Genomic DNA, 72,089 nt, shown 5'->3' with positions numbered 1-72,089 from the left:
ATTTGAAAAGGCTTGCAGATGGTCTTCACAAATGATACCTTGGAGATAATGACATCAACTTTACAGGCCAGGTAAAAATCCAGTGGCTGGCTGGGGTTTTGACAGCATGTGTTCCATTTAATGACAATAAAAATAACTTTATATATTGTATTGCAAATTGTATTTACTATTCTGCAGGAAAACTGCAATAAACAGAGGCAAAACAGATTCATGTACAGTTAGGCAGTGGTATGTTTCCAAACACTTTGATGTCCCTTCTTCTCCATTTCAGTTACATCATGTTGCTCTATGCCACCAGGTACTGGTACCTGCCTACCTAGGACTAAAAAATTAGTGATTTTTGTGATGACCAGATATCTTATGTAACTACCTCATTCCCAACCAGCAGAATCTTTCTACAGTGACCAAATTAGACTCATACTCCAATAAGACTACATGTGACACACCAAGTCATGTCAATTTGGACATTATATTTTAAAACTATACAACTTAAAAAGCACAGGTCCATGATGAAATAAGGAGCTGACTCTAGAAAATAAGTCAATGTACCATTGTCTTCATCAAGAAAGTCTTTCAAAAAAAGAGTGTCAGCCGACTCTAACAGTGTGCTTTGTAATGAAATGGCTTTACATCTTGGTGCAATTCCTTATCTTGTTGCAGACCAGTAGCAAATAATTCACAAACTTGGCAGCCATCTTAGGACTAAATTTGGGGTAGCACTGCTTAAAATATTTATTTACATCTATAATGTCTGAGTTGAATAGTAGCCCCCTAAAAGTTACACCCTCTCCTAATTCACAGAACCTGTGAATATGACCTGAGTTGGAAAAAGGATCTTTGCAGATGTAATTAAGTTAAATATCTTGAGAGGAGATCATGCTGGATTATCTAGGTGGGCCCTAAATTCAATGTCACGTGTCCTTACAAGAGACACAAGAGGAGAAAACAAAGAGAAATTGGAGAAGACCACGTGAAGACAGAGGCAGATATTGGAATTATGCAGCCACAAACCAAGGAACACCTGGAGTCACCAGAAGCTGGAAGAAGCATGGAAGGATTCTCCCCTAGAGCCCTTGGAGGAAGTGTGGCCTCCAGAACTGTGAGACTAAATTTCTGTTATTGTTTTTTTTTTTTTTTTTTGCAGTACGCGGGCCTCTCACTGTTGTGGCCTCTCCCGTTGCAGAGCACAGGCTCTGGACGCGCAGGCTCAGCGGCCATGGCTCACAGGCCCAGCAACTCCGCGGCATGTGGGATCTTCCCAGACTGGCGCACAAACCCGTGTCCCCTGCATCCGCAGGCGGACTCTCAACCACTGCGCCACCAAGGAAGCCCTTCTGTTGTTTTAAGCGACAGTTTGTGGTGATTTTTTTACAGTAGCCCTAGGAAGTTTATACAATGCTGTAGTTTTCTGTTAATTTCTAAAAACATCATCACATACACTCTTTAGGAATATATTTTGGGGAATATAACTATTTATATATATATATATACACACATAAATATATACAAACACATACATTCTAATGTATAAATGTATGTATTTGTCAAGGACAGTGATTCAATAAGAAATTAAATGGTTGCAATTTGTAGTTTACATAGTTCTTACAATTAGTCAAGCAAGGGACTCTCTCATTTAGCTCAAGTACATTTAAGTCTGCTGAACACTAAGAATGAAATGATCCATTTGTCACAAATATCTCTACCATTTTTTTGTTAGTGGAAGAGACTTTTTCTCTTCCACAGAAATATCATGCCATGAATTGTAATAATAAGAAATTGGACAAGGAATTTATGGTATGATTTCTGTACACACATAAAAATATACCTAAATATATAGAAATACAAATATATACACTGTTATCACTAGAATCATAAATTGAGAAGATATTAATATGTGAGCTCACGATTTAAGTGTAAGAAAATTCCCTCAGTATTCTATTTCCAAGTGCAAATTAATTTGGAAAATGACTGTGAGAATGCCCTATAATTAGCCCAAATTATTTTTTGTTCTCTTCTTTCAAAAGGGAAGGAATAGTTTGAATCTCATCACAGTGAACCACAGTGTACAGGCTCTGGATTTCTAATCCATCAAGAATAAAACCCTTTCAAGGATCTCTCACCAATATCACTTTTCCCTTTCTGAAAGCATTTATCCTACAGTTCACTATGTACAGTTGCACCTGCATGGTATATTCACATTCACTGCTGGAACTGCCAAAAAAGTGACTTGCAGTTACCATGTTTCTGTTAAAATTAGCTAGGCTCTTTCTGTCTGTGAAACATCTGCTTTGAGTGATACTGTAGCAGCTGTGATGATCTAATAGTAAGCTAAGCACTTCAGTATTCAATTGTACAAAAGGGGCTTTGAGGAGAATGATAAATGGCCTAAATTAGATGACGATTTTTAAGTACCTAATTTTAACCTTGCCCATAATGAATGCTTTTTTCTCAAGCTTCTTTGCACCTGTCGCTCTTGGAAAGCAAGTAAAACGTGCCTGCTTGTTGTTCGGTTCAAGTTGCATTCTCAACAGATTGTTAAGCAATGCCTGAAATGGTGGAACGAACACACATTGTGCCTTTTAAGTCCTTTCTCTTCATTTTGGTTTCCTCTAATTTCCTCTGGTCTTAAAAGGCAGAACTTCCTCCAGAGATGCACATGTACTGTAAAAATAATATTATATAAACCTACATATCATCCTTAAGAAATTCTTTCATATTTTTAACATATTACATTTTTAGACTAATCAATATTTCTTCACTAAAAGCTTTTCCATACAGAAAGAACATTATTTTGACTTAATTTTATATTTACATGTCTACAGTGTTAGGTAAATAGATGCACTAGATAATATATGATTATTAAGAAGGTACATATTCATCCCTTTAAAATTATAAAGGTAATTGGGTTCTAGTTGCCAAAAGCAATCCCTTCTATCTCACCCATTCCCACCTTTTTTCATACATACATTGAAAACAGAATCATGAAGTTATTCTTACCATCTTGAAAACAATGGAATATTAATATCCAGTTTACAAAATACTTCCACAACAACAAAGTATCTCTTTTGTTTCTGACCATAGGGTCATTGAGGTAAGCTTCCTCTGTGATAAATAAATGATATAAAATTCAGATAGTTTAATTGCATATACAGGTGACGTCTAAACAGATGTCCAAGTTTGCTTTAATTATATTTTTATTTGTTTCATTATATACTCTTTTCCACTATATAAAATTGATATAGGAAAGGGAGTCCTTTAAGCATACTTTGAACCATTGGTCAAAATGCTGTGCCTTCTATGTGTGAAAAGGCATAAAATGCACCAACCTTTTATTATTTTCTTTATTAAATTACTTTTCCAAAATTATCAAAGTAATATTTGCACACAAGAACTGGTAAAGTAACACAACAGTGTGTGAAGAAAGCTAATATATGCTCTCCCTAAGCCTTTTCCATTTAAATCCCTGTCTCCAATAAATAATCACTATTGTTTTGCCCTACTCTAAAAATATGCAAACATCTACACACATGTAAAGAATTTTATTGTTAATGTGTCTCTTTAGGAAAACGTATTACTCCTATAGACATTACTTTTCAAATTTTCTCTCTTAATACGTCATTGGCATATCTCGGGTGAATAAAGAATTTACCTAAGACATGCTCTCAATTTAGGCCACAGCTGGCATTTATAACAACCTATGGTGAAGGACACCCTCTGGCCTACTGACCCCTTGACCGCTTCCTTCTGAAGGTATTTTTGTGCTTCAACCTGTGTTATCAACCCAAGTCAAAACACCTAGGGATCCTTGGTAGTATATGCCACGTATAACTTTACTTTTTCCTATCTTCTTGCTTTTCATGGTTACCCATTCAAAAGCATATTCTCCTCCTTTACCTCACCTTCTGGCATTTAGATGACATCCTGTCTTAGAGAATGTCTCAGTCCTGGGTACATGTCTACCCATTGATGGACATTCACATCGTTTCCAGATTTTTGCAAAAATAATTACTACAAGAGACATTACATTAACCTTATATCATGAAAAATATGGGTATACAGACTCATTCTTTAAATTTTATAGGATAGTTTCCTAGGAGTGAGATTGTAAAATTTATGACTGTTTACAAGTATACCCTTTCGATTTAGTCCTACCAAATAAGTGCTATTGCTTTTTACAATTTTTGCCAGTCTTACAGAAAATTTTTATCTCATTTTTACTTTGATTTGTATTATTCTGACGTCTATTATTTACTATTTAGATTTGCTATTCTGTGATTTTTCTACTCATATCATTTCTCCATTTTCTTCGTTCTTGTATTTTGATAATTTGTCAGTTCAGAATTAAAGATATTAATCCTCCCTGCTTCAAAAATATATCTATGTGGCTCCTTTATCTGTTGACCCTATTTATGACATTAATTTTTTTTTCTATAGTTAAATAATTCTATCTATCTTTTTCTGGCTTCCAAGTTTACGGTCTTGTTTTAGAATTTTCTCCTGCCATATTTTTAGTCTCTTAGATCTGTTGAAATATTTTAATAACTTTAATGTATACATAACTTATTAGTAGATGCAGTATAATAGAGTCTGGTTTTATTTTCTCCTAGGAGACAGTTTCTTAATATTCTTAATGAGTTTGTTAAAATCTGCAATGTAGTTGTTAAGAGGGTCAATCCACCATGGGCCCTGAGCATCCTTGTGTATTCTTGCTGAGTATACCAAGAATGAAAGACCCTCACTACTCTGTATCCAGACAATTTCTCAGGGTTCCATTTGCAGCAAAACCCTAGAGGGATAAAGCCCTCTCTCAGAAACAAAGAACAACTTTACTTGTCCCTCATTATAAAAGTGGTAGATTCCCCAAACTCAGGTCTTCCTGTTCTGTAATAGAACCCATTGCAAGGACAGACACGCACCCAAACCATCTACTTCACCTGCATAAGATGTGAAAGGTAAAGGGAAATGATGCAAACATGCTCGTATTGTTGCTGTGACATCAAAAATGAATCCTTTTTCTCTCATCTGAGAGTCTAATGACTTTTGTCAGTATCCATTAAAAAGTAAAAGGTTAACCTAGTTTGTAACTAGAGTAAAATCCCATATCCAACAGCAAAGATTTAGATAAATGTATACACACATACACAACCATACATATACAAACATATAAGCTCAGTGAGTATATTTTCAAGACCTTACATTCTTGATTATTTCTATCACTTGATCTAATTTTGAGAGTATATATAAAATGTATGTTTATAACTGTGCTTAATTAAATTCTCCTTGGATTTTGCTTTATACATTTGATTCCTGGATTATTTCATTCACAATGGTCTATGACTCCAGCGTCACTTTTGTGAATCCATGTTTCAATATGAAATAACAATGCATATTTTCTTACTCAATAACTTTGATGTCAATTTTCTTTTTGTCATTAATCCATCACTTTATATTCCTTTTTGTTTCCATTTTTCTATTTATGATTTTCTCATTCTTTAATTTTGAAAGTATTGTTTTCACTCTGATTTAGGTGTGTCTCATAACAATTACCTCACTGTCTTTTTTTAAAATCAAAACTGATAATCTCTACTTATTGCCCCCATTATAGTGAACAAATTATTTATTAGTTTTATTTTTAATTAATACTATCCTAATCTACTTACTACTTTTACCAATGTCTATTGTTATTTTGGTTTTTCTTTCCTTATATGTTATGGTTTGATTAAATTTATTTTTTTACATAGATTATTTATTTTTCAAAGCAATACTCCAAAATGGACACCATTATCCACACTTTATGGAAGAAAAAACAAAGGCTCCAAATGATGGAATGACTTACTCAAGATCACAAAGCTAAGATGTGGTAGATATAGGATTTAAATCCAGGTTTGTAATCTCCAAAGAACATTCTCTTTCCATTATACACTTGTCCTTCTTGCCAATAAAAACTAATAAAAATATTTTAAAGAGCTTCCAATGCCATTTGAAATTTGCTGCCAAATATGAAATTTTACACTGAGAGGATATATTGTGCTTTTGATGATAGGGCACCTCATTCTAAAGCTTCCTTCACATTGGAGAGGGAAAGCCAGCAACAGCACTCCCAGGATCTCCTTCCTCAGCTGGCTCTGAGTTACAGCGGCCAGTGTGGAGTCTTTGGTGTGAAAGCTGTAAGGTGGAAGATGGGCAGAAGCCATTACTCTCTGGGGGCAGCTACAAGCAGACACATGTAGGTCCATAGCAGTTTCCAGGCTGAGGAAGGCAGCTGAGAGAGTGGCAACAGACCCTGGAGACTACCTGCTTCAGTAATAAAGGCTGAGATGCTGGCAGGATACTTCTAGAGTCCTTAAGAGTTCTGGAAGCTTCTCGGGATATCTGGAGAACCACTGGTTTTGAAACTACATTATTATTTTTTTTCCCTTTTGACCCCTTCACCCATTTATCTCACCCCACAATGCCAACCTCTGGCAACCACTAATCTATTTGCCATATCTATGAGCTTGGTTTTTTGGTTTTTACTGTTTCGTGGGAGTTTTTTTTAGATTCCACACATAAGAGAGATCATATAGTATTGGTGTTTCTCTGTCTGACTCATTTCACTTAGCATAGTGTCCTCAAGGTCTATCCATGTTTTCACAAATGGCAAGATTTCATTATTTTTTGTGGATGAAGAATATTCCATTGTATACATATACCACAATTTCTTTATCCATTCATCCACTGATGGATACTAAGGTTGTTTCCATGGTTTGGCTATTGTAAATCATGTTGCAATAAACATGGGGGTGCAGATATCTTTTCAAGTTAGTGTTTTCATTTTCTTTGGATAAATACCCAAAAGTAGAAATGGTGGATCATATGGTAGTTCTATTTTTAATTTTATGAGGAGCATCCATACTGTTCTCCATAGTGGCCACACCAATTTACATTCTCACTAATAGTGCACTAGGAGTCCCTTTTCTCCACATCCTTGCCAACACTTGTTATTTCTTGTCTTTATGATGATAGCCATTCTAACAGGTGTGAGGTGATATTGAAACTGAGCAGGACTCTGTGGGGCCTTCCCAAGCTCAGACATCCCTTGGCTCCCCTCACCCTTATTGGTAGAAAAACTTTAGCTTCCTAGGCCTTCCCTAACTTTCAAAGAGCAAATTTAATCAGAAAAGTGAGAAAATGCAGAAACAAAGGAAAGCAGTCAAGCAAGACAAAAAAATAATAGTTTAGCCATAAAACAAAGTCATGGACCTTTAGTTCCTCCTCAAGGGCTCTAGATAATATCCCAAACCACATCCTTGAGTTGTTTTGCAGATACTAAAACCCCCACCAGGTGGAAGAAGTTAACTGCATGTTGACCACCAGCACCTAGACCCCAAGCTGGTTGGAATCAGAAGGTTGATGATTGAGATTCCTCAAACATCACCCTGTTATCTCTCCATCAACCAATTAGAGAACTGTGCACTAGCTGACCACCCACCCTGTGACCCTCTCCCTCACACTATCTTTAAAAACCCTTCCTTGAAAGCCATTAAGAGTTTGGGTCATTTCAGCATGAGCTGCCATGCTTGTCACCCTGTGGTAAACGCTGTACTTTCCTTTAACACAACCCAGTGTCAATAGACTGGCTTTCTGCAAAACAGGTGACTGGACCCAAGTTTGGTTTGGTAATAATATCTCACTGTGATGTTGATTTGCATTTTCCTGATGATTAACCACGTTAAGCATCTTTTCATGTCCCTGTTGGCCATCTGCATATCTTCTTTGGAAAAATGTTTGTTCAGATCTTCTGTCCATTTTTAATCAGATGGCTTATTATTAAATTTACTTTTTATTGCTTTTTTTCCTTGTTAATTTGGAAATTTCTGCTATGATTTTTATTTCTGCAAATGGTTATGCAGTAGTCTGCTCAGGCTGCCATAACAAAATATCATAGACTGAGTGGCTTAAACAACAAAAAATTTATTGTCTCACAGTTCTGAATGTTGGAAATCCCAGATCAAGATGCTAGCCAATCTGGTTCCTGATGAGAGCTCTCTTCCTGGCATGTAGATGGCTACCTTCTTGCTGTGTCTTCACGCAGTGAAGAGAGAGAAAGCAAGATACCTGGTGTTTCTTCTTATACGGGCTTTGATTGCATCATGAGGACCCCACCTTCATGACCTCATCTAACCCTAATTACCTCCCAAGGCCCCATCTCCAAATACTCTCACACTGGGGATTAGGTCTTCAACATATGAATTTGGGGACACACACATATTCAGCCCACAGCAACTTACTTTTCCATTTCTTGTAATCATATCTAAATTTTTCTAATAACTATATGGAAATAAAATTAAAAACCATCTCAATTAAAATGCTTTATTTATCCACTTCTTTCCAAACCCACTAGTAACAAACTTTTAGAATATTTTCCACTATCTCCATCTTCTCTGCTCAAATATTCAATCTTATGACTTTTGCTGAGGTAATTCTTAATTCTAAGCTCTTAAGATTTACATTTACAATGCGCCTCTTCTGTCTCAAAATCTTTACCCTTAAAATAATTAAATCTTAGTTACACTGTCATTCGTTTAAATTTAACTACACATAAAATAGTCAATGCTTATTATTGACTATTAGATTTACATTTGTTTAGAATATCCTTCTGTTTTCCATAGATGAGGTGGTGTTTTCTATTAATTTGTGTTCATCTTCCCTTTGCACTGTTCTATAAGTGATTTTCAAATAAAGAAGTCAATATGGTTGGGTTTTTTTAACATCTTTATTGAAGTATAATTGCTTTACAATGTTGTGTTAGTTTCTACTGTATAACAGAGTGAATCAACTATATGTATACATATATCCCCATATCCCCTCCCTCTTGCATCTCCCTCCCACCCTCCCTATCCTACCCCTCTAGGTGGTCATAAAGCACTGAGCTGATCTCCCTGTGCTATGCAGCTGCTTCCCACTAGCTATCTATTTTACGTTTGGTAGTGTATATATGTCAATACCACTCTCTCACTTCGTCCCAGCTTACCCTTCCCCCTCCCCGTGTCATCAAGTGCAAAGAAGTCAATATGTTTAATGGTTAATCTGGAACCACATTCTGCAGCTTCCTGTGTGAGACACTTTGGAGTGTACCTCAGTTTCCTCATGTGTAAACTGAGGATAATAAAATAATCTATCTCAAAAGACTGATATATATTACATAAAACACATAAAATGATTCTTAGCATACTGAGCACAGTATAAGTGTTAGTTTAACTTAACTGGGTATAGAATTGTTGATGATAAACATTTTCTAGAAGTAATATGCATATATTATTCCACCACCATATAGTTTTCAGAGTCACAGAAGAGAAATCTGATGATAAACTGATGCTTTTTTGCATTGTATTGTTTAAAACATTCTATTTATACTTAGAATTTAAGAATAACCATGGATTTCTTTTTCATAAATCTTCCCTTGGCTTTGGAAAATCTTTAAAACTTCAGACCTATGTCTCCAATTGAGAAAAGCTGTCTTCTATTATTTGTTTAATTATATGAAACAAATAAAAATTTGTTTTTAAATTTCCAAATATATTTGGTATAAATTTTAAACATCTTTTTATAATTGATTTGTAGTTTCATTGTGTATTGATCAGAAGAAAACAATCTATATTACATTGATTGTTTGAAACATTAAAGTTTCCCTGTGGATTAGTATGGGATCAATGTCTATGAAAAGTTGATGTATATATAGGCTATATTCCTGTGGAGAGGGCAAGTTTCTATGTATTTATCAGATTAAACTTGTCAAAATTGGCTATTTTATGTTACTGAGTATTCTTTTTTAATTTTTTGCTTAATCAGTTTGTTAAGAAGTATATTAAATCTCCCAAGATTACATTGGATTTAGCTAGGTTTTCCATGAAATTTTTTTCCTGTTTTTCTGTATATTTAACAAATATATGATTTTTAGTCATCAATATTACATTTTGGGTTATTTATTATTTTTCCATCATATAGTATCTCCTTTTAGCCTAAATAATTTTCACTTGAAATTCTATCAAATATTGATGTTGCAGTACTAACTTTATTTTTTAGCAGTCTTCAATGCCAATGGAAATCAAAAGAAAGCTGGAGTAGCAATACTCATATCAAATAAAATAGACTTTAACATAAAGAATGTTACAAGAGACGAGGAAGGACACTATATAATGATAAAGGGGTCAATCCAAGAAGAAGATATAACAATTATAAATATATATGCATCCAACATAAGAGCACCTCAATACATAATGCAACCACTAACAGCTATAAAAGAGGAAATTGACAGTAACACAATAATAGTGGGGGACTTTAACACCTCACTTACACCAATGGACATATCATCCAAAATGAAAATAAATAACGAAACAGAAGCTTTAAATGACACAATAGACCAATAGATTTAATTGATATTTATAGGACATTCCATCGAAAAACAGCAGATGACACTTTCTTCTCAAGTGTGCATGGAACATTCTTCAGGATAGATCACATCTTGGGTCACAAATCAAGCCTCAGTAAATTTTAAAAAATTGAAGTCATATCAAGCATCTTTTCTGACCACAACACTATGAGATTAGAAATGAAATACAGGGGAAAAAAAACGTAAAAAACACAAACACATGGAGGCTAAACAATATGTTACTAAATAACTAAGAGATCACTGAAGAAATCAAAGAGGAAATCAGAAAATACCTAGAGACAAAAGACAATGAAAACACAACAATCCAAAACCTACCGGATGCAGCAAAAGCAGTTTTAAGAGGGAAGTTTATAGTTATACAAGCCTACCTCAAGAAACAAGAAAAATCTCAAATAAACAACCTAACCTTACACCTAAAGGAACTAAAGAAGAAGAACAAACAAAACCCAAAGTTAGAAGAAGGAAAGAAATCATAAAGATCAGAGCAGAAATAAATGAAATAGAAACAAAGAAAACAATAGCAAAGATCAATAAAACTAAAAGCTGGTTCTTTGAGAAGATAAACAAAATTGATAAACCATTAGCCAGACTCATCAAGAAAAAGATGGAGAGGACTCAAATCAATAAAATTAGAAATGAAAAAGGAGAAGTTACAAAAGACACCACAGAACTACACACCATCCTAAGAGACTACTACAAGCAACTCTATGCCAATAAAAAGGAAAACCTGGAAGAAATGGACAAATTCTTAGAAAGCTATAACCTTCCAAGACTGACGCAGGAAGAAACAGAAAATATGAACAAACCAATCACAAGTAATGAAATGGAAACTGTGATTTAAAATCTTCCGACAAACAAAAGTCCAGGACCAGATGGCTTCACAGGTGAATTCTATCAAACATTTGGAGAAGAGCTAACACCCATCCTTCTCAAACTCTTCCAAAAAATTGCAGAGGGAGGAACACTCCCAAACTCATTCTATGAGGCTGTCATCACCCTGATACCAAAACAGACAAAGATACTACAAAAAAAGAAAATTATAGACCAATATCACTGATGAATATAGATGCAAAACTCCTCAACAAAATACTAGCAAACAGAATCCAACAACACATTAAAAGCATCATACACCATGATCAAGTGGGATTTATCCCAGGGATGCAAGGATTCTTCAATATACGCAAATCAATCAATGTGATACACCATATTAACAGATTGAAGAATAGAAACCATATGATCATCTCAATAGATGCAGAAAAAGCTTTTGATAAAATTCAACACCCATTTATGATAAACACTCTCCAGAAAGTGGGCATAGAGGGAACCTACCTCAACATAATAAAGGCCATATATGACAAACCCTCAGAAAATATCATTCTCAATGGTGAAAAACTGAAAGCATTTCCTCTAAGATCACGAATGAAAAAAGGATGTCCACTCTCACCACTATTATTCAACATAGTTTTGGAAGTCCTAGCCATGGCAATCAGAGAAGAAAAAGAAATAAAAGGAATACAAATTGGAAAAGAAGTAAAACTGTCACTGTTTGCAGATGACATGATACTATACATAGAGAATCCTAAAAATGCCACCAGAAAACTACAAGAGCTAAGTCGTAGGATACAAAATTAATGCATAGAAATCTCTTGCATTCCGAAACACTAATGATGAAAAATCTGAAAGAGAAATTATGGTAACATTACCATTGAAACAAAAAGAGTAAAATACCTAGGAATAAACCTACCTAGGGAGACAAAAGACCTGTATGCAGAAAACTATAAGACACTGATGAAAGAAATTAAAGATGATACCGATAGATGGAGAGATATACCATGCTCTTGGATTGGAAGAATCAATATTGTGAAAATGACTATAATACCCAAAGCAATCTACAGATTCAATGCAATCCCTATCAAATTACCAATGGCAATTTTTATGGAACTAGAACAAATAATCTTAAAATTTGTATGGAGACACAAAAGACCCCGAATAGCCAAAGCAGTCTTGAGGGAAAAAAATGGAGCTGGAGGAATCAGACTCCCTGACTTCAGACTATACTACAAAGCTACAGTAATCAAGACAATATGGCACTGGCACAAAAACAGAAAAATAGATCAATGGAAGAGATAGAAAGCCCAGAGATAAACCCACGCACCTATGGTCAACTAATCTATGACAAAGGAGGCAAAGATATACAAGGGAGAAAAGACAGTCTCTTCAATAAGTGGTGCTGGGAAAACTGGACAGCTACATGTAAAAGAATGAAATTAGAACACTCCCTAACACCATACACAAAAATAAACTCAAACTGGATTTGAGACCTAAATGTAAGACCGGACACTATAAAAGTCTTAGAGGAAAACATAGGAAGAACACTGTTTGACATAAATCACAGTAAGATCTTTTTTGATCCACCTCCTAGAGAAATGGAAATAAAAACAAAAATAAACAAATGGGACCTAATGAAACTTAAAAGCTTCTGCACAGCAAAGGAAACCATAAACAAGACAAAAAGACAACCCTCAGAATGGGAGAAAATATTTGCAAACAAATCAACAAAGGATTAATCTCCAAAATATATAAACAGCTCATGCAGCTCAATACTAAAGAAACAAACAACCCAATACAAAAATGGGCAGAAGACCTAAATAGGCATTCCTCCAAAGAAGACATACAGATACCCAAAAAGCACATGAAAAGCTGCTCAACATCTCTAATTATTAGAGAAATGCAAATCAAAGCTACAGTGAGGTATAACCTCACACCAGTTAGAATGGGCAGCATTAGAAAATCTACAAGCAACAAATGCTGGAGAGGGTGTGGAGTAAAGGGAACCCTCTTGCACTGTTGGTGGGAATGTAAATTGATACAGCCACTATGGAGAACAATATGGAGGTTCCTTAAAAAACTAAAAATAGAATTATCATATGATCCAGCAATCCCACTACTGGGCATATACCCAGAGAAAACCATAATTCAAAAAGACACATGCACCCCAATGTTCATTGCAGCAATATTTACAATAGCCAGGTCATGGAAACAACCTAAATGCCCATCGACAGACGAATGGATAAAGAAGATGTGGTACATATATTCAATGGGGTATTACTCAGTCATAAAAAGGAACGAAATTGAGTCATTTGTTGAGATGTGGATGGATCTAGAGACTGTCATACAGAGTGAAGTAAGTCAGAAGGAGATAAATAAATATTGTATATTAACGCATGTATGTGGAACCTAGAAACATGGTACAGATGAACCAATTTGCAGGGCAGAAGTTGAGACAAATGTATGGACACCAAGGGGGAAAAACCACGGTGGGGTGGGGATGGTAGTGTGCTGAATTGTGCAATTGGGATTGACATGTATACACTGATGTGTATAAAACTGATGACTAATAAGAACCTGCAGGATAAAAAAATAAACAAACAAACAAAACAACTAATACTAAACTTTCTTTGGGTTATTTGTATGGAAATACGTTAATATAAATGTTTCAGATATTACATGAAATTTCTAAAAGTCTTATATGTTCTGGGTAATGTTATAAGTCATAATTCTAGTTATTACTTTAAAATGTATATCTCAGAAATGACTAAATTTCCTTGTCAATTGCATTATTATGAACTTTCATCAAATCTTTAACCAGGGTCAATTTTAAGTCTTTTGTCATTTACAGACAGTTCTGGATGTACTCTGATGCTTTTGAAAAAATGGTCCTATAAAAGGGTTTCATCTTCAAGGAATTCATAGAAAAGACTCTGACAAGTACAGGTTTCTGGTAACTGACTATACTGCTAAACTGAATGAATAAGCATTTTCAGAACTCTAATGGAAAACTGATGAATTCATAAAAGTGCTAACAAAAGATCAAGATAAAAAAAATTAATTATATTGGACTGAGTGAACTAATGATGATGATTATAATTTTTGTGACTTTCTGTTTAAATAAAAAATAATAATAATTTCTGATTAAAATATGCTTTTACCACTTTAAAAAAACATATCTTCTGAGTCACTACATGGAAGAATTTTTCAAAGAAAAATGTCATATTGCTCCATAATGAGATGATAAAATACAAGGGTAATTGGTAAACAATAATTTATTAACTCACAATTTGTAGAGATTTGCAGCAGAGTGTGTAAAACAACACCTTGTGGTCCAGACTTCCAAGTAAAATTCTGACCCTCCTGCTTAACAGCAGTGTGACCTTGAGCAAGTTATTCCACTTTTCTCAGTTTGTTTCCTCATATTTAAATGGATAAAATAACAGTATCTACCTCATAAGGCTGTTGTTAGAAATAAAGGATTCAATACATTTAAAAAGCTTAGAACAATACTTTGTCCATAGTAAAGACTACATAATCATTAAGGTCTTCATGGAAACATAAAAATTCTTTAAATTTGCAAAATCAAGTCTGTTACTCACAATATAAATTTTCTTATCAAAGATGAGATCTTTAGTCAGTGATATCTAATTGCAACCTGAAATATCCATTTCTAACTGGTGTACATATTTTGTACATATTTTGACTTCTTTTTCATTTTGTTAGAGGAAGTTTGAAGATTTTATACTTGTAAAGTGAAAAGTAGAAAATACCATGATAAATTCAATAATTTTGCCTGCTTCCTAAGGTAAAAATATATTTATTTTTATCCAAAACATGAAATAATAGGGACTTGCCAATGGTTAAGGCTTCTCCTTCCAATGCAGGGGGTGGGGGTTGATCCCACATGCCTCATGGCCAAAAAACCAAAACATAAAACAGAAGCAATTTTGTAACAAATTCAATAAAGACTAAAAAAATCAAAAAAAATCTTTAAAAAAAATGAAATAATAAAGATAATATATATGCAATGGAATATTACTCCATCATTAAAAAAAGAACGAAATATTGCCATTTGCAGCAACATGGATGGACCTAGAGAATATTATGCTTAGTGAAATAAGTCAGAGAGAGAAAGACACATACTATATGATATCACTATATGATATTATGTAGAATCTAAAAAATAATAAATGAAAGTTTATACAAACCAGAAACAGACTCACAGATATAGAAAAACTTGTGGCTACCAAAGGGGAGAGGGAAGGGTGGAGGGATAAATTAGGGGTAAGGTATTAACAGATACAAACTACTATATATAAAACAGATAAGCAACAAGGATAATACTGTATAGCACAGGGTATTATACTCGTTATCTTGTAATAACCTATAATGGGATATAATCTGTAAAACTACTGAATCACTGTGCTGTATACCTGAAACTAACACAATATTGTAAATCCACTATACTTCAATTAAAAATAAAATAAATTCAATAAAATTCAAAAAAATAATTCAACAAAATATATAATCTCAAGCTATCTACCCACAAATTACTTATTAATAACAATGAAGAAAAGTAACAAATAAACAAAGTTACTCTATCCTGCAGAAACTTGGCAATCCCTTTCTAATTGAATTCTACACCCCCTGATAGGATGCAGTGAAAAGAACACAGCATCAAATTCTATGCTATCCCTGCCCCAAATGGATAACCAGAAGCTACGCATCAGAAAACATTAGACAACTGTAAATTGAGAGATACTTCACTAAATGGCTCACATCTTCAGAAATGTCAGGGTCATGGAAGTCAAGGAAAGATGAGGAACTAGGAGACTAGAAACACATAATAATGGGAGCATTTCATGATCCAGGATTGATTCAAAGGGCAATTGACAAAACATGAGTGGAGCTCACTGGGTGAGTGGTATGCAGTACTTTGGGCTATACCTGCAGACATTCTGTAAATTGAAATTGTTCCAAATTACTTTTTTAACAAATGGAGGGAAAAAAATAAAAAGTTAGCTATGGTTGTAAGATTGAGGGGAGAGGAGTATGTGGAGAAACAAAAAAGGAAGTGAATAGGAGCTGGAATTCTCTGCATATACTATGTACATAGATTTAACTTGGAATCTTAAACATATACAAAACAAAATCACATTTTTATGTTACCCATGAACATTAAAAGCAAAATGAAACAAATGAACCAAATTGCGTATAAAGTTGGTGGCAGGATCACACAATGACTTCAAAACACAGAGATCTGACTGTAGATATACCCTAGAAAGAAAAAGAACTTCACAAATAGTAAACTCTGCTCTATAGTTTGTTTATTATGATAGTGATATTAGTTTTATTCTGAATCTGGCATGTATATGTGTGTGTTGTGAAATAAACCAAATGAGTCATGTTAATGTCATTAAGAACAGGAGAAAAGGAGATATAAATGTAAGATGGATGAGCTTAATAACATCTCTTTAGTCCTTAATTTGAATTGGAAGTAATAGTAAGAACGCATGATACATTTTCTGTTAAAATATACATATTTTGCAGCTCAGGCTATTGAAAAGACTAGCTAGATACCATTTCCTACTAATAAGAATTGGGACCCTTGGAAAATTGTGTGATGCCAGATCTGAGTCAGGAAATGCCAAAAATGAGCCTGCAACATATTTTCTTAGTGGAAAACAAGGAAACTCTCAAGATTAGATTTCAAATGGATTCAAGAGCCAAAGCTTTAATTTTTTCTCTTATAATCTTTTGAACTAAATCATCTATTATACAGAAACCTAGATTTTTTTCAATTAATAAAATTATTTTCATAACTTTTTAGTATAAATACAATATTTTTACTGGATTAATCTTTACAGGATTTTTAAATTACATAATGTTTTCACCTCTAATGTTCACACAGTTTATCTCTAAAATATAATTATAGTTTAAAATAATTTATACAGGGCTTCCCTGTTGGCACAGTGGTTGAGAGTCCGCCTGCCGATGCAGGGGACACGGGTTCGTGCCCCGGTCCGGGAAGATCCCACATGCCACGGAGCGGCTGGGCCCGTGAGTCATGGCCGCTGAGCCTGCGCGTCCGGAGCCTATGCTCCGCAATGGGAGAGGCCACAACAGTGAGAGGCCCGTGTACCACACACAAAAAAATAAAATAATAATTTATACAAATTTAAGAATAGACTATGTGTGCATGTGTTGATTCATCCTCATTGCAATGGCAGAGAAGGACACTTCTACCTCCTGTCTCCTGCTGCTGTGTCTGGTCTACCTGAGTTGCTCTGTACAACTGAATCTGCTGTAACTCTGATCTGGTTATCTTTGCCAATCAAAGCCAGGTGGGCTTCCTCAGGACCCAGCTGTTGCTAATGCTATAGACCTCTGGAATCTAGCCGTGACTCTCATTTGTCCAAGCTCACACAGTTAGTTCTGCAGCTGCAGGCACAGAGTCACCACACCCCCACCATCACATCCTCACTTGCAATGTTCTGAGTCAAAATGTCTACTATTTCTTCTCTGAGAACTAAGAAATGAAAGGAGGCAGGGGATTGACTGCTAACCGTCAGGGTTTCCCTCTGCCATCAACAATGTATCATTAAGTGGGCTTCCTTGGTGTGGTGCAGTGGTTAAGAATCCACCTGCCGATGCAGGGGACACAGGTTTGAGCCCTGGTCCGGGAAGATCCCACATGCCACAGAGCAGCTAAGCCCATGTGCCACATCTACTAAGCCTGCGCTCTAGAGCCCACAAGCCACAACTACTGAGCCCACGCACCACAACTACTGAAGCCCATGAGCCTAGAGCCCGTGCTACGCAACAAGAGAAGCCACTGCAATAAGAAGCCCAAGCACTGCAGCGAAGAGTAGCCCCTGCTCGCCACAACCAGATAAAGCCCACACGCAGCAACAAAGACCCAACGCAGCCAAAAAGAACACTACAGAAATATTTAAAAGAAAAAAAAAAATGTATCATTGAGTGATCTCACATCCCAAACTGATACAGGGATCTTCTTTGAGACTATATCCTTTCAGAGTTATTAAAACTGAGTTAGGCACAAGCCTCTATCTTTTGCATCACTATCACTTGTCTAACACAATTCTTCTGTCTTAGATGGGGCAAAATTGTCTTCTGGCCTTTTTCTTCCCCCTTTCCCTTTCCACAATCCCACAGGTCAGCCCATTACCCTTGTAACAGATCTTTCAGTTAGATACCTTAATCATGGACAGATGTCTCTTTACACTCAAATAGAGAGATACAAAAATTGGGGGAGAAACTTCTTTAGATGATACCCTAGCTTGAAAGTCTCTTATTCAGTCTTACAAGTCAAATTTGAATATGACAATCACACTTTACTAGTTATTTTTCTCTATTTATTTTACCAAGTCCTTGTTTCTCCTCTGGCAGATGAGTACCTCAAGTATACTAGGATGAAAGTCTGTTGCATAAGAAGGAAAAAAAGAGAAAAACACAGCAAAATATAAAGCTATTACTCCTTTACTCTTATTTATTATAATAGTGTTTTGAACACTATTTGTTAGGTACAGCAAGGGGAGCAGTGATTCAGTATTTCATTGTGATAATTTGGAGTTTGTATCATTTTTTGCTGCAATGATTTATGAGTAGGAAATACAAGGTTGTTGCTTTCACTTGTCTTTTTTACTAGCACAATGTAACAGTCCTTTAATGGTTAAAATTCCTTTCCCATAACCAAATATCTTAAAAGATTATTTTCCTAAATTTTTATACTTAGCATATTATAGAGAAATGACAAAAAACAGAGAACCATGGAGATTTTAGAGCTGAAAGAGACCCAAGACAAAATCAAATTTAATCTCCCTCCCAAATATTTGTTGTCATGTAAACAACACGGAAAAAGTTCAACTTTCTGGGTTGTTAGCCAGGATCTTTTTAATGTAAGCCTAGAGAATGCTAACAAATTTAACTGATCAGCCAGCTATACTGAATTTGAGATTTCCTTTGACATTTTACCATAAATATAGACCGCATAGAATGCATGATGGACACAGTAAGATTAATTGAGGAAGGAAAAAGGAAAATAAATGTAAAGTTGTATTGAAAGAAATGCACTTGCCTGATTTAAGAATACCTTTACTTTGACTGTGTATTTACTAATGACAGTGAAAGAAAATTTTTAGTTGTACTGGTTCAGAATCTAAACAAAATGTCATTCTATAAAATATGTGATCACTAATAATTGTGGGTGAGCAACGGACAAAATTCTGGAGAGTTCTACTCATTGGAAAGGGAAGGAGAGCTAGAATAGTAAGCAAGAAAAGATAATCATACATCATGGGTTGATTATACCACATTTGCAATAAAAGAAATAACAAGTATGTTATTTCCCCTTTTCCTACAAAATGTAAAAGAAATACTTTAATTGAACTCTAATTGAACTCTTTACAGCCTTGGCCAAAGTCAAAATTACAAATCACAAATATAAAAAGAAATTGTCTTTTTAATTTATAGGGATGTTTTTAAAATTCTGTAATATTTCTTTCAATGGAAAACAGTTAAAATATATGAAAATGTCACAATTACTATCTCTAGGCATATATCTATGTTATTTGTTATGTTTTTAATATGTTCTGAATATGGATTATGTAATAACAACTAACAGAATTTGCCAATCTCATTGATCAGGTCAATAAAGCTAATCAATCTGTAAGTGAATCAATTTGTAAATGAAAAGCATTTGTCATAAATGGTACTAAAGGCTGGGTTTAGATCTATGCCCTCAGGGAGTTTACAAATAGTAGCATTGCAATGTAATAAGTGTACTGAGCAGTTAGTCATTTAAACTGAAAATCTACTTAATATGTAGTCTTCAAAATCTTGGAGTTACATAGGTAAGAAAATAATTTAGATTAGCCTAAAACTTGGCCAAAACCAAACTGGCAACCAAGGCATTTTTAAAAAATAAAAGCAAGTATATCAAATCACCATATTGTACACTTTAAATATATACAATTTTGTTTGTCAATTACATTCCAACAAACCTGGGGAAAAAATAATATTAAAGCAAGTATTAAGCTCTCTAAGGTGCCACATGAACAAACACCAGGTACAGGGAGCTGTAAGGCTCTCAGGAACATGTCCCGCATGCATTTCAACAAGATGCCATATTATATTATTTTCCTCCCTAAAGACATAAAATATTACATAAGAATACAAAAAACAGCACCTGCTTTCTGCTAGACTCCTACTTGCCATAAATCTGAATCTGACAGATGAAGACTAAGGACAAATGTAAAGTCTCCAGGAAATATGAACCACCAGATGTGCTGTTTGCCAACCCTTCCATCCCACAAACCTATTCTCTGACTGCTGAAGATATCATCCTGTGAAAATAATGGCTCACTAAGCCTCTGCTTGGAAATTAAAATTATGATCATACAACTATTACTTATTCAAGTCTTCTAAATTTTGAGAAATCAATGTCCATCTGACAACTGTTCAAATGTAACCATGTATTATCAACATAACAAAGTTCTGTAGATAGATGTAAGGTAAAAAGAAAAGAAAAAAAACAGATTTCTGCTATTGCAGACATGATCATGGACAGATTTAATTCTTGAATATTCCTGTTATTTAAATATCACTGATTGGATCTTAAATCCTAAATTTGTTGTTTTATTCCTAGTTTTCCATTTGCAAATCCATTTTCTGGTAAGATAATTAAAAATTCTGATAGAGTACTAATGTAGCCTGAAAGATGGTACTGTTTGGAATTTCTCAGGTAAACAAATACTACAAGGTTTGTTGATACTGCTATTCAGGCCTTTATTTTTTTCCTATGTTATGATGCAAATAAATGTAGAACCAAAGAAAAGTTGATGCTTCAGGGTCTTTATTAAGAATGTCTAAAATGGGGCTTCCCTGGTGGCGCAGTGGTTGGGAGTCCGCCTGCAGATGCAGGGGACACGGGTTCGTGCCCCGGTGCAGGAAGATCCCACATGTCGCGGAGCGGCTGTGCCCGTGAGCCATGGCCGCTGAGCCTGCGCGTCCGGAGCCTGTGCTCCGCAACGGGAGAGGCCACAACAGTGAGAGGCCCGCGTATCACAAAAAAAAAAAAAAAAAGAATGTCTAAAATGGTGAGACATTCTGTATTGACTTCAGAAACACCATAACTAATTTGTATCTCTAAATTCATATTGAAAAAAATTCTTCCCCAATGTTACTCAATGGAGTGTTGAACATGAACCTCTCTTAGCAAGACATAACTACTTCCATATGCAACATACATCTGGTTAGGAAGAGGAATCTTTCTATGCACATTTATCAAGACCAAGGCCTTCTATCAACTAGCTACTGTATTTTTCCAAGCTCATCTCTCATTACCACCCAACATGCCCACTGCCTTCTACTTACCATCCAACTGAAGGGAATGAGTGGTTACTGAATGTGATTGACTGGGGCTTGGCCTATGGCATGTTATATTTGTGGTAATTTGCCTGCCCTCATTTACTCTTGGGAATAAATGATAGAGAATTAAATTAGCCTAAGGACCTTGTGCCTATATGTTTCAGACTATGGGTTTGCCTTTCATGAAACTTGTTTAGAAGTCCATTTTCCTAAAATGTTCACACCCTCCAATTTTAGTATTTTCAGCTGTTTTGGCAGCATATGACACTGAGAAGTAGTATTAACCACTGCTACATTAATGTAGGATAGACTACATTCGTTTAGTATCTGAAACAGGAAATAGCAATAATATTACCAACTAAATGTTTCTGCATGATTAAAATGTCTAAGACCTTTAGATTTATTTTTTATAATGAATCTGTGCAATAGGTATTATTTCCATTTTAAATAGGAGGAAACAGGCATAACTGGTTCAATAAGTATATTAATAATTTAATCAAGGATGTACTGTTCAAAAGCAAAAATACCCAGATACTACCTCAGATCTTTTCAACATCAAATCCAGGCTTTTAATCATTTTACTATACAGTCATCCCCACTTTTAACCTCCATCTCAAGTCCAGCTTATTAGAATTGCATTTTCTTATGCTTATTTAAAAGTTGCTAGTTGCTAGTTAACATCACTTTAATATTTTAGCAAGTTTTAAGTTTTTTAAGGATTATATTTTCATTTTTAATTGTATGAATTTTTATTTTTATTCCTTTCTATACCAGAATTCTATTGTGCCATTATTACTGTTACCTAGTAAATGTTTTCGCTGATGCCTTTTATTTCTAGTTGCTTTTATTTAATTTAATTTATTTTATTTTTTAGCTGCGTCGGCTCTTAGTTGCAGCACGTGGGATCTTCGTTGAGGCACGTGGGATGTTTCATTGAGGCACGCAGACTTCTCTTTCATTGTGGCGTGTCGGTTTTTCTCTTCTCTAGTTGTGGAGTGTGGGCTCCAGGGCATGTGTGCTCTGCAGTTGTGGCGTGCGGGTTCCAGAGCACGTGGGCTCTGCAGGCGGGCTCTCTCATTGAGGTGCACAAGCTCAGTAATTGTGGCCCATGATATTAGCTGCCCCGTGGCATGTGGGATCCCAGTTCCCTGACCAGGGATCGAACCCACGTCCCCTGCATTGTAAAGCAGATTCTTCACCACTGGACCACCAGGGAAGTCCCTCTAGTTGCTTTTATATTTTAATTATTTTTATATTTAATGACTCAATTTGGTTTCACGTTTTAGAATTATATTGTCTTTCCTGATGATTTTAGATAACTATTGTCTATCAAGTAATAGGCACACTAAAAAAGGCAATGACTTTATAAATGCATCTATTCAATCATTATCCACTAAACCTAAGCAATCTAATATTAATCATTTTAATTTTTTAAATTCTTTAACAAAAAAATGGCCATCATGTGTTGAATGCTTAACAGTATTAAGTATACCAAAGGGCTTTATTTGCATTGAGTCTATTGCTTATAATTATATAGCAATTAAGCATTAACAACCCATATTTCATGTAAGGAAAATAGGGATCATAGAGTTTAGATAACACATCCAAAGTCACTCAGCCAGTAAATACTCAACATGGAATTGAACCCTGATGTATTTGACTACAAAATGTGTATCCTCACCAATACATGAAATTGTCATTCTGGTATCACAATAGAAAATATTTTCTAAATGAAACTTCTAATCTTCAGACTAAGAAGTTTCAAAATTCCATAAAGCAGTGGGTCACTTCCTAGAAATCATTCTGAATACCCGATATCATTGATGTCTTCAATTTAGTCCTGAGTATTTAAAAAATTATGATGTTATAAAATATGACCAAAAATATTCAATGGTATTATAATGCATGAAATAATGCATTCCTTTTCAGATGGTAACTCAAGCAAAAGAGATCCTAACATATATCTGGATTAGGAAAAAGTGACAGCTTATTTGAAATTGATTTCAGCAGTCCAAAGGCTGGCTAAGGCTCCCTGGAAACTTTATTCTTCCTTTTGTTGTCTGAAACCATTTGAAGACCCAGGTCACAAAAGAATAACAACGTGGAAACCATCAAAAATGTCCTGAATTTCACAAACCACAAGGAAAATCTCAAGTAAGAGTAAAAATATTGGAAAAATAAATTTTGTTTTATATCCTATAAATATCAAACTCTTCTGATGTTCTTGTTGATGGTATTGCCCTGGAACTTATAAATAAATGCTAAATATGAAAACGTTCATGCAATAGTTGTCCAGATAAACTTGAAAGCAACACTTCCATTTTTCTCCCTAAAAGAACATTTTTAAATGCTTCTTAATCTTACTTATCTCTATGTCTATAACTATAAAAGGGTAGTTAATTAAGAAGATAATAAAGAAATAGAAACAGTTGCTCATTTTAAAACATACATACTTGCTATACATCTGTTAGAATGACTAAAATCCAAAACACTGACAACACCAAATGCTAATAACAGTGCTGAGTAACAGGAACTCTCATTCATTACTAGTGGGAATGCGAAATAGTACTGCTAGTTTGGAAGACAATTTGACGATTTCTTACAAAACTAAACACATTCCTAACATATAATCCAGCCATGTACCCCTTGATATTTACCCAAATTAGTTGAAAACTCATGTCCACACAAAAACCTGCACAGGAATGTTTAGAGCAGCTTTATTCATAATTGCCAACACTTAGAAGCAATCAATATGTCCTCGTATAGATGAATGGATAAATAAACTCTGCTACATCCATACAATGGATATATTACTCAGAGCTAAAAAGAAAAGAGCTATCAAGCCAGGAAAAGACATAGAGGAATCTTAAATGCATATTACTAAGTAAAAGACACCAGTCCTAAAGACTGCATATTGCATGATTCCAACTATATAACATTCTGAAAAAGGCAAAACAACAGACAGTTAACAGATCAGTGGTTACCAGGGGTTGGAGGGTGGGGGAGGGATGAATAAATTAAGCACAAGAGGTTTATAGGGCAGTGAAACTATTTTGCACAATACTATAATTGTGGATCTATGTCATTAAACATTTGTCAATACTCATAGAATGTACAATACATAGTGAACTCTACTGTAAACTAAGGTAAACTAAGGACTGGTTGATAATAATGTGTCAATACTGGCTCATCAGACTGTAAAAAATATGACATCCTGCTGCAGAATGTTGAGGGTGGAGAAGGTTGTGTATGTGCCTGCGGGAGGGGTATGTGGGAAACCTCTCTACTCCCCACTCAGTTTTGCTGTGAACCCAAAGCTGCTCTAGAATATAAAGTCTATTAATTTTAAAGAAAGCCTATATACTGTATGTTCTTTTATATATAAACTACAAAGCTGGGGGAATCTCAGAATTAACACATACTTTGTAGAACAAATCCTACAAATTTAGAAACTTGGTTCAAAATTTAATTATCTGTAAGGTTCTTTGATCAATTATGAAAAAAGTGACAAACCAAGATATTTGAAAAGTCACATTTTTGGTAGAAACTCACTAATCTTTTTTGTAGGTGTCCCTGACTGAACAAGTTCACTCTCTGGATCAATATAGCCACAGAGCCATACTCAGCTGTTCCCTCTCCTGGATTTCCTTCCAAATATTAGATGGTTACCTTGGCTGCTTTTTTTTTTTAAAACATCTTTATTGGAGTATAGTTGCTTTACAATGTTGTGTTAGTTTCTGCCGTATAACAAAGTGAATCAACTATATGTATATATATATATATCCCCATATCCCCTCCCTCTTGCATCTCATTCCCACCCTCCCTATCCCACCCCTCTAGGTGGTCACAAAGCACTGAGCTGATCTCCCTGTGCTATGAAGCTGCTTCCCACTAGCTATTTTACATTTGGTAGTGTATATATGTCAATGCTACTCTCTCACTTCATCCCAACTTACCCTTGCTTGTTCCCGTGTTCTCAAGTCCATTCTCTACATTTGCATCTTTATTCCTGTCCTGCCCCTAGGTTCTTCAGAACCATTTTTTTTTTAGATTCCATATATATGTGTTAGCATATGGTATTTGTTTTTCTCCTTCTGACTTACTTCACTCTGCATGACAGACTCTAGGTCCATCCACCTCACTACAAATAACTCAATTTTATTTATTTTTATGGCTGAGTAAAATTCCATTGTATACATGTGCCACATCTTCTTTATCCATTCATCTGTCGACAGACACTTAGGTTGCTTCCACGTCCTGGTTATTGTAAATAGAGCTGCAATGAACATGGCAGTACATGACTCTTTCTTTTTTGTATTTTGTTTTTAATTCTTTTAACATCTTCATTGGAGTATAATTGCTTTACAATGGTGTGTTAGTTTCTGCTTTATAACAAAGTGAATCAGTTATACATATACATTTGTTCCCATATCTCTTCCCTCTTGCGTCTCCCTCCCTCCCACCCTCCCTATCCCACCCCTCTAGGTGGTCACAGAGCACCAAGCTGACCTCCCTGTGCTATGTGGTTGCTTCCCACTAGCTATCTATTTTACGTTTGGTAGTGTATATATGTCCATGCCACTCTCTCACTTTGTCACAGCTTACCCTTCCCCCTCCCCATATCCTCAAGTCCATTCTCTAGTAGGTCTGTGTCTTTACTCCCATCTTGCCCCTAGGTTCTTCATGACCTTTTTTATTTTCTTAGATTCCATATATATGTGTTAGCATATGGTATTTGTTTTTCTCTTTCTGACTTACTTCACACTGTATGACAGACTCTAGGTCCATCCACCTCACTACAAATAACTCAATTTCGTTTCTCTTTATGGCTGAGTAATATTCCATTGCATATATGTGCCACATCTTCTTTATCCATTCATTTGTTGATGGACACTTAGGTTGCTTCCATGTCCTGGCTATTGTAAATAGAGCTGCAATGAACATTGTGGTACATAACTCTTTTTGAATGATGGTTTTCTCAGGGTATATGCCCAGCAGTGGGATTGCTGGGTCATATGGTAATTCTATTTGTAGTTTTTAAAGGAACCTCCATACTATTCTCCATAATGGCTGTATCAATTTACATTCCCACCAACAGTGCAAGAGGGTTCCCTTTTCTCCACACCCTCTCCAACAGTTACTGTTTGTAGATTTTTTGATGATGGCCATTCTGACCAGTGTGAGGTGATATCTCATTGTAGTTTTGATTTGCATTTCTCTAATGATTAGTGATGTTGAGCATCCTTTCATGTGTTTGTTGGCAATCTGTATATCTTCTTTGGAGAAATGTCTATTTAGGTCTTCTGCACATTTTTGGATTGGGTTTTTTGTTTTTTTGATATTGAGCTGCATGAGCTGCTTGTATATTTTGGAGATTAATCCTTTTTCAGTTACTTCATTTGTAAATATTTTCTCCCATTCTGAGGGTTGTCTTTTTGTCTTGTTTATGTTTTTCTCTGCTGTGCAAAAGCTTTTAAGTTTCCTTAGGTCCCATTTGTTTATGTTTTGTTTTTATTATCATTTCTCTAGGAGGCGAGTCAAAAAGGATCTTGCTGAGATCCATGTCAAAGAGTGTTCTGACTATGTTTTCCTCTAAGAGTTTTATACTGTCTGGCCTTACATTTAGGTCTTTAATACATTTTGAGTTTATTTTTGTGTATGGTGTTAGGAAGTGTTCTAATTTCATTCTTTTACATGTACCTGTCCAGTTTTCCAGGCACCACTTATTGAAGAGGCTGTCTTTTCTCCATTGTATATTCTTGCCTCCTTTATCAAAGATGAGGTGACCATATGTGCATGGGTTTATCTCTGGGCTTTCTATCCTATTCCATTGATCTATATTTCTGTTTTTGTGCCAGTACCATACTGTCTTGATTACTGCAGCTTTGTAGTATAGTCTGAAGTCCAGGATTGGCTGATTCTTTAACAACATAACTTGTAAAAGCAAAATCACATAATCTCTCACATTATATTCTATACCAAACAATCCCATTTTTAGTCAACAAATAAAAATATTTCAGGCACTAGCTGGAAATAAACACAATTTGCACATAAAGTATGCCACTTATCAATTTATTGCTTCTCAATTTCAAATTCAGCCTGTTAGAGATATCTGTGAAAATGGGTATGGACTCTTTAAACATTTTTTCCCTTTACCAACTAGCACCGAGTCCGAAAAGACACTGAAGGAAGAAAATAGGTATTTCCTTCCTGGCTCCAGTTGCTCAATTAGCAGGATCCTGTTACATGCAGGGTCTCTTCCTCACCAGGCTCCTGCAGCTCCCAGGGCATCTCCAGTGTCCAAGTCCTGCAGTGCACAGTGACCAGCAGCACTCAGCAGCCAGCAGCTTCCCCTTTCATCTCTCTCAGGCAATACTGTAGCAGAGTGTCCTGGTAAACTGCCTCCCTGTAAACAGATTCCCCAGCAAACTTGAGGGCAGACTTCTAGCAAGTTCTACCAGTGGGGTGCTATGGAGACTGCTGCTCAATGAACCAAAGCACTACCGTCTCTAACAGGGTCTAGATCTCATTCCTGGGAGCCTCTTCCTTGGGTGCATAATCCCAGCCCTAGAGTTAGAGACTGCTTCTTATATCTGATATTTATGTATAATTTAGAGTTCTCTTTACTTTTCACTACCTTACATCTCATTACTCCAGTCCCCAGTTATAGTAAACAATTCTTCATTTTAAACATTCTCTGTTCATATTATTGTGTGGTTTCTCTCACCTGATTGGGGCCAGTCCAATAAAGTTTTAAAGCACATGGGACATATACCCAGAGATACTATGCTCTGGGTCATAAAACAAGTCTTAGTAGATTTAAAAGGCTTCAATTATACGAAGTAATTTTTTCATGTAAAGTATATTTACTATGGAATTAAATTAGAAATCAATAATAGGTATCTTTCTGGAAAAGTTCCAAATATTTGAAAATTAAATAACACACTCTGAATGATCCATGGGTTGAAAAGAAACCAAAAATAAAATTAGAATGAAATTTGAGTGAAAATTAAAAAACAGCATATTAAAATTTGTTGGATACAACAGAAACAGAACTTAGAGGGCAATTTAACAACCTTAAATGCCTATATTAGAAAAGAAAGGTCTCAAATCAATGACCTCAGCTTCCACCTTAAAAACCAGAATAAGAAGAGTAAATGAAGCCCAAACTCAGCTTCAAATATGAAGGTAAGGGGAAAGATATGAAAGAAGAAGGGAAATGTGAAAGATGAAAGTAAAAATCAATGAAGTAGAAATCAGAAGAAAAATAGACAAAATGAATGAACCAAAATGAATGAATGAATAACCAAATGTATGGTTATTCATAAAATTGTATGAAACTGATGAACCCACAGTCTGACTAATCAGAAAGAAAAGTAATAAGACATAAATTCTACATCAGACATGAGAGAAGTGACATGACTACTGATTCTACAGATATTTAAATATAAATGGTTATCATGAGCAACTTTATGCCAACAAATTTCACAATATAGGTGAAATGAACAAATTCCTTGAAGGACACGTACTACTATTATATTTTTTAAAAATATATGACCTTAGTAGCTCTATCTAGATATTTAAAAAATTGAATTTATAGTTAAAAACCTTCCCACAAAGATATCTTCAGACCCACATGGCTTCATCATGAAATTCTACCAAACAATTAATGTAATAAGAGCAATTTTGTGGATAAAAGAAAAACAAACAAAAGAATCCTTTGATCTATAATCCATCAAACTTAACTCAAAATGTATTATAGGGCTTCCCTGGTGGTGCAGTGGTTGAGAGTCCACCTGCCAATGCAGGGGACACAGGTTTGTGCCCCATTCTGGGAAGAGCCCACATGCCGCGGAGTGGCTGGGCCCGTGAGCCATGGCCGCTGAGCCTGTGCATCCGGAGCCTGTGCTCTGCAACAGGAGAGGCCACAACAGTGGGAGGCCCGCGTACCGCAAAAAAAAAAAAAATGTATCATAGATTCAAATATAAAATCTAAAACTACAAAATTTCTAAGAGAAGATCTTTATAACTTTGAGTTCGGCAAACATCTCCTAGATATAACACTAAAAGTATGATCCATAAAAGAAAAAATATTATAAATTGGTGTTCATGAAAATCAAGAACTTCTGCTCTTTCAAAGACACTATCAAGAGAATGAAAAGAGAAGCTACAGACTGAGAGAATATATTTGCTAGGTAATGTGCCTAGTAAAGTACTTATATCCAAAATATATAAAGAACTTCCATAAATCAAAAATAAGAAAACAACCCAATTTAAAATTTGACAAAATATTTGAATATACATTTCACCAAAGAAAAGATACGGATGGCAAGTAAACATATAAAAATGCTTAACATCATTAATCATTAGGGAAATGTATATTAAAACCACTTTAAACCTATTTACAATATCTAAAATTATAAAGACTGAACAAATCAAGCCTTTATGAGGATGAGTAGCAACTGGAAATCTCAAAATCTGCTGGTGGAAATATAAAATGGTACAACAACTTTAGAAAACCATTTTGTGTTTTCTTAAGAAGCTAGACATGTACCAACCACATAACTAGCCATTCCATCCATTTACCCAAGACATATAAAAGCATATGTCTGTACAGAGACTTATACAGAAATATTTATAGCAATGCTATTTGTAAAAGCTGAATTTAGAAACAACTCAAATGTTCATCACCTGGAGAATCAATAAACAAATTGTTGTATATCTAAACAATGGAGTACTACTCTGCAATAAAAAGGGATGAATTACTGACACACCCAACAACATGGATGAATCTAAAAATATAAAACAAAACATTGGGAGTGAGGCCAGTTCATGTAGAAACCTTCCAAGAATTTTGTTTTAAAAAGAACTGGGGCTTCCCTGGTGGCGCAGTGGTTGAGAGTCTGCCTGCCAATGCAGGGGACACGGGGTTTGTGCCCTGGTCCAGGAAGATACCACATGCCGCGGAGCGGCAAGGCCCGTAAGCCATCCGGAGCCCGTGCTTCGCAACGAGAGAGGCCACAACACTGAGAGGCCCGCGTACCGCAAAAAAAAAAAAAAAAAAAAAGAACTGGATAATGGAGAAGTTGGTGGAAAGGGCCTGAAAGTGAAAGTGAAAATCAAGAGATTTTATTTTTAAGGTGGGGGCAGGGATCCTAGATGGATGCATGACACCATGAAAGAATCTGCAGTGGGAGAAAATTTGTGGATGCAGAAGAAAGAGGGTGTCATTTCCAGAACAAGTGAAGCAATTGGCCTTAAAAGAAACAAGGATTCCTCCATTTTAAAGGGAGATCAGACAGAGCAAATGGGCACTCTTGTTTGTAGATGGGTAGAAATAGTAGAGATTTTGAAAGGTCTCTTCTCACTTTGAGTTTTCTCACAAAAATAGGAAAGATGGTCATCTGAGAGTGAAGAATGAGAAGAAAGAAGAGAGGTGTTACATTTTGAGAAGAGAGGTGTTACATTTTGAGAAGAGAGGAAATAGTAGGGACTGGGAGAGAGTATGGACTAAATACAGTGATTGTCACGTAGCATTAAGAGTCCACTTAATGTTATTAATTTAAAGTGAAACAGCCATATCCTCCTACACAGGTGCTGGCACAGAGAAGAAGAAGAGTTGGATTTACCCCAAATTGTGGTCTAACCAATTGAGGAAACTGAAGTGAGAGACAGGCAAGAAAGTTGAAGGTGAATGCAAGGGAGTGAATTTAATGATTGGCTAAAAAGTGTAAGCTGGTGAAGAATGAAATGAGGGAAAGAGGGGAGTAAAAGAAAACAAGGACATGATAAGATCAGGTGAAGGGGCTAAAGAACTGTTGGATTTACTATCCAGAATGAGTGAGATGAAGAGACAAAAGTGGTTGTCAGAGGGATGCTTGAAATTGAGATTTTTGATGATGTTATTATAGATATTGGTCATGATAAATCTAGGGTATGCTCAAGGGAGTGAAAACCTAGGTGAGATGAACAAGGAGTTCAAGGAGCTGAGAAGCCAATGTTTTGGAAGTATCAGGCACGTGGACACTGAAACCACCAAATGCGGTTTTAGAGTGACAGTAACTCAGATACAAAAGCTTTCAAGATACAGAATGCAGTGGGAGTGGAGATTATGACCCAGTGGTAGGTAATTATTACAACAATGAAGGTAATGCATACCATTGTCTGGTACATAAAATTCAAAGTTAAGGGGTCTTAGAGAAAAGGGAGAGAAAATGGTCAAGAGACAGCAATTCAGATCAAAAAGGACACTCACTCCACTTTCAGGCTCAGTGGTATAAGAAAGGCCTATGAGGGAAGCAGTGTTCTTAGGGGAGATTTAAATTTATGTTAGAGCAGGAAATAAAGGGAACATTCTGAAAAAGCTTAAAAATATGGGGAATTTTTTTTCTAGTAATGTACTGTGTGCTCCAGAATACTCAGTGGAAGGATATCAGAAGGTGGGGATGGCTAAGAGATGAAGAGAGATCTGGAAATGTGTAGTCTTCAGTGACATTGAGCATAGAAGATGAGGATGACCTGAGAGTCTGGGCTTCTTGTGGTCACTTATGTGATCAGGATAGAGACCTGTCGATATTATTTCTTGTGGTTTCAGACAAAGAGAAATCATGGCAAGGTCATGATTCTTGGAGAAAAGTTTGGGATTAGTGTAGACCTGAGGCCTCAACTTCCTTCTTCTAATTGGAAAAGTGGTGACTGGGGAAGGGGTCCCTGTATTCTGTTATTTTATTTTTAAATTATAAGCATAGACATGAATAGTAGTAGACAGATGGACTCTGTTTTTCAATGCCTCTAGAAATTCATTTAAAAATCTCTGGAGTCCTGATTTGGTTCACCATAAAAATCTCTGCAGTACTGATTTGGTTCACATTACTGAAATCATAATGTTAGTCATACATGTCTCAGAGGGTGAATTTAATTTAGAAAACGTTGACATGGAATTTGAATATAGACAGTATTTGGATACTAAATATATTTAATTATATTCCATGAATATATTCCCATTTCACTTTACTTGTGGCAAGACTATGATTATTCTTGCACTTACTGAACACAAAATACCAGCTAGTCTCTTTTTATTTTGCATTACTACAAATGTTGGAGAAATATATTTAAATATATTTATCCATGCATTATATAAAAAGTAAAATAAATTTTATGATAAAATTTCTTGGCTTTAACGTGATGTAAAAGTTTCTAATATATGACTACTATAAACTTTGAGAACATTGATGCCCTTATTAAAAGTTAAGGTGAGTACCAGGAAGAGGTTTGTGGTAATAACCTGGAAAGAAAAGAACTACATTAAACAGGAGTGCCTCATCATGGCTTTTTTTTTTTCTCCATAAAACTGTACAACTAATTCATTTTCACTTAAGTAATGAGTAAGTTATTCATGAATAGGGACTTAAAACTCACTCCAAGCTTAATATCTGACAAATAAACTATAGGTAAACTACAGCTAAATCAGGGAGATGATTAGATTAGTTATGGAGGAATTTGGGTTCCAAAGGTTAGAAATATATGCAAAGTATACCACCTCTTGATGTTATTAATTTTATTCCAAATCCAATGGGGGTTCATAGTCCCAAGAGAATATTTCTTGGGTTGTGAAAAGGTATAGGATTTACACTTTCTCAAATATTTCATTTCTGGAGCAGTATCAGGGATCACAAGCATTACAAGTCTACCTGCTGGGAGAGCATTAAAGAATCTTTGCCAGCCTATCCATTTGGACATGTTATTCATATAGAAAAAATATTAACCTTTCTTCTTATTTGAGAATACTGTCATTTCTCCAATGCTTTTCTGACCTATTTTCCCACCACTTAACTTGGTCACCTTGAAATAAATCTAACAGAATGAGTTGTAATTCCTCCTGGGACAACGGGTTTACAATATATATGTACCACCCACAAGAAGGGATATGATGTCTGCTATTTAGCAACAAACCAATGATGATAATAAAATCATTAATTCTGTCAATATAAATGCTAATAGAAAAGGAAAATTGGATCCATGCCTGGTATCACATTTTCTCTGATAGGAAATTAGAGCAGAGAAATTGAATATGACAAATCTTAACATTTAAAGACTAACATCAAAATTGTAGTCTAGAGAACACAATAAATGGCAGAATGCTTAATTAAACTGTGCTTTTGTTAGGTCAGGATGAATAGCTTCTGCCTGGCCAACAAAGTGATCCACAGTCTCCCAGAGGGATTCTTAAAAAATATAGCACAAAATAAAGGCCATAACGTTAGCAAAAATCAAGCTGACAAGTCTGCACTAATTATCTTTGGTATTACAACACTGCTAATTGAGCTGCAGTCTGAAACATAATAGAGGTGAACTCATTAGCAGTGCCTTGAACTAATGTTTGTAAGGGGAGCATTTATCGTTTGCTAGTTCTTACATAGCTCAATATTTCACAGCAGCATATTAAACAGGACCTAACTTGATTTGTGAGCATTTTTTTAACCTCTTGGTATAAATGACTTCCTTTAAGGGAAAACAAATTTAAATAAATTGGAGAGTATATGACTTTAGGGAAAAAATCAGGCAACTGATGAAAGAATGATGTTTAAAATTTTTCACTTTTGAGAAAAAACTTTAAAGTACCTCTAAAGTCAGCCTTGGAAGTCTTCCCATTAAACTTTACTTATACAAAATTTTTTAAAGTCTATAATAGATATTGGAATATATTTTAGCTTTTTCTACAGTTTGATTACTTTTAGTGAAAATTTAACCTTATTTTAATAACACTAATGGAAATGACTTCTACTGTTTTATAAAACAAAAAGTGTGTAACTTTTGTGTTTGGAAACTAACAATGGTATAATCAGTATGATTGGGGTTTTGTTGGTTATTTTTAATTTAGTTTAGTTTACTTGCTTATTTGAGTGTAGGGGCATAATTAAATTACTTAGGGATATAATCTATTCTATTTTTATTTGGCAACATCTATTTCAGTTCCTTCTTCCTTCACTCTTCCCATCCTATGTAGGCACAGTGTATAAGATAAAGAATTTGTGTAAATGTCAACAAGAAGCTTCATCACCCTTGAATAGCCACCATTTGCAATGACTGTGTAATGATACTCTAATAATTTATTTCACAAATATTTAATGTGTAGTGCTCTTTATTTCCCTGTAATACATTCCTATAAAATTTTTTCTGTAGTAATTTCCTGTAGAAATTTTATTCGATTTTCATTTTATTCAATCTAGTTTTAACTGTGTGGTTAAATTAAGCTATGAATATTCTCTATCTGAAATTGCATTTCAATGCCCATTTTTCTATGGTAGATTTTTGTCAGAAACATTTAATCTTAAAGACCCTAATGCTATCAAGTGCCCTGCAAAGGAGAAACACGTTTGTAACCTTTATCCTAAGCTTGGTATTTCTTCAATTTCTATATATTTCTTACAAAGAAAATTAAAAGGTTTTTAACAAATAATACAATTCATACTATATGGGTATTAAAGGAAATTAGCTATAATAGTAATATGTATTATGCTTTCTTAAAATTGTCATCAAATCATATTGTTTAAATTAATCCATGCCCATTTCAAACATCATTCTCCACCTAGCCATTTAATATCTAAGACAAATGTTAACATTTATACACATCAGTAAATAGAACAAACATTATGAGTACATAGCTTTATAAAAAAAGATAATGCAGAAATTTAATAGCTGCATTTCAGAGCATTACCTGTGTATGTTTAAAATATGAGTACTGAATTCCTGTGTATGTTGTATCTATGTACAGATATACACATATATATGAACTTAAGAATTTTATAGATTGGTAGTTATAAAGATCACAGAGCAGAATTAGTACATCTGAAGTTACACAAAGTCTGAGTTAAAAAAAAAACTGGAAAATGAAGCAAGAGAATTTACATAACTTCTACTTAGTTGGTTAATAAAATTCTAATAATCTTGAATTGATGTAGGATGAAGATCTAGGAAAATTATGACCTTGAAAGAGTGCATTGCATTATCTATCCTACTCATTATCCAGTGGTCTCCAGGATATAACCTTGAAGTGCCCTGAAAAGGACAGCTTGTCTTTTTTGTGCTGCCTGAGAAGATGTGTGCACCTAGGATGACAAGTTTTAGAAGTCTCAATACTATCTTCTTTCACATAGATAATCAAAAAGAAATTTTAATTGATTAATTTATTCTGTAAATGGATTGCTTTATTACAGTTCATTTAGTAGATTCTGTGCTTCTTTAAAAAATTCCTTCTAATATATTTTAAATTCCTTAGGTGTCCTCTCATGACCAGAGAAATTAGAAGTAGAAGCTATAACCAAACACTGAGGAATACTACCAATACATATAAGACACACACACACTTGCACACAGCTGCAGAGCACTACCTCCAGCTTCTTCCAGAAAAAGGTATGTGTGGGGTCCCTCTGTCTTAATCTACATCTAAGTACATTGGTAAAAATGAAACAATAAGAACAAAGGGCAGTAACTTCTTTCTAAAATAAAACAAAACTTGAATTTCTAGTCTTCGTTTGTAAAATATTTTATTTTGCCAGAGTACCTAAAGCTCCACTCTTAATTATCTCATGTTTTTGAAGGAAGGGAAACACTGAAACTATCTAATGAGGTTCCTGAATGGATTAATGCAAAATAACTAAAGCATTTTTAAAACATGGAGAGGGCCAGATCAAGATGGGGAATAGAAAGATGTGGGGCTCACCTGCTCCCACAAATACATCAAAAATACATCTACATGTGGAACAGTTCTCTCAGAATACCTGCTGAAAGCTGGCAGAAGATCTCATGAAACCAAAATTGCAAAAAGGATCACCATGTAACCAGTTAGGAAAAAGAAAAAAAAAAAAGGAATCAAACCTTTCCTTGTGAAAGAGGAAAGGTTCCCTCACCCTGTGAAGCCCCTTCACCTGAGGGGAAATCAGCCCAGACAGAAAGGGAGTTTCAGAGGCTTAAAGGAGAGCACAGCAGCTGGACTGTGGCAGGCAGAACAGAGAAAGACCAGCACAGAGTTCCTGGCAACCTCCCCACATTCCCCAGCCTGAGACATGCATCTGCTGGTGCGTGTGGGGACTGGGTGCTGAAACTAGTGCTTCAGCAGATGGACCCGGGGAGAGGACTGAGATTGGCTGCGTGGAGACAGCCTGGAGGAGCTGGACTGTGATCCAAGCTGCAACCAGGGATGCGTGCAGGAAGGAGCCCGGGTCCACCGCTGAAGCTTCATTGTTACACAGGGATGCTCCCACATAAAAGCAGCCCTTCAAGACCACAGTAGATAATTGTTTCTCCTAAACTTACAGAGTCAGAGGAATATAAGTAAAATGAAGAAACAGAGGATCCCAAGCATGATGAACCCAAACAGATGTACACCAAGACATATTAAAATTAAAATGGCAAAAGTTAAAGAGAGAATTCTATAGGTATCAAGAGAAAAACAAAGAGTTAATTACAAGGGAACCCCTCATAAGGTTTTCAGCTCTATTTCTCTACAGATACTTTTCAGGTCAGAAGGGCATGGCAAGATATATTCAAAGTCCTGAAAGGGAAAACCCTGCAACCTAGGACACTCTACCCAGCAAGATTATAATTTAGAATATAAGGAGAGATTACGAATTTCTCAGACAAGCAAAAACTAAAAGAACACAGCAATACTAAATTTATCCTAAAAGAAATATTGAAAGGTCTTCTCTAAATAGAAAAGAAGCAAGAATCTATAGGAAAGAGAAAGTCACAATTGGAAATCACTTAAATAAGCCAATACACATATTTTTTAAAAAACCAAAAAAATTTTTGTGAAAGTGATGATAACTACAATGAACAGCAAAGGGATATACATGAAGATGTAAAAGACAACATCAAAATCATAAAATGTGGGGAAGGAGAGTAAGAAAATGTAGATTTTTTTTTTTAATGTGTCTGAGCCTATATGACTACCAGTCTAAAGCAAGTAGATATAGTAATGGGTTAACATGAAAAAAAGGATAACTGCAAATTAAAAACATACAATAGATTCACAAAAAACAAAATGAAGAGAACACGAACACAATACAAAATAAAACCATCAAACAACAAAAGGAAAAACTAAAAAGAAAGAGGAACAAAGAAGAAATACAAAATCAACTGGAAAACAAGGAGTAAATGGCAAAAAATACATATCTATCAATAATTACTTTAAATGTCAATGGGCCATATGCTCTAATCAAAAACACAGAGTAGCAGATTGGATAATGAAACAAGAGCCTACAACATGTTGCCTACAAGAGATCCTCTTTAGGGCAAAGGATACACAAAGATTGAAAGTGAGAGGATGGACAACAGTATCCCATGCAAATAGAAACAACAAGAAAGCAGGGGTAGCAATACTCATATCAGACTCAAATAGACTTTAAAACAAAGGTCATAAAGAAAGATAATGAGGGACACTATAAAATGATGAAAGGACCAATACAAGAAGAGCATATTACACTCATTAACATTTATGCACCCAATATAGGAGCACCTAAATGCATAAAACAAATACTAACAATCATAAAGGGAGAAATTGTCAGATATACAATGATAGTAGGAGACTTTAACACCCTACTCACATCAATAGTCAGATTTTCTAGAAAGAAAATCAGTAAGGCAACAGAGATACTAAATGATACAATAGAACAGTTAGACTTAATTGACATTTTCAGGACACTGCATCCAAAAAACAACCACCAGAATACACATTCTTTTCAAGTGCACATGGAATATTCTCCAGGATTGAGCACATACTAGTATACAAAACAAGCCTTAACAAATTTAAGAGGATAGAAATTATTTTAAGCATCTTTTCTGACCATAACAGCATGAAACTAGAAATAAACCACAGAAAGAGAAATGAGAAAAAATAATCACATGGAGACTAAACGACATGCTACTAAAAAAACAATGGCTCAGTGATGAAATCAAAGAGTAAATTTAAAAAATACCCTGAGACAAATGACAATGAAAACACAACCATAAAAAAATCTATGGGATGCAGCAAAAGCAGTTCATAGATGGAAGTTCATAGTGATATAGGCCTTTCACAGAAAAACACGCAAAATCTCAAATAAACAACCTAACCCACCACCTACGAGGATTAGAAAATGAAGAACAAACAAAACTTAAAGTTGGCAGAAGGAAGGAAATAATAAAGATCAGAAAGGAAGTAAATAAAACAGATATTTTAAAAACAATAGAAAAAAATAAATTAAACCAAGAGCTGCTTCCTTGAAAAGGTAAACAAAATCGATAAACCTCTGGTCAAGCTCAGCAAGAAGAAAAGAGAGAGGACCCAAATAAACAAAATAAGAAATGAAGGAGGGGAGAAATAACAACTGACAACACAGAAATACAAAAAAAAAAAAAAGTAAGAGAATACATGAACAATTATATGACAACAAATTGGACAACCTAGAAGAAATGGACAAGTTTCTAGAAACAGAGCCCACCAAAATTGAATCAAGAAGCAATAGATAATTTGAACAGCTGATCACTATAAGTGAAATGGAATCTGTTAAAAGAAAACAAACAAAAAACAAACAAAAAACATCTACCTGCAAACAAAAGTCCAGGACCAGATGGCTTCACTGGGAATTTTACCAAACATACAAAGAAGAACTTATATCAATCCTTATAAAACTCTTCCAAAAGTTTAAAGAAAAGGAAACACTACCAAAATCATTCTAGGAAGTCACCATCACCCTGATACCAAAACCAGACAAAGACATGACCAAAAAAGAAAATTACAGGCCAATATCTTTGAGAAATATAGATGCAAAAATTCTCAACAAAATATTAGCAAACCAAATCCAACAACACATAAAAAAAGATCATACACCATGGTCAAGTTAGATTCATTCCGGGGTCACAAGGATGGTTCAACATAAACAAATCTATCAACATGATACACCACATCAACAAAAGAAAAGATAAAAACCACATGATCATCTCAATAGATGCAGAAAAAGCATTTGATAAAACTCAACAACAATTCATGATAAAAACTCTTACCAAAGCAGGTATCTAAGAAACATACCTCAATCTAATAAAAACTATTTATGACAAACCCACAGTCAACATACTTTTCAATGATGAAAAGCTGAAAGCCTTTCCACTAAAATCTGGAACAGGGCAAGGATGTCCACTCTCACCACTTCTATTTAACATAGTATCAGAAATCCTAGCCGCAGCAGTCAGACAACAAAAAGAAATAAAATGCATCCAAATTGGAAGGGAAGAGATGAAACTGTCATTATATGCAAATAACATGATACTATATACAGAAAACCCTAAAGACTCCACACAAAAACTACCAGAACTGATAAACGAAGTCAGCAAGGTAGCAGGATACAAGATTAACATACAGAAGTCTATTGTAGCTCTTTACACTAACAATGAAATATCAGAAAGGGAAAGTAAAAACAAATCCATTTCAAAATCACATCAAAAAAATAAAATACTTAGGAATAAACCTGACCTAGTAGGTGAAAGACTTATATGCTGAGAACTATAAAACACTGATAAAGGAATTAAACATCAATTAAAGAAATGGAAAGATATCCCATGCTCTTGAATTGGAAGAATTAATATTGTTAAAATGACCATACTACCCAAAGTAATCTACAGATTTAATGTTATCCCTATCAAATTACCAATGACATTTTTCAGAGAACTACAACAAATAATCCTAAAATTTATATGGAACCATAAAAGATTCCAAATTGCCAAAGCAATCCTGAGAAAAAAAAGAACAAAGCTGGAAGAATAACTGTCCCAAACTTCAGACAATACCACAAAGCTACAGTAATCAAAATAGCGTGGTGTTGGCACAAAAACAGACACTTGGATCAAAGGAACAGAACAGAGAGCCCAGAAATAAACCCACACACCTATGGTCAATTAATCTTTGGCAAAGGAGACAAGAATATACAATGGAAAAAATACAGTCTCTTCAGTAACGTGTGTTGGGAAAGCTGGAGACGCATGTAAATCAATGAAGTTAGACCATACCCTCATATCATACACAAAAAAAAACCTCAAAATGGCTTAAAGACTTAAATATAAGACATGACACCATAAAACTCCTAGAAGGGAACATAGGCAAAACATTCTCTGACATAAATCATACCAATGTTTTCTTAGGTCAATATCCCAGGCGATAGAAATAAAAGCAAAAGTAAACAAATGGGACCTAATCAAACTTCAAAGTTTTCACATAGCAAAGGAATCCATAAACAAAATGAAAAGACAATCTATGGAATAGGAGAAAATATTTGCAAATGATGCGACCAACAAGGGTTTAATTTCCAAAATATACAAACAGCTCATACAACTCAATATTGAAATAACAAACAACCCAATCAAAAAATGGGCAAAAGACATACAGAGACATTTCTCCAAAGAAGACACACAGATGGCCAGTAGGCACATGAAAAGATGCTCAACATTACCAATTATTAGAAAAATGCAAATCAAAACTACAATGAGGTACCACCTCATGCCAGTCAGAACAGCCATCATTAAAAAGTCTACAAATAACAAATGCTGGAGAGGGTGTGGAGAAAAGGGAACCCTCCTACTCTGTTGGTGGGAGTGTAAATTGGTGCAGCCACTATGGAAAACATTATGGAGCTTCCTTAAAAAACTAAAAAAGGAGTTACCATATGTCCAGCAATCCCACTCTTGAGCATATATCTAGAAAAAATGAAAACACTAATTCGAAAAGATACATGCACCCCAACGTTCACAGCACCACTATTTACAATAGCCAAGACATGGAAGCAACCTAAGTACCCATCCACAGATGACTGAATTAGGAAGATGTGGTACACGGATACAATGGAATATTACTCAGCCATATGAAAGAATGAAATAATGTCATTTGCAGCAACATGGATGGAACTAGAGATTATCATACTAAGTGAAGTAAGTTAGAAAGAGAAAGACAAATACCATATATCACTTATATGTGGAATCTAAAATATGACACAAATGAACTTATTTATGAAACAGATTCACAGACGTAGAAAACAAACTTACAGTTACCCAAGGGGAAAGGGGGTGGCAGAGGGATAAATTAGGAGTTTGGAATTAACAAATACACACTAGTATATATAAAACAAATAAACAACAAGGTCCTACTGTATAGCACAGGCAACCATATTCAATATCCTGTGATAAACCATAAAGGAAAAGAATATGAAAAAGATTATATATATGTATAACTGAATCACTTTGCTGTACACCAGAAACTAACACAACACTGTAAATCAACTGTACTTCAATTAAAAAAAAATACACAAAATAAAACATGGCATGCCTATGAAAGTCAATTTCAAAAGAATGAAAAAAGTCTTATAAATTTTAAAAATATGGCATGCTTTTATCTATAATTGATAATATATGAACAGGTTTACTCTTTCAGTAAATAAAACTAAAGTGTCATTTAGTATACTGCACAAGCAAAAGAACGCTTAAGTAATAGTTACTTTTGGCCAAAATTGTAATGATTATTGAACTAAAAAGGAATGGTTATCATTTGATGATACCTAAGAAACCTCATGATATTTCCCAGGAAAATTTCCAGTTGACCAAGTGGTCACTGCTTATGTTTGTTTATTTGTACATAGGAAACACACTCATTTTTAACAGTGTAACAGAAAGAGCTATGAAAAATAAAACAGAAGCAGCAGTAGAAGGTAGAGAAAGCCTTCAGACCTCCAGGAAGAAAGGAAAAACTGGCCAGGAGGAGGAATGTAATAAAGTCGGTTTTTTTTACTGCTGTCTTGCCCCCATTTTGATGACCTGGCTAGAAGCCAGTCAGTGCCCCTCCTTGAGCAGCTGACTGAGTCTATACCCCACATTGGTCTTTCAAATGCTGGGCTATACACCTTCCTTAATTGAATCAGGGCCAGGAACTAGACAACTGGGGACAGCTCCTGTACCCCAGAGTCCAAGTATTCTAATTAGCCACTCCACAGGGATCCTGGGAAACCTGGCTAACTCCACTCCACATACATAACCCACCCCTTACAGGTCCAACTTGCTGTTATCCTGTCCTAAAGGGGCAACCCCCTGTATTGCCCTGCCTGACAGCCACCTTCATATCAGAACTGTAAGTAAAAAAGAGTCCTGTCTTTGCTCTATCCAACTGTCAGTGTGTTGTGTCCCACCTTCAAAAGACTCTTTAAATCTTATAAAACAAGGAGTCCTAGATGTTGCCCATTAGAGGTGTCCTGCCATCCAAACACTGCAGAAATGAGCCTGCACCCAGACTACTGTCTTGGAGTGGCCTAGGGTAGCATGACTTCAGAACAAACACAGTGGTGGATACAAGGAAGTGGCAACTGGGCCCACAGCCTACCATGCTCCCTGCAGCAAGTTCTCTTGAAGGAGATCTAAGGTGAACATTGACAAAGGTTACCCAAACCCTACTCCAAGGTCAGAGCTTAGGCTAATGCATGAAATTCCTCTGTGACTGCTATTGGTGCAGGAGTAGATTTGTGGTTTCAACTGGCTATCAGACTGAAAGGCAAGAGTAATAGTCCTTGACTGTGGTGTAGTTTCTCCCTCTCTCCTTCCAGAGAGAAACAAAATACACATATTCCCAATTACCACTAGCAGACAACTGTCAACCATGAACAGAAACAGCATCAGGATGAAATCCATGCTATGTGGTGGCAGAAAGGCCACCAAACTGCCACACTGGGAGCTTGTCTGCCTTTGGACTTCAAATTATGTGTACTCAGAGTTTGGGTACCTTTTTGTCCTCAACATCAGGAGGCAGCCTACAGAGTTTAATTTTTAGTGTTTTGCTAATATAGATGTGTGCTTTCCCCTATATAAAGTCATAGCATCTGAACATTCAAAGCAATCTATTCAGTGAAGGCTCAAGAAAACCCATTATTATAGCATTTTTCCATTCCAACAAATGCACTTTAGCCAACTCTGTTTATTCTTGTACAGATCAAGGAGCCAAACAGGAATGAAATACATTAAGGACAATGTTTCCAAAGAAATCTGATCTAGCAAGCTCTTCTAATCACTCCTGCAAATATTGGCATATTTTGACATTGTAGTTTTAAAAAATGCAAGCACCTGCTACAGTTGATTATCTGCTTTACATTTGAAAAGTGTATTGATCACTTGACTTGAATTAACGATGCAAGTTTCTTAATTGGACAATCAGGATCAGGAAGCTGGATATATGTTCAAGGAGAAGAGTTTCTCTTTTATTGACTTCCTCATAGGCACTACTGAAATTATCATTTAGGGTAATTTTGCTTCTTCTACTGATTGAAATATTATGATTATACAATATTGACTTTCCTTGATAATAAAATGCAATCGAATTATTAAAACTGATTTTAATGGCTTGGAATTTGCTTGTGTAATTTATTGCAGGCATTCTTGTTTATTTTAAGGAACTATTTTTCTTCTAATTATTGAAAATTTTATTTTCTACATAGGGTGGTCTGAACTACTTTGGCTTTATTTTTAAAGTCAAGATAGCTAAACTCTAGAAGACACTGAATTCAAAGCTTTAGGCCTTCCCTAAGAAGGTAATTTCTAAAATTTTCTGAAAAAATGATTGGTTAACTCCAAGGTCTTGATGACTAGGAAAAAAGATATATTCAAGTATCAAGGACAGCAGTTCCCTTAGATTTTCTACTTTGTCTTCTCTTTCCCTTCTTTTCATATTTTGTAATATGTAACACTCCTGATTGTATAGATATTTGCAAAAGCATACATTTAATTTGATATTCTAATTTGAGGTAAGTATTATGTCCCAAATATTATAAATAAAGGTATTGAATCTCAGGTAATTTGATATTTGCTTTAAGTCAAAGAGTTAGTTGATGGCAGACCTGGAGTAAGAATCTACAGCTCTTTCCTCCCTAGATTGATTCATGGTCTGATCCAAGCTCTTTTCATTGGATTACAAATTGATTAGAAAATTATTAATGTGCTGGCCTGTATATGTATAACATATGTAATGTATTTATAGGATACATTTAAAAATAAACATTGTTATTACTATTCCTAGTTGTTTTTTCCAACCCATTTAATGTATATTCATTTGCCCAGACTTCTCATACCCAGCATTTTCTTTCAGATGTGATGTGAAACAAGTAGATAGAAATAAGGTTTTTATATCACTTTGTTTTAAAAGAGCTACCACTATGGAGTCCTAAATGAAAGGTTTTCAGCAAAAGATACATTTTTCTACTTATTTTCCTTTTTTTCCCCAGTACAACCATACCTGAAATATCTGGTAGAGAAAGAATTGAGGATTTGGCATATACTCTGGTATCCTAGGGTCCAGCACATGTTCCCACAGCATAGGGCAGACAGAAAATTAGTTCATCACTTATTTTCCATGTGCTTCCTAGAAAGCAAAAGGAGCTGGGAGAATCCAGTACCATTCTAATTGCTTTTTGTTTACTTGATCATAACTATGCTCATTAAACACGGGTTCGTTGAATCACATAAATCATTTCGTGGGGTTCATGACGGGGATCACTCATCCACTCACCATACTGAGTTCTCTCCAGAAACAAACAGGTAGGTTAAGAATGTTCCTAAAACTCAGAAGCAGCAGATTCTGAATACAACTTCAGTATTTAAAGCCTCTGTAGTCAGTTCTTCTAAGTGGGATGGAAAGTTTGCCTCAAATAAAATATTAGCACAATTTAGCCCCAGATTCAGTAAGAAATTACTCAGATTAGGTATTCTCTCTAGTGACTGTCAATAAATATGTGATTTCCAGGGAAAAGGAAGAAAAGCAACAAGATCACTATTATTCTGTAACCTCCACAAATTAAAGTTGCAAATGTAGACAGACAGCATTCTTCCTCTTTAAAAATCTAAATGCTTAAGAGGAAAAAAAAATAGACTTTCTCATTTAGAAAAAAATCTGAACCATCTTCTGGTTCCTTCCACTAAATGCATCATCCTTATATTATCTGCATCAAAATTTTATGAGTTACTCCTTCTTTAATTCCTTATACACATGCTTCTGTAAGACTTTGGAAGACCCAGATGTTGTATGTCTAAATGGTAATGCAATGACTGAAAGACTACTACCTCAAATAGAAAACCACCTTCTTTATTTTCACATAAAAGCCAAAATAATCTTACCGTTCAAAAATCATGTTATAATATGGTTCATTATATCTATTTGAATGTGTTAGAGATCGAATAATACTTCCATTCCTTTATTTTCTTATTTAACAATTATTATTGAGTACCTCCTCTTTCAGGTATTGCTTGGTATTAATCACTGAATGGTATTAATCACTCCTCCCTTCACGTGATATTCATGAAGACTAGCAAATTCATATGGCAAAAATCTAATAAATTACATACTGACAAAAAGGTGGTGTGCAGGCCATCACCATGTCTTTGCTGGAAAAGCCCCTACATAGACTTAAATCGGAAATGTCTACGTATTGGAGGGTAGGCATAGATAAAAGGAGGTGGTGTAAAGTGACTTTCAGATGCATCAGAAGAAGGACTGCCTAAGTATGGAGCAAGAAGAATTTCACGATTTGAAACCCCCAGATACCTATGCTTTTTTTGACAGAACTTCATGAATAGCAGAATTATCACTTTATATGGCACAGATTTTTTTTCATGTGTGGTGACCTGACTATTCCAGCTGGTGTGAAGGCAGCCATGTGTTCAGCATTCCTCAGACCTGGAAGTCTACTTACCTTGCATGGCTTGCTGACTACTGGCACATTCATTTGCAAGACAGAAGGCAGACCCAAGAAATCTGCCCCCCCTCATGAATGTTATATCTTTTCTGATCCTTGACAAGCCTGTAAGTAGAACTAATTGAGTCTGGAAATTTTTTTTCTACCATCCTCAAAACCAGTCCCAGTCTTCTTGGACCCTGTGCATAAGACATAGAATTAGTCCATCCTCCAATTCTAATATTTTAAGGAGGATGCTTAGCTTATTTCTCCCCTTGACTAACTTTCCTATTTCTTTGCTCTAGTTTCCTTTAATTTCTGGACCTGAGCTATCCTTTTACTCAGTATGCTTCAAATAATTTTTCATATTTTTTATATTAGAAATCATTTATTTCTTTGAAGAAGATTCAAAGAAGTGGAAAGATATTCCATGCTCTTGGATTGGAAGAATTAATATTGTTAAAATGGCCACACTACCCAAAGCAATCTACAGATTTAATTTGATCCCTATCACATGACATTTTTCACAGAACTAGAACAAATAACCCTAAAATTCATACGGAGCCATAAAAGACCCAGCATTGCCAAGGCAATACTGAAGAAAGAACAAAGCAGGAGGCATAACCCTCCCAAACTTCAGACAATACTACGAAGCTACAGTAATCAAAACAGCACGGTATTGGCACAAAAACAGACATATGGATCAAAGGAACAGAACAGAGAGCTCAGAAATAAACCCACACACCTATGGTCAATTAATCTCCAACAAAGGAGGCAAAAATATACAATGGAGAAAAGACAGTCTCTTTAGCAAGTGGTACTGGGCAAGTTGGACAGCAGCATGTAAATTAATGAAGTTAGAACACACCCTCTCACCATACACAAAAATAAACTCAAAATGTCTTAAAGACTTAAATATAGGACATGACACCATAAAACTCCTAGAAGAGAACATAGGTAAAACAATCTCTGATGTAAATCATACCAATATTTTCTTAGGTCCATCTCCCAAGGCAATAGAAATAAAAACAAAAATAAACGGGACCTAATCAAACTTATAAGCTTTTGCACAGCGAAGGAAACCATAAAAAAAACCAAAAAACAACCTACAGAATGGGAGAAAATATTTGCAAATGATGCAACTGACAAGGGCTTAATTTTCAAAATATACAAACAGCTCATACAACTCAATAACAAAAAAAAAAACCTAATCCAAAAGTGCACAGAAGACCTAAATAGACACTTGTCCAAAGAAGAAATACAGATGGCCAACAGACATATGAAAAGATGCTCAACATCACTAATTATTAGAGAACTGCAAATCAAAACTACAATGAGGTACCACCCCACACCAGTCAGAATAGCCATCATTAAAAAGTCTACAAATAACAAATGCTGGAGAGGGTATGGAGAAAAGGGAACCCTCCTACACTGTTGGTGGGAATGTAAGTTGGTGGAACCACTGTGGAATACAGTATGGGAATTCCTCAGAAAACTAAAAATAGAATTACCATATGATCCAGCAATCCCACTTCTGGGCATATACCAAGACAAAGTTATAATTCCAAAAGATACATGCACCTCTATGTTCACAGCAGCACTATTCATAATAGCCAAGACATGGAAACAACCTAAATGTCCATTGACAGATGAATGGATAAAGAAGATGTGGTATATGTATACAATGGAATACTATTCAGCCATAAAAAGAATGAAATAATGCCATCTGCAGCAACATGGATGCAACTAGAGATTATCATACTAAGTGAAGTAAGTCAGAAAGAGAAAGACAAATACCATATGACATCACTTATATGTGGAGTCTAAAATATGATACAAATGAACCTATCTATGAAACAGAAACAGAATCATGGACATAGAGGACAGACTGGTGATTGCCGAGGAGGAGAGGGTTGGAAGAGGGATGGAGTAGAAGGTTGGGTTAGCACATGTAGGCTTTTATATACAGAACGGATAAACAACAAGGTCCTGCTGTATTCAATATTCTACGATAACCATAATGGGAAAGAATATATAAAAAAGAATGTATATATGTGTGTGTGTGTGTATAACTGATCACTTTGCTGTACAGCAGTAATTAACACAACCGTGTAAATCAACTATACTTCAATTTAAAAAAAAAGAAAGAAATCATCTATTTCTAAACCAAGTACTCCTCTATATTGCTTATGAGTCTTGTGCATTATTTGCCTTTCATGTTCTTTAAAGAACTGGGTTCTGTATAAATAAAAATTTATACAAAGACCATTCAAATGGGATGCTTATTATTTCTTGCATAAGAATGAAATATTTAATATTAATAATAATTCTTGGGGTGGGATAGGGAGAGAAAGAGAGAAAATCCCACAAGTGAATGAGCAATGCCATAAGAAAAATATTAAGTGTTTTTCATTGTACTGTCTAGTTTTTTTTTTTGGAAATTTAACAGATCAATTTACTTGCTTAGTCTAGGATATTCAGCCCAGTCTCATATATTTTCATTATTGTGGATTTGTATGTATACAAGAACACAATTTCACAGAATTTTATTAATATCAATCCTTGGTTCATGACACACTCTCAACATATATAAATGCTAAGTTTTAATATAACTGCCACAAGGGAGTATTATTTCTTGTTAATGGTTCAGAAGCAAAATCCACCAATAGATCTCTTTTTCATATTGTATTGTGATCTACCTTCATAATTTTCCTGTATTAAATTCAAAATGATATTAGAATGATTCTTCTCTTTTCAAGCTTTTAGTATAATGAATTTGTTTTGAATTTCAATTCAAAGGGAATCTTCTCTATCCCCACTGAGGCAACCTTACTGATCAGCAGCATTTGGTGCAAATAGTAATCAAGCTTCAAAGTTATGCAAAACATTCCCTGTTTCTCAAGAATTTCACTGAATTATTTAAAACTCAGTGGTGGAAACAAGCACCAGCTGTGGTGTGAAGGGGGTGGGAATTTGTAAATACGCACAAAGGATTGGAATCATCAGTGAATATAGTTCACATAGTCTCACACCCTTCTTCTGGTTGGACTCTGGTAAAATCACACTGAAACCTAACCATGCAGCACACATCATTTTACCCAAAGAGGGTTTTTTTTGTATTCAATTAAAAAGTGTTTTGTCACAGTATCTTGCCATCTGTTTAAAACTTTCAAGCACTATTACATAATGCTAGTTCATTTGTATGGGCTGTGTATTGACACGATGTTAACTGCATGATGCTGAAATGTATAGCAGTGACATAACTCCAAATGGCACCAATGCAAGGATCAATGTCATTCTCTACCCCAAAGATTATCACTTCATGGATAATAGTATATGTTAAATTGGTCAATAAAAATAAAGTTATAATAAAAGGAAAATAGAAGATTAAGGAGCTATTCTACAACTAAGTATTACTTTCAGTTATACTGAAAACATAATAGAAATGACAGAGATTTGCTGTCTTGCCACCTCTCTGGTATACAACAACATGTGCCAAAGTTCCATAAATCAAAAGCCGCAGCTATTGCAATGTTTTTACCTTTGATGCCATCAAAACCCCAGGGTAAAAAGGAGAGGAAGAGGAGTAAGAATGCACATCAACCTGTTTGCTACACTTATATTACTAAATTGCCCTCTGATCTAGGGAACCACTTATCAATTATGCTTCAAACAGGACAATAATAGGCTAACATTCTGATTTTTCTTCCCTTCAGATCATTTCATTCTCTCACCAAAAGTAGATTCATGTATTTCTGTGATTCATGTATTTCTCTTGAGTTAAGAGATGTGTTCAATTTAATTCAATGTATATTTATCAAACGTCCATTATGAATGCTTAGAACTTTGAAACACTCAGAAGAAAAATGGTCTCTGTCCAAAAGGAACTTAAAATGTTATTAGGTAATATCTGTGATTTAACAGTCAAGACACCTGAAGCCATTGACCTTTAAAGAATGCCTATTTTGCTCATGAATTTCATGATAATAAATATTTTAAAAATTAACCTTCCACATAATATATATTAAAACAGATATAAGGGAATATGTGTTTCTTGTTGATGCATTAGGAGATTGATTCCCCTGTGAATAGGTATAAATCTGTCCAAAAAAGTGATGAATCTTTTCAGACGTCTTTGTACACTGGGGTCCATGAGGGGGAAAATAGTCAAGGTTAAGATATTACTCAATTAATTTGAAGACAACTGTTTTTCCTGGCCTGAGCATGACTTGCCAAAATAACTTCCTGCTTTGTGCCTTCTCTCCCTCAATGGAGGAGACAAGAAAAATCAAAAGTTGAGAGGAAGAGTGAGAAAGGAAATCATTATTGGAAAGAGAGGAGGCACCTTGGACATCTTAAATGGAAAAAAAAAAAAAAAGGCAGGAAGATCTGGTAGCAAAGAGACCTTGGGACAGATCATAAGAATTGGTAGATATGAGCTCAATGGTAACTTAATTATCCCAATCCCAGAGACCATCAGTTAAATAGAGAAACTCGGTATACATTTTTTTTCTCTCTCATGCAACAAAAGGAAATGCCTCTATTAAATGTTGTTCTGCAGAGCATGTGTTTAGTCATACTCTGAGTAATTTTGCTTGAAATAATATGGCTTTATTTAAAACACAAGCAGGAAACAAGAAGTGTTTATGTCTCAGATGAGGACTGTCATGAACATTTTGCACAATTGCACTGAACAACGTGTCTTCTCTAAGTATATGTGACATTCTAAACTGCCTGTGGGAAAGCATAAAACCAAAGAGAAATTAAAGTAATTCCTAAACTAGAGGGAAAGCCTAAGCCTTCACTCATTTTATTTTAGTATTCTGAATAAAACTGCTTTGCTGTATTGACAAATACAAAGTTATCTAAAGCAAGAGGGATCTGAGGTGGGGTTTTTTTTTTGCCATTATACATTTAATGTGGGTTCTTTCCAACTTTTTAAAAATAAAGCATAGACTTACTGTGAGCAAAGTTGTAAAAAAATAATTATATTGATAGGAGTATGTTAAAATTTGCTGATTCCTTTTATATGCATAATGTAGTTTAATCATTATAATCACCTTGTAGGTTGGTGTCAAAGTCTTATTTTTACTGATGAGAACAGAAGAGATTAAATGATTTGCCCATTTCTGTAATTAGAGAGTAGCAAATTCCGGACACAATTCAGGCCTCCTGATTCTATGTTCAGTATTGCTTTTCCACCACAAATATATACCATGTTCTCTTTTTTTCTTCTTTTCTCCACCCCCTTTAAAGCAAGCAGTACTTCCGTTAACTCTGTTTTTCTCCCCAATCTTTGCAGGCTTTGCCCTCTTGTGCAGGATAAAGTCATCTAAGTAGCAGACTGTTGGAACATTCTGACACTTATCCGATTCAAATACAACACTACTAAAGGAAACTTACACCTTTATGGAGTCCTTAATACATTTTCTGTTAAGTATCTAAGAATGCCATAAAATGCCTGGCAAGAAGCTATCTGGCTACACAAATTAAATTTTCCCTAAGAAAACAGGCACCAGTGAGAGACAGCAATCTTAAATTCTAAAGGTCACAGGCTTGTTTAGACATATCTATGCAAAACTCTAAACCTTTCCTTAGTTTGTTCCTTCTTTTTTTTCTCCCTAAGTTCCCACCCAGTCCTTCCAGATCTGATTTTTCCACCTTCCTTGTAATTTTAAAATTTTTACTGGAGTATAGTTGCTTTACAATGTTGTGTTAGTTTCTACTGTATGGCAAAGTGAATCAGCTATATGTATACATATATCCCCTCTTTTTTGGATTTCCTTCCCATTTAGGTCACCACAGAGCACTGAGTAGAGTTCCCTGTGCTATACAGTAGTTTCTCATTAGTTATCCCTTATAATTTTGATCCTTGTTTTTCCCCAGATATCTGTTTTGCTCTGTTTTTAATGTTTCTAAAATATACTGTAACTTCACATACTAATATATTGTAGTACTCTTTATTTGTTTCCTGTTACACTCTTTCCTCTAATCGTTGATTCAGCAAATATTTACTATGTAGCAGAAGCTGTGCCACGCACTGGAAACAAAAAAATAAGACATCTTTTGAAGATTTTTTCCCAAGTTACCTTTCTCTAATTTGAAGAGAAATATAAATACAAGTTGTGATATAACTTGTCGATAGAGAGTGCAAAATCAGCTTCAGAAACACAGTAAAGGTAGGAACTTGGTAAGAGAGTGAATATGGTTGGGGTGTTGGGAGGTTTAGTATTTGAACTGAACTTAAAGGTAGAATCAGAGATTACAAGCACTGACATTCCAGAGAGAAGTCTCCCAATATGTAAAGTCACAGAATATAAAATAGTATTATGATTTTTGAAGGATGGTTGGATTATAGATACATTTTTGGAACTGGTAGGTAAAAGCCAGATTGCAAAGAACCCTTTATGGCACATGAAGAAGCAGATCATTTATCTACGGGTAGCAGGGAACTAACTCAAAGATTTTTTTTTTTTTTTCTTTGCAGTATGTGGGCCTCTCACTGTTGTGGCCTCTCCCGTTGCGGAGCACAGGCTCCGGACGCACAGGCTCAGCAGCCGTGGCTCACGGGCCCAGCCGCTCCACGTATTAGGGGATCTTCCCGGACCGGGGCACGAACCTGCATCGGCAGGCGGACTCTCAACCACTGCGCCACCAGGAAAGCCCTAACTCAAAGAATTTTAAAAGAGGAATAATTTAATCAGGTATATGCATTTAAAAAGGTATGTTGGTGACAGTGCAGAGAATGAATTGGAGGGGGGAAAGATAGAAAAGTGTTAGGAAATAGTTACACACATCCAATTACGTCACGATGAGAATCGTAACTATGGCAGAAGCGAAACATAAGCGGTAGATCAAAGTGACTGAAAAAAAAAAAGAACAGAAGTGTGTGCAATATGCATAAAGAACACAGAAGATAGGTTTGCTGATTCTGGCTGGGGAAAGGATGGGTTCAAAGGCGAATCACAGACTCTATGAAATTTATAATTCAGTGGAATTATCAAAGAGAATGATTGCCACTCTGAATGACATTACAGAGGTTCAGAAGAAATATGATGAAGCTGTTCTGAAGTGGGAGATGTCACATGTCATCTAGGATAATGGATTGATGGAGAAGGTGAAGCTTACAGGTAGTAAAACAACTGTAAGGCAGAAATTCTTGGTTTCTGGAGAAAAAGGTCTCAATGGAGAAAGAATGTAGTTTCTTGTGAAATTCTCAGACCCTAAGGGAATATGACATCTCATCACTTTCTTTAAGGCACCCTATGGCCACAACATATTTGAAAATGCATTAGAGCTCAGGGGTACCATCAGTTAAACTTCCAAGAGGATCGCTCAGAGTTCTCTCCTGAAAGGAGATGCAAGTTTGTGCCTTCCTTCTGAGCCACAGAACATAAATTATTCATTTAAGAACAAGACTGAACATAGAGATTAGAAAGATCCTTGAGCAGATGATTTAATTCAGGAATCTTACCCCCCAAAAAAGTAGTCTCTCAAGGCTCACTAACAGAAAAATCTGTAGAATACCTTAAAGCATTTCAGGAGGTAGCTGCCAGCCAGTGTAGGAGCTAAAAATGAGATTGCTGGGATAATCATGTCAAGAAGTGGGCTCCTGCAGAGAACCCACTGAGGTAAAAGCAAAACAGATGTGTTTGACAGGTTGGAAAATGGCAGCAAAAGAATGAAACACTGAATTTGTAAATTTATAAAATTCAGCTTGCCTAAGGGTTTTTCCTCAGGGACTTCTGAGTAAAGTAAAAGAACTTGTTAGGAAGAAAAATGTCATTGTATTTTTAAGGGCTTAGGGAAAAATAATTAAATAGACGAAACTAGTTTAAAATCAGACTTTAGGTATTAGAAGTCTTCCCGGCATCATTTAGTCTACCAATATGGAGGATGGATATGTTACTAGAGTTTTTATGACCAAAGGAAAAAATCTAATGGGACAGGGGAGAAAGTTGATATGTATTAAATAGCTACTATGGCTTTGTGAGATGTTTTACATATGTTTTCTCATTTAACCTTTGTAGAAGTCTTATGAAATAGGAATTATTCTCCCTATTACAAAGGGAAGGTGACTGAAGCTGAGAAAGGTTAAGCAAATGTATTTATTTATATAGCTATCTTGTTCCAGAAAAGATTTCAAGGGTATAAGAATGATTGAAGATGCCTACAATATGACAAAAATAATAATAATAATGTTAAAGAAAGGAGACAAATGCTAAAAAGAAAGCAAAGTAATGTAGAGCAAGGAGTACATAAAACTACATTCATCATCTAAAAATGGATTGAATGACTAAACCATAGTTGGACACATTCCTGTGATACTTAATGATGAAATGTGATACTTCCTCTTTTTGCGGCTCTAATGATCTCAAGAAAATTATTTCTCAAAGTTTCGGGAAGGTTTCATTAACCGTAGTAATTCCTCCAATCCTTTGCTCATGAAGTTCTTGTGGAGGGTCCTGGATTCAGTAGGAAAGTGAAAGAAGTACTTTAGGACTGGCTAGTATTTACTGGTGCACATGAAGCAAGCTGCCTTCTTGACCAAGTTTTAGCAAGATTCTTGAGAAGTCTGTGATTGATTCTTTGGTGGATGGGAAATTATATTTGGTTTTAGGGCAATAAAAACTCTGTCTGGAATACACAGAAAGATTAAGGAAAAATCTGTATTACTAATTTTAGGAGGCATTTGTGTCTGATCTATCTATGGAGAATAAATGGTGGACTACGATTTAAGGGAATACTAAATAAATTGTAAGACCGGTTTAGAGAGATAGAATGATATATATAAGTGAGAGAAACATTCTTTCTTGCTTATTATCAGGAATTGTATGTCAAAGTCAAGAACTCAATATATCAAGTCTGGGATTATGAAAGAAAGACTTTAGAATGACTATGTGTGTAGTACTCAATGAGGAATGCCTACAAGGGACAAAGTTGAGGGCATAAACAGGTTAAAAAAACCCGAAGAAAGGAATTAGAAACTGGTGGGTCTGTAATGAATGGATGGATGTGCCCCTGGTTGGCTGCCTCCACCAAGAATTAGACAATAATTGCCAAGAGGGATTTCATACCAAGGGTAAAATAGCGAAAAAACTCTTCAGTCTATCATTTAAAATGTCTGGAATATATTTAGAATTTACTAAACTTACAAAGAAATGCAATTAAATTGGAGTTTTATAACAATAATGAAATCTTCAAATATTTGGAAACAAGCAGCATAATTCTAAATAATCCAAGGGACAAAAAAAGAAACCACAAGGGAAATTAGGAAATACTTTGAACTGAATGATAATATAGACACAACATATCAAAAATGATGGAGGGCTTCCCTGGTGGCGCAGTGGTTGGGAATCTGCCTGCCAATGCAGCGGACACGGGTTCGTGCCCCGGTCTGGGAAGATCCCACATGTCGCGGAGCGGCTAGGCCTGTGAGCCATGGCCACTGAGCCTGTGCATCCGGAGCCTGTGCTCCACAACGGGAGAGACCACAACAGTGAGAGGCCTGTGTACCGCAAAAAAAAAAAAAAAAAAAAAAAGATGGAAGTCCACTAAAGCAGGAAAAAATTACAACTTAAAATTCTATATTTGGAAACAAAACATTTTAAAATCAATGACCTAAGCTTCCATACTGAAAGGCTAGAAAAAAAGAGCAAACTAAACTCAAAATATCAGTAAGTATAAGGTAAAAAACAAAGGTAATAGAGAAAAGCAATGAAATTGGAAACAAGACAAGAGAAAATCAACAAATCAAATATTGGTTCTTTGAAGATATTAAATTGATAAATCTCTAGATAGGTTAATCAAAAAAGAGAAATAGATACATAAACTGTCCCAATCAAAAATAATAGAAGTGACATCATTACAATATTAAAGACATTAAAGGATAAGGAAATATTATGAAAAATTTTATGCCAATAAATTCAACAATGTAGATGAAATGGGCAAATTCCATGAGAAAGCAATTTATCGTAACTAATTAAAAGTCTTTGTTGAAAGAAACCTCTAGCACCAGATGGCTTCACTAATATATTCTATCAAACATTTAAGGAACAAATACTAATCTTACACAAACTTCCAACATAAACTCTTTTTGAAATCTAAGAGGCAGTAATAGTTACCAACTTGTTTTATGAGGCAAACAAAATCTGACAAACATTGAAAGAAAATCAGTTAATGGTAATACCAATTAGGAACATAAAGGCAAAACTCCTTGGGAAAATACCAGCAAAAGGAATCCAACAATTCATTAGAAAGATAATACTCCCAAATCAAGTAAAGTTCATTACAAGAAAGCAAAATTATTCAATTTTAAAAATCGATCAATGTAACTGACCACATTAAAAGCTAAAGGAGGGTCTTCCCTGGTGGCACAGTGGTTGGGAATCTGCCTGCCAATGCAGGGGACTGGGTTCAAGCCCTGGTCCGGGAGGTTCCCACATGCTGCGGAGCAACGAAGCCCGGGCGCCACAACTACTGAGACTGCACTCTAGAGCCCACAAGCCACAACTACTGAAGCCCGCCTGACTACAGCCCATGCGCTGCAACTGGAGAGTCCACCGCAGTGAGAAGCCTGTGCATGTCAGTGAACAGTGGCCCCCGCTCAACTGCAACTAGAGAGAGCACGCACGCAGCAGAGAAGACCCAACGCAGCCAAAAAATAATAAATACATTAAAAAAAAAAACTAAAGGAGAAAAATTTTATGATAATCTTAGTAGTAAACACTATGTGAAAGAAGTCATTTTCTAAATTGGGAAATTATGCACTGAAAGGGTGTAAAAGGAAGATAATCCTGCTGTAATTCAGCAACTGATTGGAACCTAAGAGATGATGGTAAATTATGGGGGGAGGGAGAATAGGGAGGGGCAGAGTGAGAAGTGTTTTGTGATCCAATTGGAATGTAGCAAGAAAGTCTAGTAATGACAGAGATGGCAATTAATACAATAAACCTCAATTGCTGCAAGGGTTCCAAAAACTTAAAGTGTTAAAGGCAAGTATGCTTGATGATAACAGAAAGCTAAAATCTGGACTTATTTCATCAAAAGAAAGAAAACTTTAACACTTTGTTATTTCAAAAACAAAAATGTAAAGGAGCAAATCAAAATAGGGACTTTTTTTCTTCTAATGTCTTATTCAGATTACTTAATTTTAAATAATATTAGATCTGTCTAGATGTTATCATTGAACATAAAATGAGAAAACTCTTCCTCAACATTGGCATACAGGAGATGCCCAATAAATGTGAGAATGGATGAATGAATTAATGAGGCTTATTAGAATGTTTTTGTGGTAAGCTTTATAATGCTGCAATTTTAGAACTTTGAAGAATAAACAAAATATATTGAACAGCTTCATATCCTTGGAAAAAGATATGTTAAAGTGTTCTTATGTATAAATGTATATGTATAAATAAATGTATATATGTTTTCTTTTCCATGCCTATTGACCTTGAATTTAAATTTAGTATTTCTATTTATTATTTATTAATAATTAATTAATTATTAATATTATTATTTATGAATGAAAATAAATGAAGCACAGTGGTTAAAACTCTGTGCTTCCAATGCAGGGGGTATGGGTTCGTCCCTGGTCGGGGAACTAAGATCCCACATGCCGTGTAGTGTGGCCAAAAAAAAAATGTTTATGATAAACCTATATGCTTCTTTTTACCATTTTAATGAATTACTTTATTGCATTTTTATGTAAAATGCAGAAGTAATATAAAGTTGCATCAAAATTTTTTATTTTACCATTTAAGGCTGTAGTTCAGAAGGGAATCTGTGAGTTGATGTTCACTCCACTCCAATGTAAGCTCCACCCTCCCACACACAGACACCTATGCAGTAAATGTAACTTCTATGAAGACGGGAATTTTTCTTTTTTGATCTAGTTTCCCTAGTGTCCAGAACAGTTTTTGAAACACAGTGGTAGATAATAAATTGATATGTTAATAAACTTAATGTATTAAAGAATGAAAAGTAAGTATAGACTGTATATGTGCCATCAGAATTCCAACCATCTAATAGTGTGTAAACTTTGTTTTCTGTTGGGAACAGAAAACACTGCTTTCAGTGTTGACCACGGTCAGCCTAAATGATGAGTCAGAAAAGGAATTCAGAGAATCCCTAGTAGAGATGTACTTTTAATCATTCTATTTGTTTAAAAGTACAGGAAAAAGTAAGTGGTCAAATAACATAAACTTGGGTTATTAAATAGTTGTGGAGGAAGGAAGATACTTGAAAGTCAAGACAATAAAGGTAAAAGAGAAATTTATTAGTCTCCAGGTGTAAGGCAATTCTAGTTTATTGCTATACCTTTCATGTTTGGGCCTTCCTGGTTTCTCATTAAAGAGTTTCTATGGAGAGGTAGGGTCATTATACTTTTCTGTATATATAGAAATACTGTAACATTCTATCAACATTAGGCATGTCCAAAAGAGCTTGCCAATAGATCCACTTTATCAGTGCTCTCCAAAAGAAATTTTTGAAAGATAGAAATGTTCTACATTGTCCAATATGTTAGCATGTGGCTGGCTATTGAGCACTTCAATTGTAGCTAGTATAACTAAGGAAACCAAACTCTTGATTTCATTTTAATTCATTTAAATTTAAATAGTCACATGTGGCTAAAGGTTACCAAATTGGACAGAGGAGCCTTAGATGATCAAAATAATGCAAATCTATTTTATTTTCACAACAGTACAATACAATATTATCATAAGGGAGTGTCTGAAACATTTCTTCCAACCAGCATATCAATGTGAGTTTAGCCTCTGGAATGACTATAGACCTCAAAATGAAATAAGTATAACAAGAAAACGGGAATGTGGCACCAGTTGTGAACACTGATTAAACTGACAGAGGTGGATGGTGGATATAATGCCTGGATGACACAAAAAGGGAATCATTATTTTCATAATTAAACATACTGTGTCTATACATAATTATGGTTATACAGTGTATCAAAATGATTCTCTCACAAAAAATAAAATATGATTTTTTGATCAAACATTCATACTAATTTTAGTAATTCCTTTACTAAAGCTTTTTAAAGATTTTTATTGGAAAACTAATTGTATTTCTGGAAGTCTAACGATCTTTTGCTTCTAAATATAATTTTGAGTTTGATTATTAAATGTTATGTATGATTTTTTTTGTTCTTTTAGATTTTCAAAATTCAATTTTGAGTTCATTACTCTGATTTTGATGACCACATCTTAAGTTAAAGGACCCCTCCTAGTTTAAAAGATAATGAGAAATATTATAAAAGCTGTATCAATGTTTTAAATGTGAAATATGTGTTTCTATTGTAGTCTAGATAATTGGTCTTAGATTAAGAAACAAGTAATTTATTTTTCATACATGTGTGTCTTGTTTTTTCCCTTATTTAAATCATTTTAGCACAGACTTTGGAATAACATCACACAATTGTACTATCTCCTCTCCTTCGTTATTTACATGCATATCCATTGTTACAAATTATTTATTATAGAAAGTTCTATAATAGAATATCTGGACCATATGCTAAAATATTCCAAGAAAGTGAATGTATATTTACAATGCATGTTCACTTTGAAAACCTAAGATTGTGAAATGGATACTTAAAATCCAATTGGTGCTACCTTATATTTACCTGAAAAGTCTTTCTTATGAGTAAAGTGGCAGACAAAAATCTTTGACCTCAATGAAGATGAAACCACCTCTGTGGTGACACTGCAGATTCCCCACATTATTTTTAAATATTTTAACATTCAACTGTTGTGGCTGACAGTTATCAATTTGATTGTAAATCAGTTATATTTTTTAAAGCATGATTTATTTTTTTGGTATAATACAGACAACTGTGAATTAATGCCAATAAAATCTTCCGAACTCATTGTATTGCTAACTCCCCCAAATGGGAAAAATAATGTCTCCTTATAAATTCTGAAATCTTAGGAGTGGGATAGAATTCACTGGAAGAATACCTGAGCATTCCTTAAAGGCATAATATATAGACTGTTTGCCATTTTCATATGCTACACTTCTTACCTCTTCAATCCACTTCACTCAGAGAGATTAGTTTCAGGATGGACAGACTCAGGAGAGAATAATTCCATCCTGTCTCAATTCAACCTATTAGTTATGACAAGAATTGTTCTTTATATCAATAGTTGACATATTCCAGTGTTCCCCTTACCCAAACCAGAAAGCTCTATCTAAGAAACAAGTTGGGAGGAAAGAGAGATCAGGGAACCACATTTTGAAAACTGTTTTTAGATCACTATCTTTGGTATTTCTAAGAAAAAAATCATGTTGCTGTGGTTTCAAAAGCTCTTTTAAACAAATACATTTCAGAAGTCATCACTGGAACACAATGTTACACAACAATGTTTTCTTCTTCTTTTTTTTTTTTCCCCCTTTCCCTAGTTAATTTTTACTTTCTTCCCTGGCAGGAAAGCAATTTGTAACAGCTGTATGATTTATGCAATAATTGATGCAAAACTATATTGAATTGACCATTCACCATATCTTTTGCCAATTAATATCAGTAAAGGCAGCATGACTTGATTTCTCAAACATGCAAGTGAGGCCACTTTCAATGTGCTGGAACGACAAATGAGACCACAGACTGATGTTTCTACATTGCCTGTTCAGGTCCGAAAGCAGGCAAATGTTGCTTTTCCTCTTTAATCACTAGAGCAATGCAATTTTATGGATCTGTTGACTATGTAGAGATACAAATGTTTTGCCTCAGTCTTATCAGGATTGGAAGTTCCTTTCAGATTAGAGGGCAGGTTGAAGTGCATTGCTAATACAACTTACATTTAAAATGGGACTTCTTGGTAAAGGGCAGGAAGCAGGTATACTTTTGTGATGGCTCCTCGTGGCACAACACAACTGATGGTCAATGCTTCCTTGATTCTGAAGTTGTATATTCTTCTCCTCTTAGCATTAACAATTGGACTAGTTTCACCCACAACTATAAACTCTCAAATACTTTTGAAAAGCTCTTTATGCTAAATTCACTTTCCCCAGTTAACAAACAAAAAATCTGAAAAAAAAAAAAAAACACCTGCCAGACTTTAAGAATAATTTATTTTTCAAAAGTCAAATGTAAAAGAATGTACTCATGTTTCATCACCGGCTCTGGGAAGTCCTCACAGGCACGCTTTCCATTAAAAAGCAATCATTGTCCCTGTACCCTGCATGTAAATTTATGGTGAAATCCACAGTCCACAGGGCTTTCAGGGACAGTCTTGCCATAGCCAGGTAAACTTCAAGGTACTTGTGAACCTAGAGGAATTGTCACTACCATTTTCATCAGCACCATCACTACTACCACCACTCCAGCAATTCCAGAAGTTACTACACATATCAATTAGCTCAAATGAGGCTTCATGATTTGAGAAAAACAAAAGATACTACTACTTACTGGTGTGTTCCCTTCACTCTATTGTGGAGAACTCAGTACTGGCTGTATTTTTTTCTAATAGAGGATTTTTTAAAGCTTTAAAGTACAATGTTTTATAATGATTAACTATTAAAAAGGATTTTAATCACTCTTCCTTTGTAAGCAATAAATACTCTAGAATAGCGATTAGATGGTTCTGTAGCTCTAAAACTTTAAATAAATTCCTTGGAGAGATTCAGAATTGATAATGGGAAGAGAAAGAAAAAAGACAACAATAAATAACAAAAATAGAAGTGGAAAAAAAGGAAAGTTTTTATTACCAATTGCTTCAGATTCCTTACTTTTAAGCCTTAAGTATAGTCTGCGAACTCTACAGACATTTTGCAAGTGTCAGTGTTCAAAATAAATAAAATTTAAAATAAAACACTCCTTAAATATGAAGAGGATTACATAATTATCTTAATGCAGCAGAGAAACAATACTTAGGAGTATAGTCTAGTCTTGAATCACAAACAATACCAACTGTTATGTATTCTGCTTTAAGGATACTCAATATATTAAACATCTGGATTCAGAAGAAAACGTCAAAGACAATGAGAGGTAAGAGGAACTTCAAAGATCATTGAGTACAAGCTGCTACTTCTACGGATGAAGAAATGGAAACCAATGAAACCTGAGGACTTTGTTTCAGCATTCTTGCTGCCACAGAGCTGTGGAAGCTATTAGTCATCACAAAGGAATTTAGATGAGGCATGAATCAAGGTTTACTTTTTTCAAGTGGCGTGTTGTATTTGAGATATTTGGGAACTATTTTTCTGGAGGTTAAATGAAAGTCTTGGTCAAATAGTGAGCAACAAAGTAATTAATTTTCTCATTTAATTTACTGAAGGATTTATTAACAGTTACCTTTAAATATTAGTTTGTCAAGTGAGAACATACTTAAAAGTTAAAGGTTATTTGCTGATAACTTCTCAGGGATGCATCTGTAATATGAAATGAGGGATGTCTCTGGAACCACATGATGCAATGAACAACATCCTAACAACACCCTTGGTAAATACAATAAGGAACTTAGAATATTTCTGATATCGTTTAGAAACCCGTCTACTGTAATCCAAATGCAGTTCAGAAAAGCAAATATGGGGGGCTGAGTTAGGAGAGCAAAATGCAAGTATAGCATTTGGTTTTTATTTGATTCAAAAGTAGATTATAAATTATATGGAGCATGAATTCTTAACCCGTAAACCATGGACAGGATTAACGGGAATGTGAACTCACTGTGTATGTATATTGTTATTTCATTTTATTTATTTTTGTTAACATCTTTATTGGAGTATAATTGCTTTACAATGGCATGTTAGTTTCTGCTTTATAACAAAGAGAATCAGTTATACATATACATATATCCCCATATCTCTTCCCTCTTGCTTCTCCCTCCCTCCCACCCTCATTATCCCACCCCTCTAGGTGGTCACAAAGCACCGAGCCGATCTCCCTGTGCTATGTGACTGCTTCCCACTAGCTATCTATTTTACATTTGGTAGTGTATATATGTCCATGCCACTCTCTCACTTTGTCACAGCATACCCTTCCCCCTCCCCATATCCTCAAGTCCATTCTCCAGTAGGTCTGTGTCTTTATTCCCATCTTGCCTCTAGGTTCTTCATGACCATTTTCTTTTTTCTTTGATTCCATATATATGTGTTAGCATACGGTATTTGTCTCTCTCTTTCTGACTTACTTCACTCTGTATGACAGACTCTAGGTCCAAACACCTCATTACAAATAACTCAATTTTGTTTCTTTTTATGGCTGAGTAATATTCCATTGTATACATGTGCCACAGCTTCTTTATCCATTCATCTGTTGATGGACACTTAGGCTGCTTCCATGTCCTGGCTATTGCAAATAGAGCTGCAATGAACATTGTGGTACATGACTCTTTTTGAATTATGGTTTTCCCAGGGTATATGCCCAGTAGTGGGATTGCTGGGTCATATGGTAGTTCTATTTTTAGTTTTTTAAGGAATCTCCATACTGTTCTCCACAGTGGCTGTATCAATTTACATTCCCACCAACAGTGCAAGAGGGTTCCCTATTCTCCACACCCTCTACAGCATTTATGGTTTCTAGATTTTTTGATGATGGCCATTCTGACCAGTGTGAGATGATATCTCATTGTAGTTTTGAGTTGCATTCCTCTAATGATTAATGAGGTTGAGAATTCTTTCATGTGTTTGTTGGCAATCTGTATATCTTCTTTGGAGAAATGTCTATTTAGGTCTTCTGCACATTTTTGGATTGGGCTGTTTGTTTTTTTGATATTGAGCTGCATGAGCTGCTTATAGATTTTGGAGATTAATCTTTTGTCAGTTGCTTCATTTGTAAATATTTTCTCCCATTCTGAGGGTTGTCTTTTCATCTTATTTATGGTTTCCTTTTCTGTGTAAAAGCTTTTAAGTTTCCTTAGGTCCCATTTGCTTATTTTTGTTTTTATTTCCATTTCTCTAGGAGGTGTGTCAAACAGGATCTTGCTGTGATTTATGTCATGGAGTATTCTGCCAATGTTTTCTTCTAAGAGTTTAATAGTGTCTGACCTTACATTTAGATCTTTAACCCATTTTAAGTTTATTTTTGTTTATGGTGTTAGGGAGTGTTCTAATTTCATTCTTTTACATGTATCTGTCCAGTTTTCCCAGCACCACTTATTGAAGAGGCCGTCTTTTCTCCACTGTATATTCTTGCCTCCTTTATCAAAGATAAGGTGACCATATGTTCATGGGTTTATCTCTGGGCTTTCTATCCTGTTCCATTGATCTATATTTCTGTTTTTGTGCCAGTACCATACTGTCTTGATTACTGTAGCTTTGTAGTATAGTCTGAAGTCAGGGAGACTGATTCCTCCAGCTCCAATATCACTGATGAACATAGATGCAAAAATCCTCAACAAAATACTAGCAAACAGAATCCAACAGCACATTACAAGGACCATACACCATGATCAAATGGGGTTTATCCCAGGAATGCAAGGATTCTTCAATATACACAAATCAATCAATGTGATACACCATATTAACAAACTGAAGGAGAAAAACCATATGATCATCTCAATAGATGCAGAGAAAGCTTTCGACAAAATTCAACACCCATTTATGATAAAAACCCTCCGTAAGTAGGCATAGAGGGAAATTTCTTCATCATAATAAAGGCCATATATGACAAACCCACAACCAACATCATCCTCAATGGTGAGAAACTGAAACCATTTCCACTAAGATCAGGAACAAGACAAGGTTGCCCACTCTCACCACTATTATTCAACATAGTTTTGGAAGTTGTTGATTGATTGATAAGTATTTAGGGCCACTGAATTCGAGGTGATCCTCTTTGATAATTACTAGTATTTCTGTGCTTCAAATTAAGTGTCAACAGAAAATATGTAATGGTCTACAGATCTGGAGTACAATTATCATCTTCTGAAAAGTGCCATTCTGAGAAAGAAGGGTGCCTGAAGACTACCGGATCTCCCACAAACACAGAAGAGGAAATACCTATAGGGATTATGAAAATTTGCACTGTTGAAATGGTCATTAATTTCACAAGAAAATCATCACATGATAAAATGTCTAAGTGGGGTTGAGTAACCTTTGTATATATTTAAAGGACAACATTCAGTAAATTGGTGCAGCCACTATGGGAAATAGTATGGAGGTTCCTCAGAAAACTAAAAATAGAGTTGCCATATGATCCAGCAGTCCCACTCCTGGGCATATGTCAGGAGAAAACCATAATTCAAAAAGATATATGCACCCCAATGTTCACTGCAGCACTATTTACAATAGCCAAGACATGGAAGCAATCTAAATGTCCATCAACAGAGGAATGATAAAGAAGATGTGGTACATATATATATAATGGAATATTACTTAGCCATAAAAAAGAATGAAATAATGCTATTTGCAGCAACATGGATGGACCTAGAGACTGCCATACTGAGTGAAATAAGTCAGAAAGAGAACAACAAATACCACATGATATCACTTATATGTGGAATCTAAAATATGACACAAATGAACTTACCTATGAAACAGAAGCAGACTTGCAGACATAGAGAACAGAATTGTGGATGGCAAAGGGGAGTGTCAGGGAAGGATGGATTGGGAGTTTGGGATTAGCAGGTGCAAACTATTATATAGAGAATGAATAAACAGCAAGGTCCTACTGTATAGCACATGGAACTATATTCAATATCCCATAATAAACCATAATGGAAAAGAATTTGAAAAAGTATATATATATATATATATGTATAACTGAGTCACTTCGCTGTACAGCAGAAACTAACACAACATTGTAAACCAACTATACTTCAATAAAATAAATTTTTAAAAAACAACATTCAAGAGCTTGTGGAATCTTAGCAATTAAATAAGAAATGCTCTTCTTCAAAATGACATAGGAACTAATACAATTTAATTTTGCTTAAATACAATTATACTGATTTATATGCAATTAATTACATATGTGAAAAAAGCCATAATCTAAATTTTTTTTTCTGAACTTCTCATATTGTTACAATCAAGCCTATCAAAAGTTAACGTTTTTCAATATTTATTTAATCTCTTTATTTCTTGGAGCCATGGTTACTGAAGCTCCTAAAGAATCTGATGACAGTATCTTTCTTCTTCATTTGTAGGGTTCATATAGTTAAAAAGTCCACCTGAAGTATATTAACTCTGCATGAGTGATAATAATTTCTGCTTTTTGTACTGCTATATTTAAAATTCAAGGGTGTACTGCTATAATAGTAAAGATAGAATGTTTGTTTCCTTCACCTCAATTTAGGAAGAGATAAAAAGATGTATTCCCTAGATATTGAAATTGTGAGAGAATATCCCTTATCTTGTAAGAAACCAGCAGTAAATTGGTTTTATATCTTGAAATTTGTGACAGGAAATTCAAATGCAGGTAGAATTATTGCCAGTTCAAAGAACAGTGGAACATACTTGGTTGGCAAGGGGAGAAATCATTTTTTCACCTGATTCCAGTTAATTTTTTTAAATTTAAGTTCTCATTGGTGATTGCACACCCACTGATCCATCTGGTGCGTAGTGGAACTTTCAAGGGTGCAGCTGAATTGGTCCAAAGGGAGCCACAAGATAGTATAGATATTGCAGAAAGCTTCTGGAAGATGGAAAAAGAGGGGAAAGAATAGCATGGCTTCTCCCCATCTTTCTACCTTCTGTTCTACCCCCAGTGCTTCCTTTTGGCCAAACCTATATGCTGATACATGTATTAATATAAATGTAGTAGGAGTTGAAAACTTATTCAGGAAATCTGACCAATGCTGAAAGCCAAACTAAATAATTCAGGCATAAGAATTTTTCTTTTTTCTCTTGAGAAGGTTTTTATGCCTAAAATATTTGGGTCATTTCCTTTACTCTCTATTTAAGATACTGACACATTACTCAGGTTTGCCAACAGTGAGAATGAATCAGCTTTTGTTACATGGATCGTATTCACAAGAGGTTTTGAGATATCCTGAAGTATTAATGTCATCATGTCAGCTCAATTCATCACACATTGATTTTCAAGCTAAAACATATTATTTATACTGTGATTGCTGCTTGCTATTTTCCTAAAGTGATCAAAATGATTACTCTATTAATATTTTTTCTCATTCCAATTTAGTCTCTGGAGGAGTAGAATTGTTTATTATTGTCCTTATTTTTTATATTAAAAAAACTAAAATGAAGAGAATTTAAATCTGACCACAGTGATTTAGTAACTTGCTGATAGAAGACATATGGAATATTTTTTCCTGGTTCAGTGTGCTTTTTAAGTAAGTTCTTTTCCTACATAACATAGACAAAGTATTATTTATGCCTACTTATTAGTTTTATATGTATGCATAATTATATGCACTGCTTGTATATTGCTCACAATTACTTACATATAGAATTTCACTCCATTAATAAAAATTCCAAGTGAATAAAGCATGAATCAGCAATGTAAGGGATCTTCTGTATCATTATTGGCCTAAAGCACAAACCTCTGATTAAAAAGGAAAATATATTTCCCTTAGACATTATAAAATACTGCTGCTCATGAGATTCTGTCCTTCCACTATGGAGATAAATAATACTTATTTAAACCCACCAAACTTGAAAAGGCATATGTTTAGAATGATTTACTAGGCACACACTTCTTCTAAAAAGCAGAAAGACAATATAATATTTATTTACACATTGTTTCAGTAGACAGTCATTGAATATCAGTACGAAGCAGTCGCTAACATGAAAATTTCATATAAAAATAGATAAATCATGGTTTCTGCCTTAAAAGACGTGAAAATCTAGTAATAAGCTCTTGCAAAAATGCCCCATAAAAGCAATAATAAAATATTGCACACACATACACACACACTCACAGAAAAAAATCATGATGAGTGACAGAAGTCTTACTTAGAGAAGAGTATGGAGGGATGCAGTTGGGAAGGATTTTATAGAGGAGGATGCACTGGAGTTGAGTTTTAAAAGTTAAGAAGGTGATGACTAAGAGAACTTTATAAGAGAAGTACAGTCCAGGGAGGAATAAAAAGATGCACAAAGCACAGAAGTAGGAAGCAGAAGGAAGTGCTCAGGATAGTTGAAGCATATGGAGGGGGCAGTGATGAATGAGGAGGTGAGAGGAGTCTCATGGGGGAGGATCTCCTGGGCTACTTCCTGAAAAGAGATACTGATTACCATACTATATCCCTACATTTGGAGTAGTTCTCATGTGCTAGCCTGGAAAAGTTGTCTACTCTCTAGGATATTGAGTTCATGTAATAAGGCCTGGGAACTAATATGTTCTCAGATCACAGCCTAGACCCCCAAATTTTTTTAATTCACACACTTAGGGCTTAAGAAATTACATGGTGGCTGACAGCTTTCTGTCTCAGTCCAGACTCTTCCAGGACCCCCACAGGTTCATTTGGGTCCATTCAGAGCACCTGCAGATACAATTTTCTTGGATTTTAGAGATTTTCCTAAACTTAGATTGAATATTCCACAAGAGCTGAAGGATCTTGCACAATCCTGACCAAATCTCTCAGGCAATCCTAAGCATTTCAGACTGTTCAGAAAGCTGGGTAGTGTGTGTGAAACTGGAATGCAACTGCTAGATGAATAAGGTACTACGTCCTCCCTTATTACAGTTAGAGGTTCAAATGAATTCAGTTTAATTTCATGTAATTTTGTTTGAGCCACTACTGTGTGTTAATACAATGGGCTAAGGGCTATGTGGAATATAAGGTTGAAAAAAGATACTCTACTACCCCCAAGGCCCATGACCCCAAATTAGGTTGGATGGTATACTCATATGCTTAACCCCTATGGCCAGTATTATTAAAGCTGGAAAGTAGTAGAACAAGGGATTCTTTTATACTCTTTCCTTTCTCTGTTGTGTTTATGGAAATAATAATATTTATGAGGCAGAGGTTTCCCAAAGTTATAGTGAATCAGAGCAATGTCATAGAGGGACAATTTCTACCATTAGCTGTGGTCTCTTCCAACAGTAAGCCTTTAGACAATCTCAGAGCTCTCTATCCAAGAATGTGGACTTCTAAAAAGGAGGGGAAAAAGAACTCTGTAAATGACATAACAAGATATATCAATTAATTATTGCTACATAATAAAGCACACAACACAGTGGTTTAGAGGAATAACTTATTTTTGGGTTCACAGTTCTGTGTGTCAGGTGGGTAGTTAGCTAATCTCCGTTTGGCTCACTTACAGTTAGCTGGTGGGTCAGGCACTCACCGAATTTGGATGGCCTTACTCAGATGTGTGCCAGCTTACATATTATTGGTCACGGTGATAGAAACAGCCTCTGGTGCCCAGACTGAGAACAGGCACAGTATGACTTACTTTGCATTCTCTTGGCCAAAGCAAGTTACACGATCAGCTAAGATATCATAAGTGGGGAAATAGATGCTGTAAAGTCACATCGTGAAGGCCCTGGATACAGGAACAGGTGGAGAATTGTGGCCATTTTTGTAAATTACCAAATCGGGGGATTGAGAAAATTTTTAAATTTTCTGTGGATTTCCACATTTTTCCATCATATATACTTTATGGTAATATATAGTTTAACAAATATATATATATATATATATATATATATATATACATATATATATAAAACAAAACCTGAAATGTCTTGTGGTGCGACAAGTAAGGGCATCGGCTACCTGAGGGTAGATTAGCTAAAGGCATACTTCAAATATAGTTACAAGGTGGCTAAATCAATCAAGGAAAGAAACAAAAATATTACTGTCACAAAACAATCCATATGATTAGAGAGTTTCCACGAAAGTCTAAAAGTAATCATTCGAAACCTAACTATGCTTTAGGCTCCTCTGTGTTCTTCAGACTTAAGATCTTATATCATAACATCAAACATCCTATGGCTGATTTATAAATGTGTAAAGAAAAGTTTCTCTTTCTAATATCCTTCAATGCAATTCCAACAATATGGTTGGTTGCTTTCTTTATGATTCATTGCCATATCTTTTCTATGTGTTTCTATCCAATTATATCATTGAGAGACACCATGACATGGCACAGGTGATGTGGTATTAATATTGCCTGTGTTATAAGGACACTGGGTTTTGCCCAAGAATAAAAGCCTGCATCCATAACCAGGTTCTTCAGCCAGTGTGTGAGACAGATCAGTTTGGTGACACTTGGACCTTGGACCTTTGCTAAGAGTCACTCATTTCAAGCCTCCAGCCCTTCAAGGCTGGCGGAAGTGCTGTAACTGTACACTAAGTCTGAAAGAAGCCCTGCTGGTGGCTGCAGTCCAGTTCCCGGAGTGCAAGGCAGAGATGATGATTTTGAGCATATGCTAGAGCTAGTTGTGGTGGGAAAAAAGCAGGGCTCCTGCTGTCCCTGTTGATCCTTCTGAGGTAGAAAGAACAAGATTTATTGCAAGTTCCACGGCCTTAAAAACAGGCCAGCAAGCTCCATGTGTTCTTTTCCTGATTGAAAGCCTGGATACACATTGTGTATATAACTTGGCCTAAGTAAAATAACTCAGCTGACCCATATTTACATTTCACTGCTGGTGACCTAACACAATCGGGATGGGCCTGGTGGCCAGTCTTGGCACACAGCACCATGTTTGTGTTTTTCTTCCCTTGGTGCCCCAGACGTTAGCTTCCCTTCTGATTGGCATTAGTGTCTGCAGCTGTTCCCGCTCATCTCCCCATCTCGTTCCTCTTAGTGATGGCAGTGCTTTATTTCATCCATTTCACCACACATTACTGAAAATCTGCTATGCAATGAAATTTTTTTAAAAAACTTGCAAGATATGAATATTTTCTTAATTTTCTGTGACAAGTAGTCATAAAAACTAAATATATTTGTTCTTTCAATTCTCACATCTTCCATTTGGAGACAGCTGAGCACAGTGGAGGAAGTCCTAGGTGAGACTGTGTGACGATTCCTGTAGCCAGCATGCTGACCCAGCGACTGTGAACAAGATGCAACTTCAGTTCTGTCTTCTTCTGGATGTAACCTTCCCTACCCCTGATGAAAACTCTGACAGTCACAGAGCTTTTGTTCCTACTCACTCCTAGATAACACAATGTCTTACAATATTTGTAAGTCAAAAAACAGTCTCATTTCAGTATGTAAAATATCCATTGAATATTCTGATCACTAAATCTTCTCCTCTTCTGCAACTCAGATTTGCTTCAGGTTGAAAGCCTGAAGAAGTGGGTGTTCTGCCCTCCACCTGTCCAGGTCAAGATATTCCGTCACTCACTAGTTGCAGCGAATGAAGAGATTAGATAGTTCTTATTAGACGGGTGCCATCACAGGTTGACTGTCATCTCTGGCCTTGAAGGAGGATAAAAGTCAACTTCTTTCTTCTTGGGCTCTGCAGGGTTTCCTTCCTGGGCTCCTGTCTCCTGAGGAGCCCTCACCCCTGGGGAAATGAACCTCTGTGCCAGCTGGCAGCACGACACTGCAATCTCAGCTACTGGGCATTCCATGGTGCATCTTCTTTCTTCTGCTGCCGAGGTCTTCTTGCCCCTTGCCATGGCACTGTGGGAGAGGACCTAAAAGTCTCACGTTGGCTTTTTCACTTTAAATGACCGACATCTGATTCAAAAGAAGTGGTAGTATATTCTGTGAAAATTCTCAGAGTTTAAGCAGACCCAGTGCAGACCAAATATGGTGGTGTCATATCAAGTGGTTCTCTCAAAGACCACCTAAGTCTTGGGCTTAGAAATTAGCATGCTCCAAAATTTAAGTTTGAGGGCTCA

This window comes from Phocoena phocoena, chromosome 4, assembly GCF_963924675.1.
Source record: "Phocoena phocoena chromosome 4, mPhoPho1.1, whole genome shotgun sequence".
NCBI classification, from domain to species: Eukaryota; Metazoa; Chordata; class Mammalia; order Artiodactyla; family Phocoenidae; genus Phocoena; species Phocoena phocoena.
The sequence above is the reverse complement of the archived record's forward strand: the minus strand, read 5'-3'. Positions refer to the sequence as shown.